At 40.0% G+C, this 72,089-nt stretch overlaps 1 long non-coding RNA gene across 2 annotated transcripts; it reads right to left on the bottom strand.

Annotated features, from left to right (window-relative positions):
• Window positions 1-10,447: 10,447 nt before the first annotated feature.
• LOC106732103 (uncharacterized) lies at window positions 10,448-50,019 on the bottom strand. Of its 2 annotated transcripts, XR_012904137.2 has the most exons (4): window positions 49,630-50,019; window positions 16,775-16,900; window positions 11,673-11,736; window positions 10,448-11,314 (listed from the first exon to the last, which is right to left on the bottom strand). It is a non-coding gene; the product is annotated as an uncharacterized LOC106732103 (long non-coding RNA). The 2 variants fall into 2 exon arrangements; XR_012904136.2 differs by lacking the exon at window positions 11,673-11,736.
• Window positions 50,020-72,089: the final 22,070 nt, after the last annotated feature.

Raw genomic sequence — 72,089 nt, forward strand, 5'->3', positions numbered from 1 at the left:
GAACATATGTCACTTCCTATAAGCTATTTTATGTTGACATTTCAAACAAAACATTGGAGCAGTGGTCAGCACATTGGTGGCCATACCTCAACATACGCAACTTATAGCAATAGGTCTATAATATCTAATATTAACTATATTTTTAATGTGGCTGTGGCTGTGGCTATGCCTGAGTCTGCCCGAAGGTCCCAGTTTTCTATGAGATGTGAAAGAAAACAACCTGTCTCATACTCATCTTCTGTTATATGTGTAACCATGAGCTAGCTTTATAGCTCAAGTTGTAGAGGCTCCTACATTACGTTCCAGGTCTCCTGCAAATTGCATGGGTAAAGTTAGGCACCTACCAAAAAAATTCACAGAAACCAGAGCCCTAGGTAGCTACTCACCTGAGAAAGACAAGAGGAAATGTCGAGAAAAAAATGTTGCCTAATGTTTGCTTCTCAATGGGAGTAAGGTGCTCACCTTGAGCCGAAAGAGAAGCATCTCCCTCCATTCAGTAATCATAGTCATGAACTTACTTCAATAGTTAGTTACCTAAGTCAGGTAATTCTTTTTTCAAGCAGACTTGAGGATGAGGAAGTATTTCCCCTTTTACACACACAAGAGGAACCAGAACATTCTGCAGCAATGTGACAAGACTAGGTACAAATTCCTTTGCCTGATCTGGAGTAGGCATCTGAACCTAAGTCTTTGACCTCCTATAATAGGGTCTTGGCCACTTGGATTTTTTTCCCTCTCAGTCACTTCTGTTAAAGCTATTCAATTTGATTTTATGCTATGATTACTCCTTTGGAAATGAGGTTACACTACAACATGGGCAATATTACAGTTTACAAGGTGCTAATGAACTTTCTCCAAAATACAAAGACAGCTGGGCTGTGTCTACACAGCTGCTTTTCCAGAATAAGCTGGGAGCTGTCTACACTGGCCCTTGAATTTCTGGAAAACCAATGACGCTCTACTGTACAAAATCAGCCGCTATTCCGGAAAAACTATTCTGCTCCTGCTCGGGCATAAGTCCTTATTCCGGAACACTGTTCCAGAAAAGGGCCAGTGTAGACAGCCCAGTAGTCTTTTCCAGAAAAAAGCTCCGATCGCAAAAATGGCGAGCGGGGCTCTTTTCCGGAAAAGCGGGTCTACATTGGCCACAGAAGCTTTTCCGGAAAAGGGGATTTTCCGGAAAAGCAGCCTGCCAATGTAGATGCTCCTTTTCCAGAAAAACTGAAAACAGAATAGTATTCCGTTTTAAGCAGTTCCGGAAATTCATGCCAGTGTAGACACAGCCCTGAAGTAAATTTAGTGCTCCTCCTCCACCCCTGAGCTAAAGGAGTTTTACACAAATATGATGGAGCATCTAAATTGATTCTCTATTTCCAAACGTTTCACTCAAAACATAAGATCAGTGTCAAAGAAATAAATTAATGTTACTCTGTCAAATATTCACTTAACACTTTTCTTCTTGTGAGGGGCAAACAAATGAAAAAAATATATTTGTTTCCTACTTTGCGAAAATAAGCTTATTCTCTCGCTTTAGAAAGGAGACTACTGAGCTTATGGGTTATTCAATGATCATTCAATTTTATGCTTATGGAAAACATTTGGTTGGGTGGATTATTTCCCATTGGAATAATCTGAAATACAAAGTAATTTCATTTATTAGCAAAATTGGCCATAGATGATAAAATATAATTAAGGAAAACATTTTCTTGTCTGTGAGAATATGAATCTCAAACAGGCATACTGAAGTTAGCTGGTTTATTTTACTAATAAATCCCAATGACACTTAAATAATTCCTTTAAGAATGTTATAGAGTACCTTCAACAGCAGCAGTACTCAATATAATTGCTTTAGGTCATTATTTTTCATAATTTGGATCTGAAAATCCAAGAATTAGACAAAAATCGGACACTTTTACACTCCATTGTGTTCAGATACTGTGAAAGATTAACTAATTTCATTGCTTCACAACTCCAATTAGAGAGCTTCACGTGTGGAATAGTGACCTTTCAAATGTGTGGAAAATTATAAAGGGGCAGCACATACAGCAAAGGTATAAGCTTAGAAATTATATTCTTTGAGTGGCTCTGTGTGTGTGTGTGTGTGTGTGTGTGTGTGTGTGTGTACATGTGCGTGCATGCATGAGTGAATGAGGGAGAAAAAGAATTAGTGCTTCACATACATACTCTAAAACAATCATTGTACCTCTCATGAGCCTCCATATACACAAGATCATGCAATTTTTTTTCTTTTTTTTGAGTCTATAAGTTTGCAATATATTCCCTATTAAAACACTGATAGAAGCTATAATCTTTCAAACTAGAAAAAAACCACATTTAATTAATTCCAATTTCTACATCGTAATATTTGCTGCCCCTTTAAAATATAGGCCACCTTTATCTTGTACTGTAGAATTATTATTTATGAAATATTGGTTTGAACAGATTGATAATTTCTTCCTTTAATTGTACTTCCATGCTGTCATTTTTGTTATAACTATCATTTGGACTTGTGCATTTTTGTCCTCAGGATTCTCTTTATTGATTTGATTTCCAAGGCTGTGGTATGATTAAGCTGATGGATTTATCAATCACTCAAAAATATACACACACAAAAGGCATATATGTGTTTGCTAACATTTTCACTTCTTGCTCTCTGGGCGATTTCTTGATTTTTGTTACTAAATATTAGTATTCGTCATTCACATCTACTTATCAAGCACAGACTGATTTTGTTTTTAAAACATTGTCCCAATCCCATGTGCCCTTTGTAGGATAATGATTGGATGGGGATATGGGGGGTAGGGAAAGTATTTCAAAATAACTTGAACTGAATCTTTTCAGATTGTTTAAAATGTATACAAAAATTAGACATCAGAACAGCTACAGTTAAATTTACATCAGGACACATGCCACAATTCAAAATCATAGAAACAGGAGAATTAGAAGTTAAGGAAAAGGTCTCCTGCTCTAGCATTTTTCAACACCATAACATTTTCAACTCCATCTGAAACTATCCATACTGCATTTAAAAAACCAAAAAACATTCCCAATCTCCAATGTGCACCATAAATAAAAATCTTAACAGCAACCCCAGAAGCAACTGTGGCAGTGGACCAGCATAATCGAGGATCATACATTTATATATATTTACTCTGACTAACCACTGCTCACTTGGTCATTAAGGTTTGGACAAGTTTGTTTCATACCCTAAATTTATGGGATGGGAATGTACAAGTGAATAATAAGAGCTCATACCACATTCAAGCCATTTTTCATCAAGTCACTATGAACGTCACTACAGTACTTAGTTTATCTTTCGTCTTTTTTGTGGGTATGCCGGGGATGTTTTCTTTAGATATTTACTAAAGAAAGATAAAAAGATTCTATTCAACTGACATCATCTAGATGACATTGGCACATTATCACACATCGTTAAAAATAATAGCAGAAATCAGCATGAACAGGTAACTATGTTTTTGAAAGAGCTCAGTATGCCCAGTATTGAGATACCTTTTGAAAATCTGAACCATCTTTAGCTCCTTTAAAAAAACCTAGCCACAAATTATGGGCTTGGGGTACTTGACATTCTTGTCCCATTTTTATGCCTATAGCAATTCAATATGAAACCCACAATATTTATCTTAAATTATTGTCATGGGGTTGTATTACATTGTTCAAGGTTATTCATTCTTTCATTTTCAAAATAAAATTATGCTTGATGGAAAACAGAACAGTATTGGTTTTATGTGGTTTTCCATGCTGCCTAAGCTCCATAGCCAGATGCAACCAGCCACAAGATGTATTTTGCCTGTATTAAAGTAGAAATGAAATACAAACGCAATCACACTCAGTGTATGCACATCTCTATTTGTCAGATTTACATGCAGCTTCATTTGCATGACCTAAATGTGAAATCTCACAATAATTATAGGACTTCTTACTGCTTGTTTTAACAAAATTGTTATTGTTTACTTTACATCTCCTGGCACCTGACCTTTTGTTGCATCATTAAGAATCTTAAATGATCATGATGCTACATTACAACCAAGGCCTTGGACCCTTTTAACAAGGATGGCATCCATACCAGTTGCTTGCCCTTGACTGATGTTCACTGATGACTTTCTCTTTCTAACTGGAGGAAATATATACAAGTCTTTGTTGTAGGCCTTCTCTGACATTAGTGAAAAGTGGCTTACAGAATTCACTGCTTTGGATGTTTCATATAAGAATCCATTTCTAAACAGGCTTTGTAGCCTGATCATTTTGTTTAAGAATAGTCTCATCTTTAACCTTTGCAGACTTTTAATGACTGGAAAGTTTATCCCCATCGTATTTCACAAACTGGGGTGTCAGTTTCTGCATAACATGTATCCTCTGTTCTACCTCAAGGACATGTAACATTTCAGGCTTTCCAGTCAGCTCTCTTGGACAGAGACCCACACTTCTCTCTCTCTCTCTCCCCCAAATGCAGAATTAAAGCTACACAGACCTTCTGCACTTCCCCATGAGATCACGAGCAAGCCAATTTGCCTAATGGTCAGCTAGAGGCAGCATGGCTCACTCAGAAGGAAAAAGCATCAAAGAGAAAAAACAAAATGATTTTAAAAAGCTCACTCAACATACAAGGAAATATTTGTCTTCCGTATAGCCTCAGATAGGCCAAAATCTTTCTAATCCATCTGCAAATCTGCCAGCCTAGGATCGAGTGTCCTACCCTTTTGCAGAATCAAAGGAAACCCCCAAACATTTAAATACAGCCTCACCCCGAAAGTCAGATGAGTCTCCCATCCTCCTCAAAACAGGTAAAGCAACACCTTCCACTCTTCCTTGGGAGGTCAAGTCAGCCAGGAATTTTGCTCTAATAATTCCCTAGTAATTCCAGATTCTGCAAGAACTTTTCCCAGCCTTCCATCTGTTTCCTCCCATTCCCAGAGCCAGAAACAGATACACATAACCTTATTGATACACAGGGCTATGAATGTTCTACATTTCATGTGTCTAGCCCACTCAGTGTAGAAGCTTTGTATTTGTTCAAATCATGGAAACCTCACTTTGGTTCCAAGGGATACTGCATTTTGTTGTAATATCAGCCACATGAGGTTACGTGCCTGGGATAACAACATTGATGACACAGGTTGTCCAGAAAGTGGTCTTAGTGATTCAGGTGATTCTCTTTAGGGAAAGCATTTTGTCTATGTGTTTCTACAGCACCGAGTATTATGGGATTCATTCTTCATTATGACTTTTGATGATATTACATGACAAATGAATATTCATCATCAGTGATTATGCATTGAGGAGATGTGCTAGTATTTGTATTAAATACTTTGTCTTTCCCACTACTTGATTTATCTATTTAATCTGTTTTGAGGTTTACAGATGGAGCAAAATAGAAGGACACTGCAGGGGGACAAAAGGTACAGGCAGAAGGAGAGATGAGGAACAGGAGCATGGAAACATGTCAACATCAATTTTGTGGAGCCAGCTTCCCCTTCCTATCTCAGAAAGCTCTCATTCTGGACAGCTCTAATGCTAGGGAATGGGAGAAGTAATAAGGGGCTTTGGCAGGATTTCTGGAGTCCCCACTCACAAAGTTTCCAGTTCAGTTTCAGATGAAGCTGTTACTCAAAGAAGCAGTAACCTAAGCTGCAGAAGAGAGCACAAGTAAACAGCAGAACTGGTGAAAACTAGGTTTTCCCCATGAATGGTTTCAAAAGAAACAAGTTATTTTTGTTATGCTCAAAGTTTTTCATAGAACTGTTTTAAAAGTGAATATTTAGGGAATATCCCCTATTTATTCCCCATATCCCATTTTAGTTTCTTTTTTTGTAGAAACTTCAATTGATCAGGAATAATTTTCATAGAATCATAGAAGTGTCCAACTGGAAGAGACTTTGATGGGTATTCTGGTTCAGTCCTCTGTACTCAGGCAGGAGCAAATATTACAAAATCCATTCCTGACAGGTGTTTATCATTGAAGGTTAAGATGAGATGAGAGATTCCACAGCTTTCCTGTGATATATGTTCTAGAACTGAACTGTCTTTTAAGTTGTAAATCACTTGCTGGAAACAATATTTTGAGAAAAATTTCATTAGGTCTAATGACAATCCTACCCTAACAATTTGTGCTTTCAGATACCAAATCAGTAATTGGTATTATGGTTTTAATGATTCAGAAAGCACCCAGAACACTTGTAGAGCACTTTGAAAATCTCAAAACAAGATAATACATAAATCAAACGATAATGACCAAGTTCTATTGGGATTGTCTTATCAGATCTGGCTTCTGCTAGCACAGCTATAAAGGACAAAGCAGTTAGAGAGTCTGGTTAAAGGTTATGGTAGAATTGGGAAAGGTTTAGAAAAGGACAACAAAATCAAATAGGTGTACGGTACATCTGCCATATGAGAAGAGATTCATAAGACTGGGGTTTTTCAACTTGGAAAAAGAGATGACTAAGAGGAGGGGGTGAGACATCTATAAAAGGACTTAGAGAAAGTAGGAAATACTTAAACGTAAGAACTATGGGTAACCAAATGAAATTGACAGACACCAGGTTTAAAACAACGTAGAGTCTATGGAGTTCTTTCCAGAGAACGTTGTGAAGGCCAAGACTAAATAACTTAAGGGAGGATTAGTCCATCCATGACTATTAGCCACGAGGGACAGGGATAGCCTCTGTTTGCCAGAAAGCGAGAATGGACAATAGGGCATGGATCACTTGCTTACCTGTTCTGTTCATTTCTTCTGAGACAGGGGCTCCCAAACTTTTTGATATTGGGTACCAGTAAATCCATCTATTTGCAAATAAATTGTTTCTAGTCCTCCCAAAGCCCTCAGTGCCAACTTTAGCAAAGCTTTTGATATGGTCTCCCACAATGTTATTGCCAGCAAATTAAGGGAATATGGACTGGATAAATGGATTGTAAAATGGATAGAAAACTGGCTAGACCAGGATTTCCCAAACTTTTTACTTTAGTTGGAACCCATTTTTTTCAGTACCTTTTTTTGCAGCCCAAAAATATAAATGCATATAAAAATAATGAAAAATGAATAAATTTTCACTGTTTATTATTTATGCACAATAATAATAGTACATAAGAATATAAATCTTGATATAAAATACTTAAGTGCTTAACTTATTCTTATTACCTTAATTACAATTTAATCAGTCAAATTTTAACAGTTGTAAAGTTTGTTTGTTTATAATAGAATGAGTTGAATTTAAGTCATTTATTATGTGTGCACTTAAAGGAGAACTAATGGGAAGGGTGATGTTGTTTTGCATCACATAGCAACCTTATGTCAGGAGCAAAAGGAGGAAGTTTTATCCTCAAATCTGGTTCAACATTCAATCTATTTGTATATTTATTTTTTAAGAAAACCAAAGACGAGAAACTAGTTTCACACTTATATGTCATGATGAAAGGCATTAAGAATTTGACTGCTTTCTCAGATAAATGTGAATATTCATTTCTACAGCTCAACCAAAAATCAATCAAGGAGAATTTATCAAAGTTCTCTTTTAAGGCAAAGTCACAAGAAAGTTCAATTAATTAATCCACTTCTGATGCATTCAAGTGTAATATTTCTTTATTTTCGGTGTGAACAGTAAACGGGTTCTTAATCCACATTTTACTGGCATCAACTGGAGGAAAATATTCATTTAAGCTTGATTTTAGCCCCAAGAGATGTTGTGGGGATCTGAGTGTGGGGGAGGAAACAGGGACCTGGGGATCCTGTAGCTGTACGCCAAGGCCCAGGAAATGCATGGGCTGCCCAGGAAGTGACTGAGCAGCTGGATCCGGCACACTGGAGACTTTATTCCCCTGCTGCCTTCCTGTGCAGGAAGAAAGGAAGAGGGGGAGTCCTGGACCATGCCAGTCCCAACCGCTTGGGCAGTGCACACTTTGCTCCTCCTCTCCCCACAGCAGCATGTACCACCCGAGCAGTCAGAGCCAGCGCAGTCCCAGATCTCCTCTCCCGCACACAGGAAGGAAGCTGGCTGTTGGGGCAGGGGGGAGAGCAGCCCGCACACTTTCAGGACCTGGCATGCAGCACTGCCTCCCAACACCACAGGAAGCCCACGCTGACCCTACCTTTTCAGCCGGTTCCCCCCCCCCCCCCGCCCCAGCTCCAATCCCAACTGCTTTATCAGCCAGCACTGGTGTTCTGCATTGGTGCACATGGCCATCTCCCTGGATCCTAGCACCCGCTGGATCTAGCCCCGCTGCCCGGGAGCATGCTCAGCAGAGATGCCATGGTGGCAGGTTTTCTGCCAAGAAGTTTTCTGAGGACCAGTATTTTTTTTTAAGGACCCTACTGGGCATGGACCACACTTTGGGAAACGCTGTTCTGGGACATCTGTCATTCGTCACCTTCGGAACTCAGGTTTAGTCTGACCCAGTATGGCTATTCTTATGCTCCACAGTATTATGTTCTTAAGGGTGTTTTAATTGACATGTTCTCATACAACAGCCATGATAAGTGGGAAGGACAAATTATTATAGTTCTCTAAACTTTGAGAACGTGAATATAACAAGAATTAAACTGAATATTTTCCTGGAGCAACTGTCACTATATAGAGGAAGGGGGAAATTAGAAGTTTCTCTTGATGGTTATGTAGGCATTTATATTACGTTCACTGTTAGTATTTGGGCCATCAGTAGGACTGATAGGACCTAAGCCTGATAGGACAATAAGGATAAAAATATTAGCAATCTTCACCCTTCAATCTGTCCTTGAGGGCCCATATGGAAGTCAGTGCTTTCGTTTGTGCTCATAAATCTGGAGAAGGGACCAATGGGATTCAGAACACCAAAGCTCTCCAGAGACAACAAAGTTTCAAGAGTCAGTATTTTCAAAAAATGCTCATACCCCACAACTGTAGCCAGATTTGAGAGAGAGAGAGAGAGAGAGAGAGAGAGAGAGAGAGAGTTCAGCTCCCATATAAATATTTAGTGTGTGCCTACACTGCTGGTGAAGATGTGATTGTAGCATAACCAGGCACACCCATGTCATTTTTAACTTATATAGAACTGGTAACAACTGTAATGAAGACATTGGATGGCCTTACTACAATCCTGTGCCACAAATACTCATGCCCAGCTGATGGTGGAAATTTTGGAAGTTTGGCAAGATAGTTTTGTGAGATCACCACTCAACATCATCAGGATCTTGCGGCTTTGGTGGTAATAAAACGATAATGCTGTCTATTTAACGTTTAGGTTTTTTGTTCTGGGTAAAGTAGCAATATAATCACGAGTGTCAGATTTTTGGATAAAATTGTTTTCAGAGTAAATCTTCCTCTTTCATTCAGATTAATCAGCACAGGAGACAAAAATAAAAATCGGGGCACAACTTTTTCCTAATATTGGAAGGGGAAAAAAACATCTCTACATTTAAATTGCCTTAATGTGTGTATAAATCACCAAAATATGTGACAAGTTTTTATTCCTTACTGCATATTTTGCCAATAATAATTCTGTGGGCGGAGTTACTTACAGAAAACATTTCCAGCAACCACCAGCAAGAAACTAGGTAATTTGACCAAATTCACAGAAAAATGCCATGAACTAATTGGGTAGTCTCAGTAATGACATACCTTGTGACTTTCAGGACATAAATCACTACAGAATTATGCCCAATTACATATTATAAGAAAGTATTTCTCTTTAGTAGCCAACTCATTACATTACAGAGAGTATCAGAGGGGTAGCCGTGTTAGTCTGAATCTGCAAAAGCAACAAGGAGTCCTGTGGCACCTTATAGACTAACAGATTTATTGGAGCACAAGGTTTCATGGGCAAAGACCCACTTCATCAGATGCATGCATCTGACAAAGTGGGTCTTTGCCCACAAAAGCTTATGCTCCAATACATCTGTTAGCCTATAAGGCGCCATAGGACTCCTCGCCACTTTTTACATTACAGAGTAAATATTATAATGCCACCATACAAATACATCAGTAATATGATATATCAATTTTTATTCTCAACTATACCTCCCCTACAGGCTTACCTCTTGAACACCAATTCCGAGTATATCAATTCTATAAAGTACATACTCTTATTCGCTATACTATCATTTCCTATTTTAAACAGGTGCAAATGGCACTTTCATTGAAATTAAATCATTCACTGTTCACTTGAAGTACTGTGTTTACAAACACTGTGTCTAGCACTAAACCCCTTGTCACTGCAAATTTCAGAGACATAACATTTATGTGCTTTAGTCCATTAAGTTGCAGCCCTTGTTTAGAGGTGGTGTCAATGGAGAGTACAAAATCGTAATGCAAGGAAACACAACCATATTTGTAATTAAATATATCAGTTATAAGCAGACCAAGACGACAAACACTTGTCACTTGATACAATTTTTCTATATATTTAAGCAAAGAAAAAATATAGATAGCACATGCCTGAGATTTATCTTCTATTCTAAACAGATATTTGGCAAAGCCTTTGCTTGCCATTACTTAACTAGCCTGTTTACTGTAGATTTAATTTGTTAACTCTCCAAAATGAGAGTGGTTTATATTCATGAAAATGAAATTAGTATTTTCTTTCTGCTCTTTGAGGAGGAAAGATCCTTTTGTCTTCCAGAGCACATCCCCTCATGTAATCTAGAAAGCATAACATGATCTGAGGTTACTCGTAAATTAATAGTTGTGGAACAATATTCAAATTAATTCCTGTTTTATGAAAAAAATATTTGCATTCCTCTTTAACTTCATAATTATTTTATCATATAAACCAATTACTCTGGACAATTTATGTTATATAAAAGCACCATTTTTCTTCATGTGCTACTTTATCAGGTATTGCTAACGGAAGAAAGAAAGCTTTAATTTTTTTTTAAATGAAGCAACTGAGTTCATTTAAGTTGCATTTATATCGAACATTATAGCATTCATTTTCACACTTAGTTTATTCATTTTATTTGACTAAGTTTCAGATTTGAAGACTCATTGAGCACATTACAGATAATTTTTATTTTATTGCTTCCCTCTCCCTCCTTCTTCAGCTATTTGCTCTTTAATGCATATTTACATGTATGGTCCATGTGGAGAAGACTTACTCCTTACACACATGAAAAAAATCACCCATGTGCTTGTACGGATTAAGAAAAAATGCAAAATCACTTTAGGTAGGATACGCTCAGCAATCAACTCTTCTTAACATGTTGTAAATAAATAAGAAACAAATGGTTAGTAGATCAACTGGCAAGATAGTCAATTTTTTCACGTCAGGAGTTTTGCAGTATGTTCAGTTTTTTCTTTGGTCATAAGTAAGAAATACTGATTCAGAGTATCTAAGAAAAAATCAGATATATAGCATTTGAATAATAGGCATCCCTGAAAATCAGAATTGAAACGTAAGGACAGATCTATACTAGAAAGCTTTAACTGTGGGCCAAATCCTGTTATTTATTTTATAGAAAGTCAATACCTAGGGAAAAGGCATGAAGAAAGTTTCACATGCTCTTTTGCCACAAAGCAAAATACCAGAATGATTTGAAAGCAGTGATAGGAGGTTGCTTCCTTTTCAGTCCCAAAGGTAAGTGTTTTGTTGAGCTGGTAGAATAACACCCATGTGCACTCCCATGTATTGCAATCATACCAAATACAGCAGTGCATACTACTCTGTTAGAGCAGTAGTACAACACTTACCAGAGCAAGTGCCATTGCCAGTCTGAAAAAAATCCTTCTCTATGTTTGCAAGTTAGTACAGGACCTATGATATACAAATGATCAGCAATTGTTCCATGAAAATAGTTGATCAAATGAAAAGCTGTCTTCAACATATTTTCTTTAAGATTTTGAGGTTTTTTTGTAGAGAAAATAAATGAATTCCCAAAATATATAAATTAACATTACTGGAAAGCTGAAGCATCCATTTTGGAGTGCTCAGTTTTCTAAAATCCTTTCCTAATATTTTAAAAAACCTATCTCAGGTGCAAATTTCAATTTTGATGAAGGCCATTTTTCTTCAAATTGTATTGAATGAAAAAATTCCATCAGCTTCAGACAAGACCAGTTTCCTACCCTCATAAAAATGGTAAAATACAGTTCTTGTCACATATGTGAGTTATTTTTGCGTTCCGCCTTTTACATAGGTACAAAATTCTATGCCTCCAATATCCTATCCACCCCCTGCAAAAATGAGATCCCAGAATTAAGCATGGCAATTTTACTATTGCTCACAGCACAAAAACAAGCCCTGAACATCCATACATTTCAATTGACATCAACTGAGTACGCAATGCAAAAGATGATGGCAGGAAAATGGCTATGATATATTCTACTAAAATTTGTCAGCATTGCAAACAAAGTTAAACTGCAGCACTAACATAATTGAATTAAGTATTAATATTTTTGTTCTCTCATGCTTTTCTTAAAATGAGAAAAGTTTGAGCTATAGGAGAAAGCACACTTCAGTTATTATTGGATGAAAACCAAGTTTGTCAGCTTAACTCTTAAAGCTTTGATGAAAACATCATGGGGCGAGGCAGAATGGAATAAGCCAAAAAATAACCTTACCTAAAATTGCAGAAGAAACAAATTTTCCTTTTTAAGGTTATTCAATTATGGGCTAATTACAGTAAATTCCAGATGATGGGGCAGAAAGAATGGCAAGAATGAGGCACAGGAACAGCTAACAAAAAAGAATAATGGAAACCTTAAGAAAAGGTAATCTAGCACTCAAATTACAGAAACGTAATGAATATTTTCCATTCAATAATGAAACTATTGTATATTTTCTATATTAAAGAACTGAAGGTAATGGAATTTTTCTTCATTAAAAAAAGACTCAAATCTCTCCTTGCTAGGGTGACTATTTCCCAAAGGAAAAATGGGACCTCCCCAGCCACTTGCCTAAAGGCACCCTGCACCATTGGGCCTCTGCCACTCACCTTAGCATCCCCCTTCTCCAAGGGCAGATGTTGCTGGTCACTGGAACTGTGCTTGGCCCCCACATGTTAAAATGCTGCCCACTCCAAATCCTGCCAGCCCTGTGAGGCATCTCCCCTCTCAGCTGTGTTTCTCCTCATTATTCCCTACTTTATTGACAAACGTGGATATTTGGCCCATTTACTCTTGCCAACCTCTCAAGCTGGCGAAAGTAAATGGGACAAAAGCCCACTTTTGTGCAAAAGATGTCAGGACAACTGGAACAGAGTTTAAAAATGAACTTGCCTGGCCCAATGGGGATATAGGGTCACCCTAATTTTTGCAGCCATTGAACAGAACTTTTAGTAGACTGAACTAATGAAGTGCCCAAACCTGACTGACTTGCAATAATTGTAATAGTAGTTGGAGGCTTAACTCCTTCAATCACTTTAAAATCCCACCTTCACATAAAAATCAGTACTGCAAATATATGTATTCCATGTAGATGTGTGGCTGCTACAAAAATGTACAATACAAATGAAAAAACCTTAGAGCTTTTATTGTCTTAACAATTAAAGCATGAGAAAAGATGGATCAAGTGTGATAAAATTGTTCAAAATAGATTACTAATAAATCTTGTATAACAGTAAGTGTACTAAAAGTAATCCATATCTTCAGATTCATCTATCTGACTCTCACTATTTTAGAAGGTTCTTTTATTCCAAGTAATGTCAATGGAAAAAATCAGGTTCAGTTTAAGCAAAAAGATCCCTATCAATTTTCACCATGAAGAAAATTAACTTATACAGAATGAACCTCCCTGGTCCTGCATCCAGGAGACTGGAGTGGTCCTGAATAAGGGAATTTGACAGACCAGGGGAGCTCAGGCATCCAGGCTCTCCTCGTGGTGGCTGTTCCAGGAGAATCCAGAGATCTGATCTCTTCTGGCCCACGTCCCTGGCTCTGCTGCCCACATCCTGTTCCCATGGCTCTACTCTCTGCCCCGAGACCCATGCAGGGTGGCAGCTGCTGATGAAGTACCCCGGCCTGCACACGACAGCAGCTGCTCCTGGGACTCCCTGCCCCCAGGTCTCTGGGCCTGCAGGCTGCCACTGACCAGACAGGCTCCACTCCCGGCCACTCTCAACCTCTGTTGGCTGTGGCTCTCTGGTCTAGAAACATCTGTGGTGTTGCCACACCATGGATATTGCTGGACCAGAGAATCCCAGACTACAGAGGTTAAACCTGTATTAATGTTACAGTTCAAACAATTTACAGATCAAATTTTCCAACAGCACTTGTAGAACTGAACTCACAATTTTGAACAAAATGGCATGTATTCATTTTTGAGGCTATGTTGAAGTTTCCATTCAAATATAGAATTAAGATTATAATTTCTCCAACCAGAGAATTTTTTTTAACTGAACAGGTATTTGTTTCTATTAAATAAAATATAAGAAGACATGGGAGAAGAGCCATTAGTCTCAGTTGGAGGTCTAGTCACAACCAAAATGAACAAGAACAGGAGCCCACTCTAAGTTTAGAGCACATCTATTGCAGCATCCATTATTTACTTACATTAACATCTCAAACTCTTTTCAAAACAATCCTTAGGCCTATACTCATTTTGAATATGGAAAATGGCCCATTAAGTCTTGACACATATTAAGTATGCCTGCTAATTCCTTCTCTTCTCTTCCCAATATAGAAGACTGGAAGAGTTTGTCCCATATATGACCGATTCCAATTCTGTACCCAGGAAAATAGTATAATGCAGCTGAGGGCTTGAAATTTGCCACTTCCTTTTTCCCTTTTTGCTAATTGTTGTCCTCTTTGTAATGTTAATACTGGGATTAAGTCAGGAGGATTGTTCTGGGACTGCCCCTTATAAGGAGAGTTTTGGAATGCAAATGGAATAGGAACAACATACTAGTGTTTTTATCTCAACCAAATCTTTGAGGACTTCTTGATTAAACTAATACTGTCCAGCTGGTTGTCATTAAGATCCTCCGCTAGGGCATTCTGATAGTGTTTAAAAACAATTAAGATTAATTTGCATCTACACAGTGTACTAAAATTAAGAAAAATGCTTCCAAATTAAAAGGGCAAGTAAACAGCTTATTGCATTCAAAACATTAGTTTGGAAGAATTTCAAGACAGAGATAAAATTGAGCTCTGATATCCAGATATAGAACCCCACAGCATGGAAAGGGGAGAACAGAAAGTTGTGATGATTTCATATCTAAGGGTACGTCTACACAGCAACATTAGTCGACATCTACACAGAAAGAAGTTATTTTGAAATAATGCTGAAATACTGTCAAGCTGGAGGCCTTCTTACTCCAACGCCTGTAATCCAGAGGAAGAGTGCTCTATTTTGAAATAAGTGCTGTGTAGACGCTGCCAATTTGCAAATAACTCAAAAACAAGCTACGCAAATTGAGCCATGTCCTGATGTGTAGATGCACCCTAAGAGATTATATATAACGTAGAGTGAACATTAGAATTAAATAGAAATGTCACTACAATATAATTTTCTGACAATGATTCTAACCATTGAAAAAATATACTGGTCACAATATAGAATATAGGTTAATATTTTCAAGTAATATTTTAAATTATTTCCCAGTTCATTTTCAGAAACATTTTTAATGCTTTTACTCCCATACTGTTTTGAAAAATTTGGTCTAAGCTTTGATTTAGCTCCATTTCTACAATTCAATAATGGTAATACACCCAAAGAATAAATAAGTCAAACAAAAAAAGAGGGCGTAAGAATATTTCGCCATTACTTCAAATAAGCTTATAGACCAGGTTTATAAACATAGTATTGGTACATTTCTTTACAAAAGGAACCTGTCCATTGACATTCTGTATATTCATTCTGAAGAGATCTCTGAGCCTTTTCCAGACTCTCTATCCTATACCGTCCATGAAACTAGGAAGGTCTCCACAGGTCAGACTGAGAATAATTTCTGTTTGTAACATGAAGGAGTAGGCAGCACACAGATAATACTGTTTAGGTTTTAATTTCACTAATGAAGACTGGAAACGTACCATTAGGGAAGCATAAGCAATAGAGAGAGTGCTTAGCTATATTTGCAATTAGGACTAAAGTGAAGACACGAAAGGGACAAATAGAGACACAGAATTTAAGCCTGGCAAGTTTTAAAAGAATTGAGGAAGTCCTGGCTGAAGTTAAATAAGCTAACAAATTGCAAAGAAAGTACCCAAAAGGGAAACAGAAATTAGAGGTTGTTACCTCTAGAAAGACAACAGATACCACATATCAATCAAATATGCCAACCTTACCCACACCTTTGGTTTTGCTATCAAAATACAAAATTGTATCTTCCACAGCTGTGTAGACACTGAGACAATATTGATTGATTTTATAATATGATTAAAAAAAGAGAATCTTTTCAATCTTACGGCTAATTGGTAGTTTATGTCATAGGACTTGCTGATCTTGGTCTAGTGCTTAACAAACTATAGTTCACACTATTAAAATATTTAAAACTGTTACAAAAAATGGACAATTTGATTGGATTCCATTGATATTACCAAAATGGATTCAGTATAAAACTCCATTCAGCCTCTAACACCATGATGTTTATCTTGGGGCTTGCTTATATGACTTCCTACCCACAACACTATCTGGTCATTCAGGCAAACATCACGATTGTTTGCTTTTGGCAGGGAGGCTTGTGTGTCTGCATGTAGATGAGACGTGTGCAGAGGTAACTTGTATGAAATATGGAGCCTGATTTTTTTTAGCTTTTATGCCAAAGAGAATCCCTCTAAACAAACAATATGTACAGGGAAAGTGTTTTCAATGATGCCACAAATAGACAATTAAATGAAACCCACTTGAGACTTACCCCTTAAAACTGGCTGCATGCTGCGGTTGAGCTCTGTGGTAGGTATGACACCACCACCTCAGTATATGCTGCAACATCATGTGGAATGAGAACTGGCAAACCATCACTTTCGAGCACCTTCAAAAACTAAAATAAAAGTAAGACGTCAATTTTAACACCTCTCATCCTTGATATTAGAATCATTCGGTAGATTTAATAAATTCCAAAGATGGTTTATTTTTCTTAGGTTGATACTCAGGTTGCTCTAAAATTTTTAAGAAACACTTTTTTTGCATCTCATTATCCTGCCAAAAATCTGTTAGTATTCTTTCATCTTTAAAAAGCCCTACAAGCATACACAAAACCTGGCAAATATCTCTCTCTCTCTACTTTAGAATAGAAAATAAAGAAGCACACCATGAAATCTGTTTAAATATTTGATGGTTGTTGCTTGTCTTTGCTGAGTCATTTGATTAACAGTTACCCTTTGATTATTTGATTGCTCCAGTCTTGATGTTCATAGAGGAGGTATCACTTTCACAGGATGAGACAAGAAGCAGCGAAGCAGAGAGAGAAAGCTGAATTGGTTCTCACATGGCTAACTCTGCTCTGCTTCTCATTGCATGTGAAACGTTCCATGGTGAGTGAAAGTTGCAGAATGCACATATCCATATTCCACTTCCAACAAGTATATTGACAGTCTCAGTACCAGAGATACTCTGATCAGCCAACAGGAAAAGAGAGGTAAGCATTAACCCACCTGCTGTTCATCTGCACAGACTGAGTTGAAGAAACACAAATTTTTCTGTAAAATTAAAGTGACACTTAGCAAGTATTTTTTGATCCATACTAAAGAGAGTTGTTTAAAGGTGATGAACTGAGATTTGATATAAATGATTGTTATAATTTCAGTAAAATGTGGATATATTTACATATTTCCTTTTTCAGCTTACAAAGATGTTAGAACTCTGCTAAATTTCTGTAATTTTGAGCCTGCACTGTAATAGTTTCCACATTCAGAATTTCACTTTGAAGCCCTCATTCTGCAAGCTCTGAACACATGAAAAATCCCTTGATATATGTGGAAATCCCATCTTGGTAGTATTTGCATGATCATGCCCCGAGTTTCCCTTCTGCCAGATTCTCAAAAGGAAAATGAAGTTAAATCTACAAACATTTTTTCTTTAAAATGCTCCAAAAGTGCTAAAATCAAGATCACGTCCCCATAGTCCTAGGGGCTGTCATTAACCCAAACCATGTTTGGGTCCTGACCTAAAGAGCTTACAACATAATACAAAATGCAACTAGAGAATAAAGAAAATAGTGGGGATGGAGGATGGGAAAAGGACTGTAAAGAATATGCATAGGATAGAGTAAAAGTTGGGATCACTGACAATAATTTAAGGTAGTGTTTCTCAAACTGTGCTCCACAGAGCCTCAGGGCTCCACGAGACATCTCCAGGGGCTCCGCGAGGTTGACAAACTGGAAACATCGATAGGTGCAACACATACGATCAGTCGACCACTGGGGCTCTGCATAAATTTTTACTCATGTAAAGGGCTCCGGAGTCCAAAAAGTTTGAGAACCGCTGCTTTAAGGCATCTCAGGAAGCAATAATTTGCAATGTATCTAGAATAAGCTCACCCAGAAAATAGGAAATTATCAAATTATTTTTCCTCTGTATAAGCTGTTTTGTACATCTCTCTCTCTAATAGAAACTTGAGCACTGAAGCAGCAACCTCATCTTCCTCCAAAATGGTTTTGCACAGTCTAGTAAGAGAACTAATTTTCCAGGATAGTGAAGTAATAATGTACGTTTCCCTACATTTTTATAATCAAATGTGACAAAGTCCACTGTCTTTACTGGAAACTTTACTTATCATCCTTTGCCAGCTTCCTGGAGAGGAGCCTCTCTCTACAAAAAGACATTGTCTGACACTTGAAAAAAAATCACTCAACCATCACTCCTTTCTGATGATGATTCTCTTTTCTGACTTCACATCCTAAGATCACTGACAGTATAAAGTGAATTTCTTGGGTCCAGAGAACTTCATAGTTCATAGATCACTCATCTAAATTATTAGATGGTGTTTACTATCTTTTTTTGGCAGATGTGAGTGAGAGGAAACAGCTACATAGGGAAGAAACATAAGGAAATCCTCCATTCCTTAAGAAATCACAGCTATGTAGTTTAGAATAATATAACATAGGTATATAAAATGAGTGATACAGAGACAGAAATGCAGACATCCAATAACACAAAAAGGACACAATGGAATAAAAAAACAACACTTGCAGAACTAACTAGCAGTCAAAAACCCTTCTAAGAGAATGAGCTTAGTATGAGTAAAATAGCTAAAACTGCCTAAGAACTTAAGTTGGGTGGCAGCAGATTGCTAATGCCAGTGACATTCTTAAAAAAAAAAAGTTCTCAAACAATCTAATCACTCTTTCCACTCTCTCTCTCTCACACACACACACACAGACACCACATACTCAGACATATTCTAGGCTTCAGAGTGATGTGTACTGAGTGTATTGATGTGTGTATAGCAGACATTGTGCTGGAATAGTTGTTAATTTGTGTGGGAGCTGTGGCAGTTGAGTCAAGTTGTCTATCATCTGTAGTCTCCCCATACAGGTCCTTACATGGGTATATATTAATAAAGGAAAAGTAGTGATTAAGTTAACACTGGTATAACCATAATCTAGGAAACTTGGCATGGCACAGCTACATACCTTATTGCAGCTATCCACAGCACCTGTGTGTAAAGACAAAATGATTGAGAGCTACAAAAGCAGATGGAAACATCACAAAATCTGATGAATCAATCTGGTTATGTTTTCAATAAAAAAAGCTCTTAGCCATGCTAGTAGCTACTTCTTATAGCTTAATATTATTGCAGAAAGACATTCTAGGCTTCAGTATGACACACGATTCCAGAATAGTCATCCGGAGAAAAAGGCTGTGGTTTTATTTTTTTCTTATGAAAACAAAATATTACTAAAGCAAGTTAATTAACATGAATTTTAATACTTGCTGTTACAGTAAGCATGACAAATTGATACTATCAGCCATACAAAACAACTGCACATCTGTGCCTAAAAGGGGCATTGCACACTTCTGAAGCTTTTTTGAAGAGTAAGGGAAGCCAAAGGAAGAGAGACATCCCACAGTTGTGCCCTGCTCACCAGGCTATTGGTTATGCTGGGGTGAGATGCCGTCTTAATGAAAATTAGGCCTCTAGAAAATTTTCATTTTGCATTGGAATGAAACTAATTTAGAAACCTCAGGCTTTTTGTTCCACAGAATTTATTTTTGACCAGACCTACTATTCATATCTGATCTAGTACAGCTGAACTATAATTTATTATAATCAGAGAATACACTATGGAGCCAAGGTATGGAGTAGATTAGAAATGCTACTGTAGTGCCAGAGGTATGGTCAGACAGAGTTAAATTTTAAACTAAAGTATCTTCAAACCCCTTTCTGAAGGCTTAACATTTGTTCTTAGGTGTGTGGGGGGGGGGGGGGGGAGAAGGGGAGAGATAATGCCTAGTACTTTCAGCAGCTACTGACCTCATAAATGCTCTATGAGCATGAATGAAAAGGACCTTTTATAAACAAAAACAATTGTATATTTTAGAGGATGCCCTCCCCCCCCAGATAAAAGAGAAAAATGCTTAACCAATGACTTACATTTATCCTCCTTTCATCTCTTCTTATGCATAGCAACATGTACCATGAGTTGCTCAGCACTTACTATGTTCAGAAAGAGGAAAAATGAGTCTTGACGTAAAGGAGTCCACAATCAAAGGGACAAATATTTAGCTTTACCCCAAAATTATAGTTTTCAGGTATATTAAATGACTAGTTCCAGCTTTTTTTTGGGGGGGGAGGGAGGTAGTTTGCTGACATATAGACAGCTATAATATTTGAGAAGGGCCTTAACTTGCCCATTTTTTCATATGTGCTCATATGCTTTGACACCAATTGTAACAATGAGCCATATCCTCAGTGTAAACTAAAAGCAGCTTCCTTGAAATCAATGGAGCTATGCTTTGTGTTGACAGTGTAGCCTAAAATTCTGTCTTATAGAACATGCTGTTGATTCGGATCCATGTTTTCTTCCTCCCTCCCTTCACTAATCAGAAGATTCTTTATAGCCTTTCCAAAGGGCAGGTACCATAATTTGGATGGGAATCAGATGATTATTGTTACTCATACTGCCTAATGCACGTTCTATGTCAGTTTTAATTGTCTGTACAGTAGAGGAAGAAGGGGGAGATATCCAGTTGCAACCATCAACAGTTTTCAGCAGCATGTTGTTCCTGTCCTGTTCTGGAGCCAATTCTGACACTCCTGCTGCCATTCAGTAGGAATTCTTCTGATGGACACTGGAGTACCCAGTAATAACTTATATTGGTCAAGTCCACATATTAAGCCAGAGACCTTGTGAGACTGGATCCCAAAACAGTTTTGTAACTATGTAATTGCTCTTTTATAGTTAGTCTTGTTATTGTTATATCTGCACACACATGGTAGAGCTATTCTTGCAATTTATCACTAATCTTATGATTAAAGTAACTTTTCATGACCCATTAGCTAATACTTGCAGCTTCTAACAACTCCCCAGTCATTTGTACATAATACAACTTGATTTAAGTTCTGACAAAAAGGAATTTATTTTTAATTTTGGAGAGAGAAGAACTTCTTAATTGCTGAACTGTATATTCCCTATTGAAAAAGTGTCACAGCACATCTATGGTTTATTTCTCTTTTATAGAGGGATTAATGGGAGGAAAAGGTTGTACAGGTTGGACCTCCTGTGTTTGGCACCCTCAGGACCTGACCAGTCCCTGATGAGGGATTTTGGCAGACCAGGTGAGGACATTTCTTATCCCCCATCACTAGCCCCATCCTGCGCTGTCCCAACTGTTAACCTCTCAGCTGTCTTCCACTTCTCGCTGGCCCTGCTGATCTACCTGTAAGCCCTGCTACCTCTGTGCACCAGGCTCCTGCATTTGTGCACAGCCCAGCTGCCTCTGCTTGCCGGGCTCCTACTGCTTTGCCAGGAACCCCCTGCCTTTGCGCACTGGGCTCTCAGTGCCACACTGTGCTGCCTCACTGCTTCTGTGTGCCAGCTTCCCACTGCAGGGCCTGGCTCCTGCTGCCACTCTGAAGCCTCTGCACTGGGCTCCAGCTGCCACATATGGAGCTCCTGCTGCCCTGCCAGGAAGCCCTGCTACCATGACTGCGAGCCCTGTAAGCTAGTACTAGCCCTCCACTGGGACACTATGGTCCTGGAACACCCATAACCCTGCTGGACCATGGATGTTGCCAGACCAGAGAGTCCCAGTTAAGAAAGTGTCAGCCTGTAATAAAAAGATACTTGAGCAAGAATGTAATTTTTTGGGAGTGGGGGAGATGTCCTCCCACAAATAATGAATATTTTGATTTTTTCCATTGTAAATTGGGACAATTTTTCAAAAAATGTGATTTTATTTATAGAAGAGGTTCCTGGCCCTCTTTTTTTACAAAAAACATAGTAGATCAAATGAATGAAGAAAAATACAATTATGTTGGCACTTTGGATAGGGTTTCTTGAAAAGACATAGCTTGATTCTGCATACAAAGCAGAATATTCAACTGTGCAGAGAAATATGACATAGGCCACTGCAGACAAATCTCCATTAATCTTAATTAAACCTTGTGTGTTTTGTTTGCCAAAGATGATAAAAAAGAGTTTCAGACATCTCTTTACTCTAATTTTCACTTACAGCTTTTGTATGCCAAGATATAGGAATAAATTTATTGTAGTCCAGATAATCCTATCCTAACTCATAATTTTTTAACTTCTTTATCTTGTGTATGCCATTCTTCATCTTCATTCTCAAGAGGTTAATCTCTCTCCCTTCGCCCCTGCAACATCTACCTTCTGCCATTACTGCAAAAGCTAGGCCTCCAAACTTTAACGTCTCTCTCCTTGGGGACAATTTTCATAAGTTCTAATTGTCATTCATTTGGGCTCTCATTTTCTCCCTTCTCCAACTAACTTTTTTGAACAGTATTATTCAATCATTCAGTTGCTGAGATCCCATCATATCTCTGACTGCTTACACTAATCTTTGATACAGCCATATCGACTTTGCTGAACCACATCGACTTTACTGTAATGAACATAAGCTCTCACTTGAATCTTTCACTTCGCCTCGGAGCAGATTTCAATCAGTTTTCATCCACTCATCTCAGTCTACCTTTTCAAAGTTTAATTTGAGCTCTAACATTGTCTCAAAACCATTTCTAAGCATATTGCTGAAAGGGAATACGACGCAAATCTGCTGGAATTAGGGAAAGGTAAAATGCTTTAGGAGTGAAAGATTAATTCTGCTTTAGTTGTACATGTCTCTGTAGGAAATACATAAGGATATCCCATCACAGTCTGAGTTAAATTCTTTTCTGATGTTGCAAGGTTTCTCGTTTGTTTTTTTACTCCCACCTGACAAAATGAGAAAAGATTGCTGGAGCATGGAAGTACATTTATTGCTTAAGATAATGAAATTTTAATGGAATGCTGTACTGGCAAAAGATTCAAAGATCATATAGCTGATGATTTCAAAGTTATAGTTCTCTTGCTGACAGCAAATATCATCCATGCACATAACTGACTAGCAAGATAAGAAAAATAAAGTTACTTTGGGTTTTCAGATTTCATCTTCTTTATTGGTTTGCTTTAATTTCTTGCACTGGTAAGTCCCAGTCCTCCAGGGCAGAACAAAGAGGTACAACCAACACACAAACCGATCTCAATGCCACACTGAGACTTTGGCTCTAAAATTAAGGCTTTATCTTGAAATGCATCTACATACAAAAGTTCCCTTATATATGCAGATGTTTGTCTTGGCATGCTCTTTTATAGGCCTGATCTCTGTAACCACTGTATGATTTCAATTCTTATTGAATGCAAAGTAAAACTTAGAGGACATTCCCATAGAATTTAACAGCGGAAAAATAATCAACTTGGGTGCTTTGAAAGTATAAAAAACAAATGGGATTAATTGATAATTCATACTTCCTAGGCATTTTTAATTAATTCTAGGATATATTGTATCTGGTATAGATTTGTTGTGTTAAATTGTTCAGGAGTTTTGATGAGGGGTCAGTTGAAATCCTTTGGAATTAGAGTGGCTATAGGTCCAGTGCCTAAAGAATGTACTCCAGGATGGTGTGTGCAGGAGTTGATTGGTTTACAGGTGTATAAACCAATGGATGCCTTGTTGCAAGATATCTTGTATCACTAGTTAAATCCAAGTATCTACTTACAGTTCAATTCCTTTATTATGGATAGCTTCAATATAGATCATAGATACTAATATAAATCTGAAGCTTCCCACCCTGCTCTTTTTTTCCTTCCCCCCTCTTCTTTCTCCCCTATTTATTTTGGGTCTGCACATCCTAAACTCAAAACTCTGGTCATCTGAAGAAGTGGGCTATGCCTACAAAAGCTCATATCATCATCTAATTGTTTTGTTAGTCTATAAAGTACTACCAGACCATTGGTTGTAATATAAATCATATTTTGGGTTTCTTGGTAGTCAAAACGTTGGAAAAAAGTAGGCTCAATGTGAACTTTTTTTCCCCCATAATTTTGGAAAATTCCAAAGTCAGTAAAAAGTCAAAGTTCTCATTTTGATTTGGGGCATTTTTAACTTCTTAAAATAATAAATAAAAGCATAGGAAATCAAGAGCTTAACTCACAAAGCCAAGAGCAGAGACACCCCTTATGCTTAGTAGCCCAGGGTTTTGAGTGGTTATCCAAGAAATGGAAAATTCTGATTGAAAACTCTGGAACAAGGACTTGAACCTAGATCTTGACCCTTTCAAGTGCACATCTAAATCTAGCTTCAGAGCAATGTTTGAAGAGTGTTCAGGAAGTAAGATAAGGAACAACAAATTGAACCATGATGAGAAAACATAATATTCAATAGTTGTTCATTAAGTGAGCATCATCCATCCAGGGCACAGAATGAGGCAGTGTTATGAAACTGTTTTGGAGTTAGTGCTAAGTGAGAAACCGCTTTCTTGTTCTGGGGGGAAAATTAACACTTAAAATGATTTCACAAGTCAGGAAGACAAAGTAGAAGTTTCAGTATATTTTGTCAATTGAAAATTTGGAAAAATATCTTGTCAACTGAAATAATTCATTCAATAATTTGATAATCATTAGTGAGATAAAAAGGCATTTCAAAAGTATAGGTTAAATCCTAGTGTGGAAAATGAAAAGGAGCATAAACTGTCAAATTAAATGTAAAAATATAATAAGGAAAGCCAAAGAGGAGTTTGAAGACCATCTGGCCAAAAACTCAAAATGTAACAGCAATTTTTTTAAGTACATCAGAAGCAGGAAGCCTGCTAAACAACCAGTGGGCCACTGGATGGTCGAGATGCAAAAGTAGCACTCAAAGATGATAGGGTATAGGCCGTCCTTGCTATAAGTCCAAGATACATTCCAAAAAACTTGGTTTACAGAGAAAACTTGAAAATGGTTTTTTTTCCCTGTGTCTGACTTCCATTTGCACAAATTGGGATGGGTTTTTTTGTGCTCCCGTTCCACGAGGAGTAACGGTAGTTCGGAATAGGAAGCCTAATCCGAACTACCTAGTTCGTGCCGCGTGTAGCCACGGGCACGGAGTCTGAACTAGCGGACATTTAAAAATGGCGGCGCCCGGCAATATGCAAATGAAGCCCAGGAAATTCAAATCCCGGGCTTCATTTGCAACTCCGGTTTCCTACATTAACCACCCTAGTTCAAACTAGGGTAGTAGTGTAGACATACCCCAATACATCAGTTAGTCTATAAGGTGCTATAGGACTCCTTGTCACTTTTTCAGATCCAGACTAACACGGCTACCCCTCTGATACTCAAGACAGGGCTCTTGGGATCATGGATACATCCACTCAATGGATACATCCACTCATGGATACATCCACTAAGTGGCAGTCAAAAAAAGCAAACAGACTGTTAGAAAGCATTTTAAAAGGGCTAGAGAATAAGGCAGAGAATATTTTATTGCCTCTTTATAAATCCATGGTATACTCATATCTTAAATGCTGTGTACATATATGGTCATCTCATTTCTAAAAAGATGTATTGGCATTGGAAGAGGTTCAGAAAAGAGCAACAAAATTATTAGGGTATTGAAATGGGTGCCGTATGAAGAGAGATTAAAAAGAATAGGACTTTTTAAGCTTAAAGAAGAGGAGACTGGGGAGAGGAGGGGAATACGATAGAGGTCTATTAAGTCTGACAGGTATGTAGAAAATGAATAAGGAAAAGCTTTTTACTTGTTCCTACAGTATAACATCTATGGGTTACCTAATTAAATAAATTGGTAGCAGGTTTAAAAACAAACAAAAGACAATTGATCTTTATGTAGCACACAGTCAGCCTGTGGAACTCCTTGCCAGAGGATGTTGTGAGGACTAGGCCTAACAGGATTCAAAAAAAGAACTAGATAAAATCATGGATGTGAGGTCCATCAATGGCTATTAGGAATGATGTCTGTTTGTCAGAGGCTAGAAATGGATGGCAGGAGAGGGATCACTTAATTGCCTGTTCTGTTTACTCTCTCTTGCATTGACCACTTATGTATGACAGGATACTGGACTAGATGAACCTTTGGTCTGGCCCATTATGGCCATTCTTCTGTTATGTGCTTATTTTTCCACCCATTATGAAAACTGTTGATTTTGATGAAAATTAGGGGGGGAGGGGAGAGGAGGACAGAAATGAGAGAGACCATGGAACTTCTACAATCTGGTTAACAAAATTAGTAGCTTGAACAAAATGTGCAATTTTAGATAGATAAAAGAACCAGATGGTAGCACACATTACCATGTTCTAGAACACCTCTTCACCTCATCCCCCCAGTAGTTTAAAATGTTGATACACTAGCATGGGGCAATGGAGGATTAAGATGGCACATAGAGCCTCTGACATGGGAAAAAAGGGACAATGGAGGATACTCGGTGCCTCTATAGCTGAGAAAAAACTGGGAACTTTAGTACATGGAGATAGGACTAGAGGAATGGCAGGAATTCATCCTGAAGAACCAACAAAGAGTACAACCCTGTTATATGCCATTTCATTACTGAAGAGGTAATGACTTTTATCTATCTAAATAATATACTTTATACTGATAATTACTTTTATTTATCTAAAATTGCAGATTTTGTTCAAGCTACTAATTTTGTTAACCAGATTGTAGAAGTTCCATGGTCTCTCTCATTTCTGACCTCCTCTCCCCTCCCCCCCTAATTTTCATCAAAATCAACAGTTTTCATAACGGGTGGAAAAATAAGCACATAACAGAAGAATGGCCATAATGGGCCAGACCAAAGGTTCATCTAGTCCAGTATCCTGTCATACATAAGTGGTCAATGCAAGAGAGAGTAAACAGAACAGGCAATTATTAAGTGATTCATTTGCCCCACTTATTATTCATATGCTAGTGCTACATTCATTTTTAAATAAACCTATAGCAAAATTATTAAATCATCATTAGCTGGCACAATTATATATTAAACTTAGGGGACTGGTTACCTAAAAATAATATTTTTGATAATATACTGTAAGTATCAATACATTATGTATGTATAAATCACTTTCCCATATTAATGGCTGTGCATTCACCTATGAATTCAGTGTAACTGGGAATCCTTCATCCAGAAGCAAAGTTATAGTGTTAATAAGACTAAGCTGTCATAGCTTGGAAAGAATGCTGGAACCCACAGAAATTTGAACAAACTTCAGCATTTTTTCCAGCAGGATCAAGCATAAGGGTATGCAAGATTGACACAAAGTATATTCATAATGCCTAATTTTACTGTTAACTGACTACACATGGGAATTGCAACATGGATTTGACTTGCTGTTGGCCATGACAACAATTCTGCAAAAACAGTGATTGCAATAAGGCAGAATCCATAGAAACCAATTTTGCCGCATATTTCACTAAGTGATTTTTGAACTTCAGGGCACATTAATATAATTAAAGCAACACAGTTGCTGAATAACGAAAAGTTCCAACCACTTGTGGGTTACTTTAAGGTGCCTAGGAAAGCAACACTTTTTTAAAAAATTAAAGTGCCCCACTGTGAAGAAAACCATCACACTGCAGAAGAGAGGACAAGTAAATGTTTTATATGCTTTCCTCAAGGAATGGCACAATTTTTGTAGTATTTCTTTCAGCTAAGGAACTGCCATGTAAAAATCCTCTTTAGTAAGCCCAACATTCTACCCTGCTCCCTCACTCGTCCTGTGTGTAGACCTGCCTTATCAAATAAAATACATGAAATAACTGTCTGAAAAAATGAAAAAAATTAAACAAAGCAAAGAAACAGATGCTACAGTATTACATATTTTATAAGCTATACATTGCACTATACAGTCAGCTGTACTTTTGAAAGTAGTTATTTTAAAGTTATTTCAATGATTTTCTCCATGTCTTAATTTCTGCATCTGATGGTTCTTTTATGTTTACATGATTTGATTTAGCCAGTCCATAAGCTTATTTATTGACAGTGTATTCACAATCTAGTTTGATAAGGATTTTTTTTTTAAACAGGGACTATACATTTCAGAACCCGAACTTCCCTTGAGGAAAATTCAATTTTGTTTGAGCTACCAATTATAATTGTAAAGATGTTTTTATATAAACAATAAAAATCATCCGCATTACTGCATAGTATTGAGCAAAAGTATAGTAATTTTAAACTGAAAAAACCTTTCATATTGTCAATAAAGTACATGGCATATGTTAGTTTTTTCATTGTTTTCAAAATTGTGGGTAGAGGAGATGTGACACTCAGTATTATATATAGAATCATAGAATCATAGAATAATAGGACTGGAAGGGACCTCAAGAGGTCATCGAGTCCAGCCCCCTCCCTCAAGGCAGGACCAAGCTCCGTCTACACCATCCCTGACAGATGTCTATCCAACCTGTTCTTAAATATCTCCAGAGAGGGAGATTCCACCACCTCCCTTGGCAATTTATTCCAATATTTGACCACCCTGACAGTTAGGAATTTTTTCCTAATGTTCAATCTAAACCTCCCCTGCTGCACTTTAAGCCCATTACTCCTTGTCCTGTCCTCAGAAACCAAGAGGAACAAATTTCCTCCTTCCTCCTTGTGACACCCTTTTAGATATTTGAAAACCGCTATCATGTCCCCCCTTAATCTTCTTTTTTCCAAACTAAACTAGCCCAGTTCATGAAGCCTGGCTTCATAGGTCATGTTCTCTAAACCTTTAATCATTCTTGTCGCTCTTCTCTGTACCCTTTCCAATTTCTCCACATCTTTCTTGAAATGTGGCGCCCAGAACTGGACACAGTACTCCAGCTGAGGCCTAACTAGTGCAGAGTAGAGCAGCAGAATGACTTCACGAGTTTTGCTTACAACACACCTGTTGATACAACCTAGAATCATATTTGCTTTTTTTGCAACAGCATCACACTGTTGACTCATATTCAACTTGTGGTCCACTATGACCCCTAGATCCCTTTCCGCCATGCTCCTTCCTAGACAGTCGCTTCCCATCTTGTATGTATGGAACTGATTGTTCCTTTCTAAGTGGAGCACTTTGCATTTCTCTTTATTAAACCTCATCCTGTTTACCTCTGACCATTTCTCTAACTTGCTAAGGTCATTTTGAATTATGTCCCTATCCTCCAAAGAAGTTGCAACCCCACCCAGTTTGGTATCATCTGCAAACTTAATAAGCGTACTCTCTATCCCAATATCTACATCATTGATGAAGATATTGAACAGTACGGGTCCCAAAACAGACCCTTGAGGAACTCCACTTGTTATCCCTTTCCAGCAGGATTTAGAACCGTTAACAACAACTCTCTGACTACGGTTATCCAGCCAATTATGCACCCACATTATCGTGGCCCTATCTAAGTTATATTTGCCTAGTTTATCAATAAGAATATCATGCGAGACCGTATCAAATGCCTTACTAAAGTCTAGGTATATGACATCCACCGCTTCTCCCTTATCCACAAGGCTCGTTATCTTATCAAAGAAAGCTATCAGATTAGTTTGGCATGACTTGTTCTTCACAAACCCATGCTGGCTATTCCCTATCACTTTATTACCTTCCAAGTGTTTGCATAGGATTTCCTTAATTACCTGCTCCATTATCTTCCCTGGGACAGACGTTAAACTGACCGGTCTGTAGTTTCCTGGGTTGTTCTTATTCCCCTTTTTATAGATGGGCACAATATTTGCCCTTTTCCAGTCTTCTGGAATCTCCCCTGTCTGCCATGATTTTTCAAAGATCATAGCTAAAGGCTCAGATACCTCCTCTATCCTGGGATGCATTTCATCAGGACCTGGTGACTTGCTGACATCTAACTTTCCTAAGTGATTTTTAACTTGTTCTTTGTGTATCCTATCTTCTAAACTTACCCTCTCTCTGCTTGTATTCACTACGTTAGGCACACCTCCAGACTTCTCGGTGAAGACCGAAACAAAGAAGTCATTGAGAATCTCCGCCATTTCCAAGTTCCCTGTTACTGCTTCTCCCTCCTCACTAAGCAGTGGGCCTACCCTGTCCTTGGTCTTCCTCTTCCTTTTAATGTATTTATAAAAGGTCTTCTTGTTTCCCTTTATGCCTGTAGCTAGTTTGATCTCATTTTGTGCCTTTGCCTTTCTAATCTTGCCCCTGCATTCCCGTGTTGCTTGCCTATATTCATCCCTTGTTATTTGTCCTAGTTTCCATTTTTTATATGACTCCTTTTTTACTTTGAGATCATGCAAGATCTCCTTGTTAAGCCAAGCTGGTCTTTTGCCATATTTTCTATCTTTCCTACACAGTGGAATTGTTTGCTTTTGGGCACTTAACAACGTCCCTTTGAAATACATCCAACTCTCCTCAGTTGTTTTTCCCTTCAGTCTTGCTTCCCATGGGACCTTACCACAAGTTCTCTGAGGAAATCTTCCTGAAATCCATTACCTCAATTGTGCTGGTCTCCCTTCTACCTTTATATAATCCTATGCAATTGTGAATTCCATGAAAGGAAAATTAAAAATAGTCTAAGTTCTCCCATTCATATACTTTCATCTGTAAAGTAGTAATTTGAATCAGAGGCTTATTTAAATGTGTCTGATGCTTTTTATTGAACTTCTAATCATCTGTTTAGAAAAATACCATTGCAGCTTTATCTTGATACATTTCGTTCATATGTCCTATATCCCAGAATGCATTAAGCAATGAAATAAAGAAGCTATTAATCTATAGGTGAATCTGATAGTACTGCCTATTCTTAATGCTGCCCAACAATTCCTGTTTAAGGCCATGTTTTTAGTTGCATATAACATTGCCAAACTTGAACCATTTGGCCTGAAATCATCAGTGCTTGGGATGTTTGCCTCAGGCTGATTTTTTTTTCCAATCATTTCCATCAATTCAGTCATTTTCAAGAATGAAACTAAGGAAAATGCATTGTTTTACCAAGGTTAAAAAAATCCTTGATGTTTTTTGTTTAAAATACACTACAGGTTGCAGTTCCTTTAACTGGGATTCCCTCATCTGGCAACATCCATGGTCCAGCATGACCACAGATATTCTGGATGAAAGCATCCTAGAGCAGGAGGGCCAGCAACTGGGAGCCTGGCGAGTCTGGTAGTGGTGGACAGGATATCAGCAGCCAGGACATAAGCAGTGCTAGGGCAGCCTGGGAGGTGGCAGAGCACTATCAGGGCCACCTGCTGTCTAGCAGCAAGTCCAAGACTATGGCAGCCCAGGAGGGGAAGCCTGGCTGGAGCCACGTCATCGTGGGCGGCATCAGCCAGGCTGGGGTTGCGCTCTGAACGGGGAGGGGAAGCCAGGCAGAAGTTATGGCAGCCTCGTAAAAGCAACGTTGCCAGGGCCATGTGCCACCCAGCAGTGGGGCAGGGCTGTGGCTGCAGCAGCCCAAGAGGGGAAACCTGGATGGGGCTGGGGAAGCCTACCACAAGCAGTGTGGTCAAGGTCATGTGCCACCCAGTGTGCAGTAAAGCCGGGGCTCGGGCTGGCCAGCAGGCAGCCTCTCTGGGTCAAAGGAGCTGCCAGCGAGGAAGAGTAGCGGGCTGAACAGCTGGTGTCAGGGGACCTCTGCTGGTCCAGCAAATTCCCTCATCTGGGACTGGTCAGGTCCTGAAGATACTGGACCAGCGAGGTCCAATCTGTAGTACTTTTGTGCTTTGGAACAGGAACATGAAGTTTGCATACCTTTTGTTCAGTTTGGTACTGGCTTATTCTTTTCCCATCACCTTTCACTTATGGCCCCCTCCATCTAGTTTCCCCTCTGTGTGATATTGCCCATATGCAAACCAAGATTAATTGAAGTTAAAATTGTATGATACTGTATCAAATCCTGTAGCTCTATTATACATGTTATTTTCACCACCTGTTATTATATTAACAGGTTATGAAAATATATTAATAACAAGATTAAATTATATGAATTTAAACATTTATGACAATGGGGTTCAGGTTCCCAAATCAACATTTGAGCCACTGGTGCACAAACAAGCAAGACAGAGGCCTTGTCACTAACTTTATACACAGTAGCCCCATTGACTCAGCTGAAGTCAATGGGATTATTTGCAGTGTGTGAAGTTAAACACATGAACAAGTCTCTACAGGATATGAGCCCAAGCAACGAAGTGGTACAGTTCAATCAAACTGAAAAACACTAGTTGCTTTGTCTTGAATGATTTATGCTTTACAATCACGCATTGTAGCTGCTGTTGGAAGTGTTTCCATTGATAGAGCTAATGCCATTTCGAACTCCTACCAGTTTGTGCTAGATCCTCTGTGGAGGCTAAACTGGCATAGCTACACTTGCCAAAGACATGGCTGAGATTCATCTGAAAGTTTAGGTCAGCCTGTTTACACCTTTTGGATATGTATTATATTATTTTGCCAGGGACAGAAATCCATTTAATGGTATTTTCTAGGATGATACTTTTTCCTGCCTTAATCCTCCACCCATTATTGGCTCCACATTTGCTTTACTTGTCCATTCATCTAATACCTCCCAACCCTCTTGAATTTAATGTGCATACTATATTCCTACAGAAACTGAGAAATCTTTGGTAGCATCTTGAAACATAAGCAGTACAGTGGTTGCATTTATAAAGGTCATTCTGGGCACAGATATACTGGAGATCATAGCTGTATTCCTCATTATAGGCACAGAGAATATCAGAAAAATTGGTAACTATGTGCTGAAAAAATAATGTGGTTATTACTGGCACTTATTTTGATAGTTAAGCCTGCATTGCTAGTTCAATTTTGCTGTAATTGCCATAAGATACTCTTCTCAATAATACACATTGAGAAGCATAGAGCATACTTACTGATATTTTTAGATCTTACTGATACTTACTGATATTTTTTGATCTACCAGCACATTACACTATCCTCCTTCAGATACCCTGAAAGGGCAATGTGGACTTCAAATCTGGGGAAGACCCAAGAAAGTTGCCAGATCTCAGATCTCTCAGGAAATGAATAGGGTCAAAGGTCTGTTTTCTCAGCCATTTAAAACAGAGTTCATAGAAACTGTAAATGGGAGAGAGAAAGCTATGCAGTGGATGAGAGGAAAGGAGAGCCATTAAAAAAAGAAAGGACAAGATCATTAGATTTTTAATTTACCCTCAATTCTTCTTCATGGTAATATGTCCTTTTTACTACCCAATCTGCCCTGCATAAATGGAAAGAGGAGGTTGCAAAATATTAATTTCAAGGAGCTTATTTGCCCATTTCTCTACATGGAAATTATGAGCAAAACAGAAAAATGTGGGTTATGAGCCAGTATGGAGAGCAACCCAGCTTTAGAAATGATTCACTCTGTGGCTTTAAGTTCACCAGTTATTACTAACTAAACCTCAGTTTCCCCATGTTTTAAATGAGACCAGTATTTACTTTTTTCCCCTTAAATATGGTCTGGCGATTACTTAATGTTTGCACAATGCTTTCAGAAAGGAATGTTCTGCTAAGTATTATATTTTAAACTCTTTTCATATTCCATTGCAATCATTATGCTAATGGTTACCTGATAATCAAAGGGGTAGTACATGAATTGAAGACCTATGAGCACTCAGTATTATCTCAGTCAACTTACATGAAAAAGTGGTTCATGTAAAATAAAAAAAGTCACAGTTTGCATGTGCAATTTGTAAATAAAGAATCAATGTACTTAAAACTGTAACAAGAAAGCAGTTGAAATGGGGTTAGCATGCTCTGATTGCACATAACGTACAGTATATTGCAGATGTTCTGAAAATGTAGGGGCTATTACCAGAGTGAATTAGGACAGTTTACAAAATGTTGTTATGAAAAGGTTCTTGTCCAGGCCCCATGCCTTGGGTCCCCTTCTTGGGTGGCAAGTCAACCAGAGACCCTTTCTGGGTACAGTCCACCCATGCCTTTTATCGTCAGTGCCAATTTCTCAGCACCTTTTGTTTACAGAGCTTTTGTTTCCAGCAAACTCAGCCAGCCTCTCTTTCTGGCTGGGAAGCACACTCCACTACACCCTGGCTCCTCCCCTTTCATGTCTCATCTGGCTGCCTTATATAGCCCTCTGGCTAATGAGGCCCACAGCTGCTTCCAAATTGGCTGGGATAGGTGCATGTGTTATGTGAATGTGGACTGAAACTAGCTAAAAGATTGTAGACAAAGAAAAATAATAAATAGTAAGCTGGGCAAAAGCATCTGGTGGATTTCTTGGAGGATCAGTCAGTGCCAGTTCTAGTCTTATTTAAAATCTATACCAGTATCCTGGAACAGGGAGTTAATAGCATATTAATGACATTTGCAATTGATACTAATCTGGGTCAAGTTGAAAAAAAGACTTGTACAAATAAATCTAGATAGTTCAGAAACACAAGCAGTTCATAAAACGAGATTTAACATTGAAGACAACCTAATACAACTAGTAAATTCCTCTCATTTACAAAGAATAAGGGGTCTTGCAACAGAGGGTATTTTTCCTGACATTTGGCCCCATCTAGATGGGGCCAAATATCAGCAAGATCTCTTCCGCAAAAAGAATTAGAGATATGCGAATGTGAGTGCGATTTGCATATCTTCTTCCAAAAAAATGGCAGAGTAGCTGTAGCCTAAAACTTGTGATACAAGACAAGGTTGTTGGTGAAAAGGGGTACAGCAAGCAAGGAACCTTTAAAATAAGTCTGCAAAAAAACTTTATAAAATTCAATACACATCTATTTCAAGATTAGTGTAATGATTCATAATACCAGATTGGACTGTGCCACCCATGCAGAAAATTATGCAGTTTAATTTTGGCTTCCATTTTGAAGACATTTTAAGGTCCATTTTATTTTCAGAATAGCAGCTAGTTGACAATCTATTTTATATTTTACATTATGTTTTTGACCAATATTTGATTTTGATAGATGTGTTCTATGGCAGACTCTTTGCTTGCATTGTTATTGCCAGACCAAGTAATCAATTAAAACATTTTATTTCATCTTTGATTAACTGCAACAAAAACTGTTTTGCAAATTAATTTAAAATGTCATGGAAAGACATTTAGAAAACATTATCTGCACTATTAATATACAGGCTGCCTAGGTAAGCACTGTCAAGGTAATAAAGTATAATGTGTTGATTAATATTTCAACAATGTTATTGGGATTTTCTTTGCAGAAAATGTGCTATTATTTTTAGAAACACTCTTATACATTACAAATAACCTCTTACATTATGAATTTATGAGAGGATACGTTTGGCTTAAAGTACTATGAAGACCCTAGATTTAATTTTCTGTTTTCTCTTCCATGATTTGCAAACCCATATGTTTGATACATGCAGGTTCTTCAGATTGCCCTTTCATTCATCATTATAAAATTATCACATCAAATCCTGTTTCTTATGTTACTTATAGCATGACAGGTAATTTGCCAATATAAGAGAATAATCAAAATGCAGACACCTAGCATTGATCCATGGCAGTAGATGAATAACTCTGCACATTATGATGAAACTGACTGTATTTAGAAACTGACCTTCAAGTTTCTCACCCATTCTTCCATATCACTATTTTCCCCCAAATCCTCCAGAAAATCAGAATTTACAAATGCTTATAAATAAATAAAATAAAATTTAAATTATTTCCACAGAATAAAACTGTGGAATATATATAAATTGTGGGCTCTTGAGAACTCTTTCCAACCAAGTAGAACCTGTTAGGTAAATTTAAAGTTATATCCTAATTCTGAGAGCAACAGTTCACAATACAGCACTTGTCAAAGCCTCTCATGAATAGAATCACTGCAGCATTTATTCTGAAATCAGGATTAGATTTGAGTACGTGAGTGGTAGCAACTATTAAGCCTGATAAAGAATTTTGCTCTTTACACTCAAAAACCCCATGAGTACCTGCCCCGACTCCCATGAGTACCCTACCCAAGGCCCCATTTGCCCCCATCCTCTGCTCAGAGCCCCCCCAGAACCCTGCTCCTGACCCCCTCGCCAGACACCTACCCCCAACTTGCTCTTGAATCCTATTTTCCACGTAAATTCTGCACCCCATACCTATCTCACTGACTGGCAGCCCTGTCCCGCACTCTGGATCCCTCACTTTTGGCCCCACCTCAGAGTCTAGAGAGGGTCCACAAATTCCACTAACCCTTGAACACTGGAAGAATTAATCTAGCTGGATGCCTAGAGCCTCAGTCCTACCTACCCTTCCCCATGGGGCTGGAGTGCCAGGGGAAGGAGGTGTCTCAGTTGGGGCCACATCAGTAGGGTTTTTTTTGCATCTCACTTGTGTGTTCCTTAACTTATTTTTCTGTGGGTCAGTGACCCCTGACCCAAAACACGTTCCCCGCTCCTCCCATGAATACAATGTTGAAACATTTGTGCTGGACATATTTTACTTAAAAATGAAGCCTGGCACACAGTTCTTAGCAATGACACCTTGAGACCTAGTCGTCTTTAGCGACACTTGAAGAACCACAGCGCTTTGACAGAGAAACCAAAAGAGTTTTTTGCTGCTAAACTTCAGAATTTGAAGAGCATGAAGCTGGACACTACTGGAGATTTTCATGAAGCGTCAGCCAAAGTGGTAGAAGCATCTTATGGACTGTCATTGCTCATCGCTAAAGCCAAGAAAGCGCACATAATCAGAGAAACTCTTGTGAAGCCTTGCTTGTTGAAAGCAGCTGATACTGTACTTAGTGTCGAAAGCAAAAAAAATTCACTCTGACAATTCTGTGAACCATTGCATCGATGAGTTGGCGAAAGATCTTAAAGTTGTGGAGGCAGTGTTGGCGTCTCCTTTTTTCGCAATTCAGTGCAACAATACCACTGATGTAGCACAATGCTGTCAGTTGCTTGTCTACGTTCTATTAATTAACAATGGAACTGTGAAAGAAGAAATGCTTTTTTCAAAGGAATGATGACCACATCGCAAAGGCTTCTGATATTATGAAAACATTTTTTGCCTTTTTTGAAGAAAATAGACTTTCATGGGGAAAACTCGTTGGTATATGCAGAGACAGTGCTCCATCAATTCTTGGCTCTTGTTCTAGATCTGTGGCATTGGAGAAAGAAAAAAAATCTAGCTGTAACCACAACTCACTACATCATATACAGACAAGCGTTGGCTGCTGAAACCCTTCCAGATGACCTATGTGACTCATTGAATTTGGCCATCAAAGTTGTCAATTTTGTGAAGAACAGTGTTTTAAATATGAGACTTTTTGATGCTCTTTGCTTGGATTTGGGAGCGATTATAAAACTCTTTTGTTTCATACAGAAGTACGATGGCTTTCCAAAGGTAACATGCTTTCGAGATTGTTGGAACTGAAAGACAAAGTGGAAATCTTCCTCAAGCAACAGGAGGAAGAGTTATATCATGCATTTATGGACCAAACATTTCAACTTTCACTGGCATACCTCGTGGACATTTTTGAATCTTTGAACAACCTCAATTTGAAGCTGCAAGGAAACAACACTGCAAACATTATAGCACACCATGATGCCATCAAAGCATTTACAGAAAATAATCCAGCTGTCGAAACATAGAACACAAGCTGAGACGCCCAACTTTTTGTCTTTTCCAACATTTTCGTCACTCACTGAAAATGAGGGTTTCCAGGAAGTTTGTCAAAAGGATGTGAAGAACAAAATTGTGTTTCATCTGGACTGCCTTGCTGACGAATTCATCCACTATTTTCCAGACAACTTTTCTGGCAACCCCATTCATAAATTAGTACGCAATCCATTCAACGTTGATGTCAATTAATTGCCAGAAGTATTGCAAGAACAAGCACTTGAAATAAAATATGATTCAAGTGTGAAAGAATTTCTAAAACATAAGCTTGGAGATATTTTGGATAAACTATTTCCCAATGTAGTCAAAAGTTGGAGAAGAAGTACTACATATTATTCTTCCATTTTCATCAACGTACCTCTGAAAAAAGGTTTTCAAGTTTAGTTATATTAAAAAGAAAAAGAAATCAATTGGATGTTGAAAACTAATTACGTTACACACTTTCATCTTTCAAACCTAGGATTTCCAAATGCAAAGAAAATGCAGTAGCATCCTTCACATTAAATTCAATTTGTTTCTGCTATTTCTTATGTTCGATTACATTTTTATTAAATTTTTGTGCCAAGAAAAACTATTTGTGCATATTTTTAATTTTAAATAATTTTTAAACCCAGTTTGTGTGTTTATTTTTTATTTTAAATTAAAAATTGAATTTTTTGTCAAAAGGGGGGTTGGATGATTGTAAAGAAGAGGTGGGTGGCATAAGGATCTCGCAAAAAATCAAAAGGGGGTGTGATGCCAAAAAGTTAGGGAACCACTGATTTAGGGGTTCACTACACTTCACAAATTAAAATAGATTCTTAAGTCTATTTTCTGCCAAAGTAATTTAATATCAGAGTTTGACATGCTTTGCACCTTGAAAGAGAAAAAACAACACTGATGGCATATAATATATTTATTTACTAGTCAAATTCTAGTGTTAGTCATTCTGCATTGTTCCATTCCTCTCTGGAAAACACCAAAAGTGATGCACTGGAGCCAAGGGCTGAATGATTCAACATCTTTCAGAGTTCAGTTTATGAGATTACTTATTCTGCACTTCAGGAACAAAGCAGGGTTTTTTTTGACTCTCTAATGTCTTAAATATAACTGAAAATAACAAAAATTGAAAACTACTATTTAAATTATCCCTGAAAGCACTGGAATATAGTTCTCTGTTTTTTGGTTTCCCTAGAAATTGCATTCACAAAGTATTCATATTTTTTTAGCATGATCACACCAGTTCATAATAAATTAATTCACACTGCAGGCACAAAACACAGGATGCTAAATTATCAATATAAATAGGGTTGCAGAATTTTGTCTACACTACGGAATTTACAATATTGCAAGCAACCTGAGAGTCTCAATATAGAACATTGCCTAGGACAAAATTGGTGCATAAGGTTGCACCAATTGTTTAAATATTCAGTAAGGGTAACTATTTGCAGTACTAGCTGTGTTATTCAGCACTTAAATATTCAGAAAATGTAGTTAACCGGCATCTGTCTTAGATGGCAATACAATTCCTCCTTCAGTTAACTGAAAAAATTCCAGTAGCCATCCAACATAATTTTTCAACATTTTTGGTGCTTGAATACCATAAGTCAAATTGTAAACTTGCAGCAGTAAACTTGCAGCAGTAAAGTTTGTTCATGTCATGAATCTGCATATAATTCTATTATTAGATATTAGCTAACCCATCCTACAACTATGGCTAGCATACAGTGAAAAATTCATGAACCATTGATGTAAAGCTTGAGTAACCAGCACATTTGATTAACTGGCAACCACCATTCCCCACGAAGGTTGGAAAGCAAAGCTTGTACTGTAATCTGCACATGCACCTGACTGCATGGAAAAGTGTGTGTACAAATTCAGAGGAAAAATTGAGGCTGGCTGTGGCAATAGGGGCTAGATTAAGATGAAGGGGGTGCTATAGGAAATCAATCAGCATGTGAACAATAGCTGTTCTGGTCCCAGGCTGCATGCAGTGCTGCTGATTTGAAGTACCTCATCCCCCGCTCCCACTTCCTTTTTCTGACAGAGGCAGGAAGCAGGGGGAGCAATTGCTTATCAGATAGTCGACTAATCCTTCACATCCCTAGTCAGGATGGTTTAGCACTGGAATAAGTTGCCTATGGAGACTATGGAATATCCATCAACGGAGGGATTATCTAGATGGTGCTTGGTCCACCGATGAGGGCAGGGGACTGGACTTGTTGACCACTCAAGGTCCCTTCCAGTTCTATTAATCTATGATTCTATAAAGGGAAGATGGAATATAGATATTTGTGACGGGGAAGACAGCTCAGCTGTGCTGCCCCGCACTAAGACAGACACCGGGTAGGGGGCACAGCAGACAGGGGGGGCACCAGGTGGCAGCAAAGAACCCCGGAGCCACACCGACCGCATCTGAGGCTGCCGCAGCCATGGACCGGCGGCCCGTGCCGATGTGTCCTGATGACATCACTGGTGATGTCGTCTGGGGATTCCCAAAGGGCGGGGCGGTGTGCGCGGGGGCAGGGCCGGCTGGAGATGCCCAGCTGCGGCCCTTTCAAAAGGGCCGGGAGCAGGAGTACACGGGGGAGAGCGGCTGGGAGCGAGAGTGTCCTTCCACCCCCCCGAAAAGGGTGATCAGCGGAGAGCAAGAGTGGCTTTCCCCACCCCCCTCCTGAGGAGGAGACCGGTGGTAAGCTTATCCCCACGCTGGGGAACAGGACTCTGACCAGGAAGAAGTGGCCCAGGGCAGAGCCGTGGACCCCGTGAGTGGAGGGTTTAGGGTTCTCAGCCCACTCCACTGGCTAGGGACAAGTGTCCATACCTTAGGGCCCTAGTTCGAGGCTCGGAGAGAGGGAGGGCCTGAGCCTCCTTCCTGGCACCTAGCAAGTAAGCAGGTCTAAACACATCATTATATCTATAGAAATTGGAAAGTCTCTTTGGGGAGGACTGTAGACAAGGGACGACTCCCCACCTGAACTCGGGGTGGGTTTGGGTGAATGGGCAACAATATCTATAAAAAGAAAATGGATTAAAGGGGAAAAAAGGATCAGGAAAGATACTGGAAAGGAAGTGGAAGAGAGTTTTAATAAATTAAAGTAGATTGAAAATGGCGCCATTCATGGTCAGCTGTACAAATAATAATTAAATAAGCTTCAAAATGGGATATGAAAAGCAATATCTTTTAGGCTATAGATCCAAAAGGTTTAAGTTAAGGTGTTACTTCTCCACCCTTAAGATATTATCATGTTCAGACAGAAGTATATTGCCATTTTGCCCTTCCCAAACCTAGTCAGTAAGTAAAGTCAGTTTCTGTTCAGGAAACAAATGGAGAAAATATAAATGACCGGTATTTTCTAAATAAGATGTAATGTCGTTTGTGATATAATGTCAAGAGTGTCTGGTATTTTTGTTGAAATCATCTGGCAACCCTAATAACCTTTCCTCCTAGTAAGAGATTTGCTACTTTTTGCATGTCAGCATATGTTTTTTCCCCCCTTAGTCTCTCCCAAATACTATTTGGAATAGCAATAATAAAATGCCTAGATGTAGTTTTTCATATTAGTTGTCAAATAATTAAAGACACCAATTTTTGAGATATATAGCAAGAAATAATGTTCCTATTACTGATTTAAGAACGAACTCCAGGATGGGAATTTCTACTGTGCTTATAACTCAAATCCAAACATTGTGTCAGAATATCAATTTCTCTTTTTCAAAGGAAAAAAATCTGTGAAGTGAGAATTTCCCCGTCCTCATTTCAGCAGTTTTATTTTTTCTAATTATATTGAGAGACTTCATAATGAATTCATTTTTTTTAAGCATGCATTTTTCAGTGTGACAAGGTAGGCAACATCACATTATGACACCTTAACTTGTGATCTGTTGCATGCTATGAAGAGAATAAATATGCCAATTGTTCCCTGAATAGAAGTGAAAGGGCAGGAAAGCTTGCCTCGTTTTCAGATCTCAGTGTTGCTCTGCTTAGTCTTTATTATACTTAGAAGAAAATTTGGCATCTTTCTAAAGTATGTTTAAGCTTGGTACTGCTTCATTTTAAAACCTAGTGGTTTAAATCACATACTTAATCACACGAATAGTGTTGTTGAACCCAAAGCTTCAGGGGATAGCTGAGTTAGGGTATGTCTACACTACCACCCTAGTTCGAACTAGGGTGGTAGTGTAGACATACCCTTAGTCTGTTATAGAAAAAAACAAATGGTTTGGTAGTACTTTATAGACTAACAAGACATGTAGATGATATCATGGGCTTTCGAGGGCACAGCCCACTTCTTAAGATATTCTTAAAAAGAAAGCAGCATGAACAAGTGTTTTATGTTTAGATTTTAAGGCCCCAATCCTTCAACTAGATCCAAATAAAAGGACAGCTTCCATCAATAGACCTAGTGACTGATTGAAAGATCAAGGCCTGAAAGAGTATTTCTAGAGACCTAAACCTTTATCAAATACAGAATTAAGATGTTAACAAGACATTAATAGTGGGGTTTAAGTGTTCACCTAGCCATCCCATTTTCCAACCAATTTTAAATGGTATATTCTCCTTCAATCTATGTTGGCCTTTTAAGAGAGATACAGCAAATCCAAGATGAATCATGGTGGTCTTGTAAAGTAGGCAGCTTTTTTGGGGTGAAAGTGGGGAAGAGTGGTCTTTATTCCACACTCTGCAATGGTCTCTTTATTTTCATTTAAACTAAAGAGACGAGTCCTCATTAAACTCGCCTTAACTATTTTGAAACAAAATTAAACTGGTTACGCTAAAACTTCACTCCTAAGCTTCGTCTCCTTGGAATTGTTTCTCCTTTTTCTTGACGTTCTTACTGTTTTCTTGCATACCTTATCCCATCCTTTTCATCTTATTCTTTCCATCATTTTATTTTATTAATATTTTTACCAAATGTAATGTATATAAAAGGAGGAATAATACTCTGCTCATTGTATTTACTGAAGTTTTATATTCACTGAAAAATAAGACTTCAAAGAAAAATAAATTTAAAGCCTTGACAAGCTTTTAAGCCTTGCTTCATAATTATATTAACCATTTGTCTCACTATTCTATCCCCCGCCACACAAACTTTTTTAAAAAGGAAGGTAATTGTTGCCTCAGGCAGCCTTATATTATTTTCAGTCTTTGTTTATATTTTCTTCTGATTTTGTTGCCTGACTAATTCTCCTTCCTATGTTTCTCTCTGGTTTGTCAGCAGAGGCATTGACCAATGTACTAACTTCAGCTTTGGTTGTGCCTTTCCACAAAGCCAGGATTTTCTTTGCTTTTACTGAGAGCAACAGGCCCCTTCGTGCTCAACTGTATACACCAGAAGAGGAAGCACTCACATCACTCCCTTCTGAACCTAAGAAGAAAGGAAATTTCAGTAGGGAGATTACTACCCATCTTGATAAATGCAGTGCTGAAGAAGTGATTGTAACGATGTTCTACATGGCAAATCACTCCAGACTTAATGCACACAGGAGTGACAGGTTGTACCAAATGGTTATTATAACATTATATTTTCTAGCTAATCCTCACACATGCACATCCTGGGGCTCCTTTCAAAAGCTACCATGAGGGTACAGGGTATTATGACCACACTTATCTCTGTTGTTTTGTTGACTGAACACCTTGTCACTCCATATGGGGATGAAGTGAAACAGAGAAAGGAAGATTCCATCCAGACTGGTATGATACACTTCTAATGCACATACAGGTTTTTATAAACTATTTTGCCAAGCACAATGATACTAATTTTAACATACTTTGCATTGGCCAGCACAAAAAGAATAGATTTAGTTATGAATGAAGAACAGTTTCTTATACACATTTCTGTAGAGCACACACTTGAACTGTGTGTTCACATGGACAATTTTCATTTATAGAAAAAAAATATGTTTAAAGCCAGAGGGGAACAAGGAGGAAAGGTTCTGAAACATAAAAGTGCCAAGTTTGGTTCAATATACACGAGTATTGCATTACGCATAATTCACAAATATTCTAAGGGGAGAATGGAGGCATGACCTTGAACGGCAATTCTCATTAAGCACAGTGTCAATTCAGAGCTGGAGATCATCATCAATGCAACCTGAAAATGTTTCAGATGCATTTCTGAAAGATTTTTTTTTCATTTAGTTCACCGGTGGTTTAAATATATCATAATACATTTAAACTTTTCCAAATAAAAATTCAGAACTTTTCATTCTACAAAATGTTGATATTTATACAATTTGTTCTGATTACAGGTAAGTGACAAAACATTGGAATTTCCCATGGAATAGAAATTGAATGTATTCAACTGTATTGTGCCTAACCTATTATCTGATAAGTATTCCTACAAATTTGATGAATACATACAACGATCATCTGTAAAATTCAGAAATGTTAAATAACTTTACAAGGCATTATACTGGTAACCCACATTCTATGTTCTGATAGCTCACCTCAGAAAAATCCTACAGAAATCAATAAGCTTTCCCTTAACTCTTTGAACGAGTCACAGAATTTAAGAGAGAACTGTATTTGTGCTCTATGATAGTTAAAATACTTACTCTGTCACTTCTGCAATTATGTTGTCATTTATATTGTACAAATTCTTCCAATAACAGCCCTTAAAACACATCTCATTGCAGAGGTAAATCATAGGCTATCCAAATGTATGTACTAAGTGAAAACCACCTCCATATTCTCCTCTCAGAATGTTCTGAAAGCATTAAAAGGTGAGTCAAAGTCCTTGATCTAATGTCTCTAAGCAGTCATGAAAGTCATAAATAACCTCTTCAAATGACAGCAGATTGTTTACACTTGTACCTGCAGTCAATGTTCACTTAATCCAATGTAACATAATCAGACCACTACTCATCCTTACCTAAAACCTTAATCAACAAACTTCTGTAGGTGCCATGTTTTCAGAATATATACATGGTTGCCAAGACTCTCAATCATATTTACATTTTTATTTCAGCAAAATATGTAGACAGGAGCATAGGTGTATTAATCCTGAGTATTTGCTCTAGAGAAAAAAAAATGGTCTCCCTAAGATTCTCAAGCTACTTTTTGGTACAAGAAAAGCAGGTCCCTTAGCAGTTAGTGGGCCATGAATTCTGTCAATTCACTGGACTTATTCAAGGAAATAGAATACAGTTGATTTTTCCAGCTGACTGGAAAAAATGAAATTGATGGATGCTTCAAGCACAGTTTTGGGATCAATCATTCTAGACCACTTTAAAGGACTGTATCTCTCTCACACATGCACACACACGCAAAACTTGATCTGACTCAGAGGATCATAGTCTTTGCAAATCCTGCAAACTCTCCATGGGCCCATAAAGGCCCCTGGAATTCCATGACTGCAACAATGACTACAGAATAGCCCAAGAGTGGCTCCATGCCCTCTTTGACACCGTGTTTCAAGGAAGATGTCATACCAGCACACAGCCTAGCTATTTAAGAAGGGCTTTGAAGGTAGGATTCCCCCTCCCTCCTGTCAAAAGTGTCCACTCATTAAAAATACAGTTGTGGGGGACAAAATATTCCATTTTTTTCAAAGACAGATGTGCTCTTACACCTGTGTGTCTTGTCTTGCAACTAACCTTATTGGACCCATTATAGCAAAATATTAGTATGCCACATTTTAAAACATTAATTTAAATGCAATTTTCTAACATGCAGAAGTGCACCACATTTTCTCTATCAAATGGAGGTAATAGATTTGCCCTCACACACACATCTTAAAATCCTTTGGGAAAGTTGATCAGATTTCTTTCAGCCACCACATAGAATAGCATAATTATTGATTATATATCTATACACACACAATATACACAAATACCATGCTAACTGATCTACAATACATTACACAGCAGAAATATATATCAATGTGTTGGACAATTTTTTTCCCCCAGAAAACCTGTTCAAGTTTAGAGGTGAAGATTCCTGCTCATTGCAAGTTTTCTCTTTTCTAATGAAAAAAAAAATGGAAATAATTCTATTGAGTACCTGTAGCCAGACAGGAGCCCCTTCCCATTCCCCCCCCCCCTCCCCCCGCCGTAACATCCATCTTTGCTTGCCTGGAAGCTTACAGGGCACACAGAGCAGTAAAATCAGCATAGTCTTTGATGCCTTGACAGAAGGCCCAGATATGCTGGCTTCTGTCAAAGCCCAGATATGCTGGTTGCTGTGACCCTGGATGGCTGTAAACAGAGATACACCAATTGTTGACCTCAAGGCTGCGAGAACTGCCTTGGCTGGCACCTATATTGATACGAACACACTCGTCCACGGGGGGAGGAATCTCTTGCCCCATAAAGAATGTCCAGTACTCACAATTTAGTTATCTCTCTTACAAGCGTAAATTAAGTTGAAACTCCCTTGTAAAAACTGGCGTCACAAAGACGGACCAACACAATTTGGCACCATAGATAAGAAAGAGGATATGGGCCCCTATGGGTATAAAGATGGGTCCAGCAGCACACTTACTCTGAGCATTAATCTACCATCTATCTTCTGGTCGGGTTAGGTGATTGGCCTCCCGAGGTTCCACAGGGACGCCCACCTTGTATTCCTCTTTCCTGGGAATTGAGGGACCAACCCTGGCCTGATACACTGGAGTCGAGAGGCATAGAATGGGGTAAAAATTGTACCTGGATGTGTCCTTTTTCTTAAGTGTACACATCGATTTAGAGCTCTTTAAAGATTAAGCTGTCACTTGGTACCATTATTTCTATTATCTATCTTTATTTTCTTTGTAACCATTTTTAAAATCTATATTTGCTAGCAGTTAAGAAATACAGCAATAGCCATTGTAACCATATGATTTATAAGCTTCTTTAATAAACCTGTAACTGTTTAAGCTTTAACCTGACTCCTTCAGTTGCTATAACAGAACCAAGTACAATTTAAAAAAACTCCAGCCAGTTATAAGGGACAGATGCAGGCAGAGCTAGGCATTTGGATCGTATCGTTTCCAGAGGACAGATCCGTGGGGCATCTCTCAGCCTTCCAGGCTGCCTGCTGTGAAGGGATCATGAATCCTAGCATTCAAAATCTGAGGTGTAATAAGCTCTCCCTGTAAACTATGGGGCGTCTGTCAGACTGTTGGCTGCCCACCATGAAGGGACCTGGTCCTAGTGGTCAGAGACACGGATGTTAAACTTCTCGGGGCACCCGTCAGACTCCCTAGGCTGCCCGCTGTGACAGGACCTTGTGTCCCAACAGTTGAAGACTCAGGTGTAACACACACACACACACACACACACACACACACACACACACACACACACTGCCCTGACCATCGGCTGACAGTACCGTAATTAGTGCTGCATGACACTCACATTCAGCAGAATAACTTTAGTTTAACCATATTAATGAAGATTTGTATGTAAAGCCCCATTGGGTTTATTTCCCAGTCAAAGTACCACGACAGATAAAGACAAAAACCCATTAGAAAAACCAAGGCTCCAAAATTTTAATAGAATTCATAAAATGAAAGAGTACAATAGCTGATATATTATTGCCTTATACAAAAAAGAATTATTAGACTTATGCAAGGAAGACTGTCATTATTTCTTTGGCCCATTCATTGGGCAAAATAGAAATGCTGGAAATGTTATAAAAGTTGAGAGAGATCACAATTTCATAGTTCTATTTTCCTGGTGGATAAGTTGATAGTATTCATAAAGAAAAGTTACTAATAGTTTATTTGCCAAAAGGTGAAGTTGAGGATCAACCAAAATTATTGAAAAATTTGCCAAACCCAGGAGAAGAGTGTCCAATCATCTCAGGGTTACAGTACTCACCTAGGATCAAGACAGACTGAAGTACCCATTCTACCTAATGCAAATTAGGGACTTGAACTTGGATCTGTCACTGTACAGGTGAGTGAGTACCTTGAACAATGGCTCATGGATTTTTCAGTGATGTGTTTATTTCTTCATTGAAGCTGTTCCACTTCATATAAGCCAATTAATTTTTCATTAAATCAGGGACTGAATCTCTCAATCCCCAATGACTGCCCTAACTACCAGGATATAGTCTCTCTCTCCTCTCCCCCTCCCCAACCCAATAAATATTAAGTATTAATTCAATGTGGAACAGCTGTAATGAGACACAACACCATCCCAAATACCCTGTATGTCAGAGGTTGGGACATTTGATTGCAATTCGAAAGGCCCCAATTCAACTCCATGCTCCAATCAGGCATAGAGGGGATATGAACCCACTTTCCGATATCACAGGAGATTTCTCCAACAGAATAACAGGGCACTATCCCTGCTGCCCCCTCTCCTTCACTAATGTGAATGTCATTTCCAGATTTCCTTTGTGGGCATTTTATTAAAAACAAACTAAACCAAAAAAAAATCTCAAACAAAATGTTTTCTTCAAACAAAATGCATTGTTTCCAGTTTGTATTCCACTTTGGGAGAAGTGGTCCAGGTGCAGCCTAAGGTCCAGTGTGTTTCAGCAGCAGCCCTGGGAACTACAAGTTGCAGACTACAAACTGCGGCATGTTGGGAGAACTTCCTCGTTCCTGCCACGATGTGCCCTCTGCCCCCAACAGGGTCTCAGCAAGGACTGTGCTAGAAGCAGCACACAGGCTACATGCTGAGAAAGGGGGCTGCTGAACTGTTTTCCTGTTCTATGTTTTTTACAGGTAAGACCAGAAAGGTCTATAGAGCACCCTGAGAGGAGTTTAAGTGACACAAAGGGAGAACCTAGACTTGGAATAAAGCCTGTTCCTTGGTGATTTGTCTGAATGGGTCTGGTCTGAGGTGCACTCACACATACACAACACAGAGCACACCAAGCAGCCTCCAGCCTAGCCTCCCACAGTGGCATAAGAAGTCACAAGGCTTCCCCTATGTTGAAAAACTTCACACTGGGCTAGCCAACAGGAGGAGTTACACATATGTGGTTGATTATTAAATAAAGCAAGATTTTTTTTATTTTTTGCAAACTGAGCAATTAATTATCTGCACAACTCTATACAATGTTACTCTCTGAAGCGTGTCTCAATTTATTGTGTAGCACAATACCCAGGAAGGAGTCACTGAATTGCAACAAAAATGCATATCAAGGCTATTCAAATACCAGCTGAGAACCTCTATGAGTGTCTTGTTAATATTTTTCACTTGCTATGAGGGAATTTACAGAACCCCAATAGCGCTAATGGTAATTAAGCAACTAACTCCACTTACATTGAAGTGCATGTTAATGGACCACTTCTATTTTAGTCTCTATTAGTGAACTTGGCAAAATCATATATTTAACCATCACCTACTTTTTATAAGACATGTGGGTTATTGAATAAAGTGAATGTTTGTTAGCCATACTTGTGGATTAGAGCTAGAACAATGTCATGCCTAAATGGGGATTCACATTCAAATTCTAGGAGTGTTGAGGAGAGTATCAATCCCTCAGGCAGGAAACAAGTCATGCTGATGACAATCCCAGCTCTTGCTGACTGAAGAAGTCACTGTCATGCTTTAAGAGCCACTGCAAATGCCTCTGCTTGCAGTGACTTTATGATTCAGGGCACTTGAGGGACAAGTAAAAAAAAAAAATTGAACAAGAGAGACAACTTCTCTTCCCACCAAAAAAGATGAACTTTAAAAAAAAACTGAACATTTTACAAATATATGCATGGGAATCTTAGTTAGGTAGATAACCTATATCACTATAGCCACCACATGCATTGCTATAGGAACTCTATATTGAAAGAGCTGATAGGTATATGAAGGGGTGCTCACCACTATGCTGGGGCCTCCTCCTATGTCCTCTTTGTTTCTCTCAGGGTCTGCAGCCCATCCCTCAGTCCATAAGCTGCTTGCCTCTTCAGGACTCAGCCTTCCAGCCAAGTCACTATACATATTTTCTCTTTCTGGAGTTATCTTTAGTAATCCTGGGGAACCCTCCCATTCCGTCAACAACTAGCAGGGGAATCTCCTTCTTGCCTTCTACTCTAGGTCACAGACTCTCTAATCAGCGGTCAAGGCCTGTTCCCTTTTAAACCTTACTGCCTTTCCCTGCCCTCTGTTACCCTTCTTCCTCTGAGCTTGCCAGCCTCCACACAAGGAAAAGCTGCAAGCTAGCTATCCCTGCAGCCTACAAATGCTATGCTCGTCTCTTAGGAATTTCAGGTTTCCTAAGCAGCCCCTTTCTGCTGCCAATTTCTAATCAGTTCATATCTGCCCAGCTGGGCTCCCTCCTGTAATCAGGGAATTGCTTAGCTACCTAAGTCCTCTCAGCTGTGGCCTGTGGGAGTTCATTGGCTTCCTTCTCAATCTGCCTTAACCCTTACAGGGCAAGCGCTGGGTGAACATCCCTTCACAAGCTGTCATTTTTTTTCCTTTGCATCCTCCAATTTTATTCACCAAAGGCTATTACAAAATGCTTTAAATACTAAGCAAAGTCACAAAAATATATTTTATAGGTTTTTCTTCAACCAAACTTTACCAAGCAAGTAATTTCATTTACCATGCCTCTGGGTTCAGCTCCTATTATTGATGTGTTTTCTTTCACCATAAAATCAGTCTGCTGCATGCTTTTGAAAGGTTTGAGCTTAGAACACTCAAAATAATTCAAAGAATATAATAAAAACCACACACATATTCCCAATGATTTCTATATTGCTATGAATCCATACTTTTTTTACTTGTATAAATGCACAACTAAGCATCATGTGTGATGTATTAACAGCATGAGACCTATATGATGCTTGCATGTTCTGAAATGACAGGTTCAGATTGCTCAGGGTCAAGTCATTTTTTTAAAAGCAAAAAAAAAGTTCCTATAATATTCTGCATGTGCATTCTCAAGATGACACTTTAAACCTGCATGTGCATCCTCAAGATGACCATTTTAAACCTATAATATTCTGCATATGCATCCTCAAGATAACACTTCATTTATAATGAAGTTCTCTGTGAGAACATATAGGCTATGTCTACACTTGGGGCTTCTTGCGCAAGAACATCTTGCGCAAGGGTTCTTGCGCAAGAAGTCTTGCACAAGAAAACGTCCACACTGCTATGTATGAGCTGTGCTTTTGCGCAAGAGCACCCATGGCAGTGTGGATGCTCTCTTGCGCAAGAAAGCTCTGGTGGCCATTTTAGCCATAGGGCTTTCTTGCGCAAGAAATCCCTGCCGAGCGTCCACACTGCCCGCTTGCGCAAGAGCTCCTGTACAAGAGGGCTTACACCTGTTAAAAAAGAGTATAGCTCTTGTACAAGAAGCCCCCTCTCACCACGCCATACTGTAAATTTCCTTGCGGGCAGTGTGGATGCTCTGCAGATTCTTGCGCAAGAATGGCCATACATGTACAAGAACCCACAAGTGTAGTCATAGCCATAGGGTTTTGCTCTAGTGGCCTTAGCGGTATGTTGGTTGCTGATATCTTTGGGACTGGTAGCAGCAATCTGCATGTATAAACTGTATATTTTTTCCTCTTTGGGGAAAAAAAAACCATCGAGGCAATCTGTAAGGATCTTCCCTGTCATGAGTGAAGTATTCTCCCCTCTACAAAAATGGCCATGGAAGCTGTTTCTAATCCCAGTGTTTCTCAGGAGATCAAAGACAATTACACAGACCTTTTAATTCAGCTGGCTCACACCTGCAGCATGGAGCAGTACCACCCAAAACTCTCTGCACTACAGGGAGAGCTGGGGAGGTTTTAAATGCTGCCCCCACCCTAGCAAAATCTCTCAGCTTTTATTGGGCAGAAATTGGCCAATAGGACTTGAGAGATTTGTTGGGTGTGGGAGCAATGTAGCACAAATTTTCAACTCCTATTGTTCAGTTTCCACCTCCCTCCGCGCACACACACCCACACCCACGCACACCAAAGCATGAAGAGCCACATGGAACAGCCAGCCAGCGGCTGCTGGCAAGCAGGGAAGCCTGCTTGAGAGTGCTGATGTGTGTGAGCTGCTTATGTAAGCACCTCCTGGCTAGAGCCTGCCTCACATCCCATCCACTCCTGCACTTCCTCCCAGATCCTGCAGCCTCTTATTCACGCCTCCCCCAGGTCAGAATACTTTCCTGAACTCATACCCCTTCCTGGACCATACACCCCAAAACCCTGCTCCCTCCTTCACCCAACTCCCTCTCATGCCCCACACCATCTCAGTCTGCTATCCCATGTTCCTTTCTGCACCTAACCTCCATCCCATACTAAGGATATTAAGACAGTGGCTGCTCCACCATATTGGTTGGAGCAGCCCCTGTCTGCAGCGGGCTTGGAGGCCCTGCAGACAGGGGCTCCTCCGACTGGATGGGAGCAGCTGCATTCCTCTCTAGCCCAGCAACAAGTGGGTGGGCTGCCCCTCCGCTCTCTCCCCCTTTAACTGGTTAACCGGTTAAATAATATGTTTGACTGGATATCCAATTAAACTGGATTTTACATCCCTACCTCAGACCCTGTACCCCCTCCATAGAAACATGAGGCCCTAAACCACTTAACATCTTGGAATGGTCCCCCATCAAAAAATTATTCCCCCTTCCCACTCCGGATCCTAATGCCTCCCTCGGCAGCACATCATCAGAGCTCTGCTGTCAGGGGTTCTCTGTGGATGCAGCTGCCCTAAGACAAGCAGCAGAAGAGTTGTGTTGAAAAGAAAATGGCACATGGATGTATTACCTTTATCACCTAAGACTCAGATCTGGAGCACTGTGCGATACTAATCCCCCTGTTTCCATTCCAGGCACTTCTCTTCCTTATCCAGTTTATCTCCCTCCTATTACTGTAACAGATCATGTATCTGCAGAGCCTGAAGAGGAAAAGAAACAGAGCCACCAAGGCAATAAACTGCAACTTTCTTTGAGGAAGGTGCTGATTATGGATACGGAGGTCTCTTCTATGTGATCTTTATGCAGATTATCTGTTCATAAACAAATATAGGAGAGAGGATCTGGACAATAGCTTTGGAGATGTTTTGAGATCATTTTTAAGGAAAAGCAAAATAAACCCCAATATCCTAGAAACAGACTTCACTACTTCAGCGAGTTTTGTGTGCCTTTAGTCTTGAGTGTATTTTGCTTGCCTGTCACTATTATATATTTTGTGATACTTGAACAGGGACCTTCAAGGGCACAAAATCAGACCAACAGGCTGAAGATAAAATAGACTCCTATAAGTACACCTTAGTGGTAATTCTGGAATGATAAGACCTGTTTACTGATCATCTTGACCTTCTATGTCACGTTTGGTATACATAAAGGGGACCACCAAGCAGGGTATTGTAGTAAAAAAACACACTCATAGTTTGCAGAAACCTGTTTCTGCACATATTTCTCTTTGGCCACGATAGAGTTAAAATAGATTTTCTCTGAAGACATTGGATAGCTTGAGATAGCAGGGATTTTGTATGTATGGTAGACATAATTTACTGAAGTCTTTTCCTAACATCTGGAATCAAAATGTCACATCAGAGAGATAGCTTCTTTGTACTTACAGCTAAATGAAAAGAGAAAATCAGCAACAAGCTATTAAGCTGAAGGCAAACAAAAGATGTTTGCTGTCCTTTCATAAAGTTCTAAATTATATCTTTTTAAAGTAATTGAACAAGGCAGGCTATGTACTATAGTTTAAAGGGGACCTAGCATGACCCATTTTTTGTTCTACTGAGATTGAAAATTGTGATCTTTATTTTAGTGTATTAACCCGAGTTTTTGTAAGTACGTATTAAAAAGAAATTTGAATGCATGTCCTCATTGCTCATGGATCAAAAGACAACCAAAAAATAGATCAATAAATAGGTTACTGGCTATGATCACAACATGTAGGCAGACACTTGGGAAGTGTTCATAGATCGATTAAAAATATATATTGATAGTGCTTCTTTTAAAACTATGTATCTAAGAACATGGAAGTATCTGCAGGCAAGTTTTTAATAGCAGGCCCTTTGTTAATTCATAATTAAGTTTATTTTTAAAGTCCTTGACTGAAGAGTTCCAGACTCGGTGAAAACTGTAAAAGTAATACATGAACACTGAAAACATCATTCTTAACATTCAAACACCTACAACATTACTTACTATTGGATGAGTGAAACAGACAAACATACAACAACCAAACAAAAACATTTGAAAAACAAAATGCATAGGGTTCCAACTGTAGAAAATGGTGATGTATGTTGTTATAGGTTTGTTGGATTTTTATTTAAAATAACCTCATTAACTTCCAAGTGATGAGTACAGCTATGTCTACACTACAAGCTTCTTGCACAAGAAGCTTCTTGCGGAAGAGATCTTCTGCAAAAACTTCTTGCACAAGGGAGCGTCCACACACAAAAGCTCATCGAAAAAGCGATGCGCTTTTGTGAAAGAGAGCATCCATGTTCACTGGCCACTCTTTCGCATATAAAACATCCCAGAACCAGTTCTAGCCAGGCTTTATATCACCAGCTGCTCTCAAGTGCTGTTGCTGGAGCCCTGCAGAGACACGTGCTTAAAGGGACCACCTTGGACAGCCTTTTCTCTGTTTCTGTTGCCTGCTTGTGGACCTCTTTTGAAGGACAGAAAAGCTTCAGCAGTGCCTGCTGTGGATGCCCTGTTCTTTTTTTGGGATGCCACAGCTTTTTTCGTGTGCACGTCATGGAGCTGGAGCTGCCCCTGGGTAGGCAATAGCCCCACACAGTGATGCTGCAGTTCCTGCAACATTTGCTTCCAGCCGCCTACATCTTCATGCTGAACATTGACTTTAAACTCCTTCTTGGGACCCTCTGTGTGGCTGCAGCTGCTCCAGTCTGGCAGCTGCACCCCAGCGTGCAGAGGCGTTTTTGGATGCTGGAGACCGGCTTGTACTGGTGGGACTGGCTGGTCCTGGAACAGTGGGATGACCAGCCCGTGGCTGCAGAACTTTTGAATGCACAAGGCCACCTTCCTGGAGCTCTCTGCCTGGCACATACCTGCCCTCCAAAGACATGACACCCACCTGCGGCCTGCCAAACCCCTGCACACGCAGGTTGCAATAGCTCTGTGGAATCTCACCCCCCAGACAGCTACCGGTCAGTGGCAACCAGTTTGGGGTGGAGAAGTCCACTGTTGGGGCCCTGCTTACGCAGGTAAGGAGCTCACAGGCTGCAGTCCCTGCCCCCAGGCAGGAGAGGAGAGTATTGGATAAGTGGGACCCTCGGGAGAGAGGGGCTGGGGACTGAAGGAGATGGAGTGAGAGTGTGGGGAAAGCCCTGTCTCCAGGGGCTTGTGCCTTCCTGCCCTTCACACAGCAATGCTGCTGGAGGGTAGGGGAATGGCCTCATAAGGGGTAACTCCTGGGGTATTTGAGAGGAGCAGAGGAGGGGAGGGAGATGGGCACTTCCCAAAGACTCACACACACCTTCTCTCAATCTGGCTGCATCTAGATTGGCATGATTTTCTGGAAATGCTTTTAACGGAAAAGTTTTCCGTTAAAAGCATTTTAGGAACAGAGCGTCTAGATTGGCATGGATGCTTTTCCGCAAAAGCACTTTTTGCGGAAAATCGTGGCCAATCTAGACGCACTTTTCCGCAAAAAAGCCCCGATCGCCATTTTTGTGATCGGGGCTTTTTTGCGGAAAACAAATCTGAGCTGTCTACACTGGCCCTTTTGCACAAAAGGGACTTTTTCCTGAACGGGAGCAGAATAGTATTTCTGCAAGAAGCACTGATTTCTTACAGTAGGAAGCCAGTGCTTTTGCGGAAATTCAAGTGGCCAGTGTAGACAGCTGGCAAGTTTTTCCGGAAAAGTGGCTGATTTTCCGGAAAAACTGGGCAGTCTAGACACAACCTCTCTGCTTTGTGTGTTTTTTTGTCTCCTTCTGCAGGTGGTCAGGACCATCAGCTCCCTGCTGCTGCAGAGAGTCATCTGTCTGGAGGACCTGAACGCAACCCTGGCCGGATTTGCTGCCTTGAGGCTCCCTAACTGCAGGGGAGCCATCAATGAGACACACATCCCCATCTGGGCATTGAACCATCAAGCGGCCCAGTTCATAAACAGAAAGAGCTACTTTTATGTAGTCCTGCAGGCCCTGGTGGACCACCAGGGCCAATTTACAGACATTTATGTGGCGTGGTTGGACAGTGCATGAAGGCTGAGTGTTTAGATACTCAAGCCTATGCGCCAAACTGGAGGCGGGCACCTTTTGCCCCCACTGGGACTTTGCAGTGGGCAACCAGAACATGGCACGTGTGCATAGTGGGGGATGCAGCATACCCCCTCATGTACTGGCTGATGAAACCCTACACCGGATACCTCGATCCCAGCAGGGAGCAGTACAATGCCTGACTCAACCAAGCAAGGATGCAGGTCGAGTGTGCCTTTGACCTCCTCAAGGCACGGTTCCGCTGCCTCCTCACCTGCCTGGATGTTGGGGAGCAGAGTATCCCCAAGGTGGTGTCAGGGTGCTGTGTGCGCCACAATATGGTGGAGTGCTAGGGAGAGACCTTCCTCCCGGGGTGGGGGGCAGATGCCAGCTGTGAGGGCCTTGTGTTTGAGCAGCCCCAAACAGCTGCCACCCTCCAGGCCCATCCGGGAGGCCCTAAGGGAGAGGTTCTCTCAGGCAGCGCAGTAACTCTCTCCAGGGCCTCCCCAACAAGGGCCTCTGCCTTGCAGCTCTCTCCGTTCCCCCTCTAACCCCTTCTGCTTGCCTCTTCCCTGACCTCCCAATAAACACACCTGTTTCATTTGAAAACAAAACGAGTCTCTCTATTATACATGAAGAAAAAGTGGGCAGGGGAGGGGGGAATTCTGAACTGAGAGGGAGGATCAGGACTGGGAGGAGTAGTGGAATGGTTTGCTGTGCCACCTTGGGTGCAGGGACCTCTTGGGGTAGTGTAGGTCTGGGGGGGCACAAAGCAGTGGGCTGGAGGGGGGGCTAAAACAGTGTCAGAGTTGGCAGGGGGGCAGGAGGAGGGGCCATGGGCATCACTTGGGGTGGGTCTAGACTACATGGCTCCATCGACAGAGCCTTGTAAAGTAGTTTACCCGACATAGTCAATGAAGCGGGGGTTTAAATAATCCCCATTTCATTAAAATAAAATGGCCGCCATACTGTGCCGACAATCAGCTGATCCGGCACAGCTCGGCAGTCTAGACACGGAGTGGTCAAAAAGGGAAGCCTTCGTTGACCGCTCCGTTAAACCTCGTTTCACAAGGCATAACAGATCAGTCGACAAAGATTTCCCTTGTCGACCGCTCCGGGTCTAGACTGCCGCGCTGTGCTGGATCAGCCGATTGTCTGCACAGCGTGGTGGCCATTTTTATTTTAATTAAGTGGGGATTATTTAAATCCCCACTTCATTGACTATGTTGGGTAAACCACTTTACATGGCTCCGTTGACAGAGCAATGTAGTCTAGACACACCCTTGGGGAGGAGGCATGGGCATTGTTATTGGAGGGAGCAGAGATCTGGAATGGGAAGGGATCAGAGGCATATCAGGGTGGGCAGGTGGATGGGCAATGTCCATAGGAGCGGGGGCAGGAGGGTGGAAGCCAGGACCAGCAGCATTAGGTGGGTGTTCCACCATGCTGGACATGATTCCACACATGGGGTACGTCTAAACTACATGCCTCCGTCGACGGAGGCATGTAGATTAGCCAGATCGGCAGAGGGAAATGAAGCCGCGATTAAAATAATCGCGGCTTCATTTAAATTTAAATGGCTGCCCCGCTCTGCCGATCAGCTGTTTGTCGGCAGATCGGGGCAGTCTGGACGCGCCGCGCCGACAAAGAAGCCTTTCTTGATCGGCACAGGTAAACCTGGTTTCACGAGGCATACCTGTGCCGATCAAGAAAGGCTTCTTTGTCGGCGCATCGCGTCCAGACTGCCCCGATCTGCCGACAAACAGCTGATCGGCAGAGCGGGGCAGCCATTTAAATTTAAATGAAGCTGCAATTATTTTAATCGCGGCTTCATTTCCCTCTGCCGATCTGGCTAATCTACATGCCTCCGTCGACGGAGGCATGTAGTCTAGACACACCCATGGTGTCACACTGCACCATCATTTGCTCCCAGGCACGCTCATGCCATTCAAGGAGCGTGGATGTTGCTGAGGATGCTGATGTGTTGACGCATCAGGTCTTCCTGCACCCGGGCTCATCTGTAGGTCCCCCGGACTCTGACAGGTGTCTGCAGTGGTGTGGCTCGGCCCTCTGTCCTGGCTGGCCTGGCTGTGGAGAAGACACAAGAAGGAAAAGGCCATTTGTCATCCCTGCACACACATTCCCTGAGGCCATGCCCTCCACTGTGAGTGGTGACCACCACAGTCTGCAGCCCACAGGAGAGGAATGTCCCAAGTGCAAGGCCATGTGTGGCCTGCACAGCATGTCCTGTCTCACAGGGGCAACAATGGACTGTGCTGCCCACTTTTCCCTCCCACACACATATACACACCATGGACAGGCAGTCACAAGAAGTGTCCGGTCACAGTGGAAGCCCCTCGTGGACTGCAGAGAAGTCGGGAGCAGCCTGGCTCTCCCTGGGGTCTGCACACACAGTTGCAGCTTGCTGTGCTGTCTGTGGGAGTGGCTGCTGCCTTGCACACACAGACATGCCTATGTGCTCTGTGTAGCACTCCTGGGTGTGTCTGGGTTCATGCTTGTGTCCTTGTGGTTAGCCTGCTTCCAACCAGGAGTGCCCCCCTCCTTCTCCTGGGGGGCAGTACATGTGTGCCCTCCCCCTGAGCCTGGCAGCAGGATCCTGGGCATGTTCAGGGGCTGCCTGCTGTTTCTGCGTGCCGCACCCTCCCTCTGCGCCGCACATGGTTGCACATGCATGGACTGAAGCACCATGTGCAGACCAACCAGCCCAAGCAACATTTGCCTCCACTCACTGTGTGCCCACCTCCCCCACCCTGTGTGTGTTTGTGTGACAACTCACCGGAAGATCCCTTCCAGGCAACTGAGGAGGCCGGGGAGACATCTTGGCTGGCAGTGATCAGCTCGAGGGACAGGGTTACAGTCCTGTCTCCTGCTCCTCTTCCTCCAGCTGGGGCTAGCCCTGGCCCTCCAACTCATCCTTGGGGGTGACCTCCGGGCAGACAACAACCAGTGTTTCCAGCTTTGAGTCCACCAAGATAGGTGGGGAAGATGTTTCCCCACCTCTCAAGATGTGGTGGAGCTCTGCGTAGTAGTGGCAGGTGCAGGGTCCTGATTTAAAGGATCGGTTATAAACCACAGTTTATAGAGGTTCCCACAATTTTCCATTTGAGTTTTTTTCAGAACTCTTGGGTGAATGCCATCTTGTACCAATGACTTGTTACTCTTAAGTTTATCAATTTGTTCCAAAACAACCTCTAATGACAATTCCTCAGATTTATCACCTAAGAATAAAGGCTTAGGTTTGGGAATCTCCCCCAAAATCCTTAGCTGTGAAGACTGAAGAAAAGAATGCATTTAGCTTCTCCGCAATGACTTTATCATCTTGAGTGCTCCTTTAGCATCTCGTCCAAATGCCCCACCTGTTGTTAAGTTGGCTTCCTGCTTCTGATGTACGTAAGTAACATTTTGCTGTTACTTTTTGAGTGTTTGGCTAGTTGTTCTTCAAACTCCTTTTTGGCTTTTTTATTATATTTGGAAACATAAATTGACAAAGTTTATGCTCTTTTCTATTTTCCTCAGTAGGATTTACTTCCACATTTTACAACGTCTTTTTATCTGTCAGTGCTTCTTTTACTTGGTTCTTAAGCCACAGTGGCACTTTTTTTGGTTCTCTTACCGTGTTTTTTACTTAGGGGAAAACATTTCAGTTTGGCCTCTATATGGTGTCTGAAAAGTTTCTATGCAACTTGCAGAGATTTTACTTTTGTCACTGTACCTTTTAATTTCTGTCTAACTATCTTCCCCATTTTGTGTAGTTTTCTTGCTGAAATTAAATGTGACAGTGTTAGGCTGCTAAGGTGTTTTTTCCCAGAACAGGGATGTTAAATTTTATTACATTATGGTCACTATTTCTAAGTGGTCGAGTTATATTTATCTCTTGAACCATATCCTGTGCTCCACTTAGGACTAAATAAAAAATAACCTTGCCATTTGTGGGTTTCAGAACCATCTCCAAGAAGTAGTCATTTAAAGTATCAAGACATTTTATCTCTGCATTCCATATTGAAGTGGTGTGTACCCAGTCAATATGGGGTATTTGAAATCCCCCACTAGTTTTTTATTTTGATAGTCTCTCTAATCTCCCTTAGCATATCATAATCACTATCACTGTCCTGATCAGGTAGTCAATGATATATTCCTACTGCTATATTCTTATTACTGGAAAATGGAATTACTCTCCATAGAGATTCTATGGAACATTTAGGCTCATTTAAGATTTTTACTTCATTTTATTCTACATTTTCTTTCACATATAGTGCCACTCCCCCACCAGTACGACTTGTTTTGTCCTTCCAATATATTTTGTACTCTGGTATGATTGTATCCCATTGATTGTCCTCATTCGACCAAGTTTCTGTGATGCCTATTACATCAATAGCCTCCTTTAAAACTAGGCACTCTAGTTCACCCATTTAGACTTTTAGCATTTCATAGAATCATAGAATACTAGGACTGGAAGGGACCTCGAGAGGTCATCGAGTCAAGTCCCCTGCCCTCATGGCAGGACCAAATACTGTCTAGACCATCTCTGACAGACATTTATCTAACCTACTCTTAAATATCTCCAGAGATGGAGATTCCAAAACCTCCCTGGGCAATTTATTCCAGTGTTTGATTACCCTGACAGTTAGGAGCTTTTTCCTAATGTCCAACCTAAACCTCCCTTGCTGCAGTGTAAGCCCATTGCTTCTTGTTCTATCCCCAGAGGCCAAGATGAACAAGTTTTCTCCCTCCTCCTTATGATACCCTTTTAGATACCTGAAAACTGCTATCATGTCCCCCCTCAATCTTCTCTTTTCTAAACTAAACAAACCCAATTCCTTCAACCTTCCCTTATAGGTCATGTTCTCTAGACCTTTAATCATTCTTGTTGCTCTTCTCTGGACCCGCTCCAATTTCTCCACATCTTTCTTGAAATGTGGTGCCCAGAACTGGACACAATACTCCAATTGAGGCCTAACCAGCACAGAGTCGAGAGGAAGGATGACTTCTTGTGTCTTGCTCACAACACACCTGTTAATGCATCTCAGAATCATGTTTGCTTTTTTTGCAACAGCATCACACTGCTGACTCATATTCAGCTTGTGGTCAACTATAACCCCTAGATCCCTTTCGGCTATACTCCTTCCTAAACAGTTGCTTTCCATTCTGTATGTGTGAAACTGATTCCTAAGTGGAGCACTTTGCATTTCTCTTTATTAAACTTCATTCTGTTTACCTCAGACCATTTCTCCAATTTGTCCAGAACATTTTGAATTATGACCCTATCCTCCAGAGTATCATCTGCAAACTTAATAAGCATACTTTCTATGCGAATATCTAAATCATTGATGAAGATATTGAACAGAGCCGGTCCCAAAACATACCCATGAGGAACCCCACTTGTTATACCTTTCCAGCAGGATTGTGAACTATTAATAACTACTCTCTGAGAGTGGTTATCCAGCCAGTTATGCACCCACCTTATAGTAGCTCCATCTAAGTTATATTTGCCTAGTTTATTGATTAGAATATCATGCGAGACTGTATTAAATGCCTTACTAAAGTCTAGGTATACCACATCCACCGCTTCTCCCTTATTCACAAGACTCGTTATCCTATCAAAGAAAGCTATCAGATTGGTTTGACATGATTTGTTCTTTACAAATCCATGCTGGCTGTTCCCTATCAGCTTGCCACCTTCCAAGTGTTTACAGATGATTTCCTTAATTACTTGCTCCATTATCTTCCCTGGCACAGAAGTTAAACTAACTGGCCTGTAGTTTCCTGGGTTGTTCTTATTTCCATTTTTATAGATGGGCACTAGATTTGCTCTTTTCCAATCTTCTGGAATCTCTCCTGTCTCCCATGATTTTCCAAAGATGATAGCTAGAAGCTCAGATACCTCCTTTATCAGCTCCTTGAGTATTCTAGGATGCATTTCATCAAGCCCTGGTGACTTGCAGGCATCTAACTTTTCTATGTGATTTTAACTTGTTCTTTTTTTATTTTATCTTCTAAACCTACCTCCTTTTCACTAGCATTCACTATGTTAGGCATTCCTTCAGACTTCTTGGTGAAGACCAAAACAAAGAAGTAATTAAGCATCTCTGCTATTTTATATTTGTGTATAAGCACTTTAATAATTTGTCACTATTTATCTGTCTGCCATTTTTTAGACTCTTTTTCTTTTGATTGTGTCTCATACTTCCATCCTCTCCTTCTGACTGGAACAAAGAGCATCTCTATTAATAGAACCTGTCTAGTAGATGTCTCTGTCCATTCCATGTCGGCTTTCCCCCAGCCCTTAGTTTAAAAACTGTTCTGTGACAGGGCACCACAACCCTGCACTCAGGGGGACAAGGAGGCCAGCGGGAAAGCAGAAGGGGCCACCACACAGGAATCGTGGGTTGTCAGAGCCCAAGCCTGGTCAAACCCCGACACGGGGAACGCCGGTTGGGAGAGCCGGCCGACATAGAGAGATGACATCACGGCCGGGTGACTTGATCTTGAGGCGCTGGCTAAAGATGTCAGGGCCGAACATGAAGGTGCGACAACGCTGGATAATGACGTCACCCACCAAGATGGCGGGGACTTTAAAAATGGAGACATCCCGGAGACATAGGGGGAGGGACAGAGGATGGTTGGGGGAGAGTGACGCCGCCAAGTGAGGTAACTCAAACTCTGACATAGCCGAGGAGAGGGAAACGAAGGCTACAGGGTAGGAAGTGGCCCAGGGCTGGGCCGCGTAACCCAAGTGTTTTCTCCACAGCAAGGCCAGCCGGGACAGAGGGCCGAGCCACACCACTGCAGCCACCTGTCAGAGTCCAGGGGACCTACAGATGAGCCCGGGTGCAGGAAGACCTGATGCGTCAACACATCAGCATCTCCCTGCCGTAGGGCCCTGGGTCTCTGGGGAGTTCTGCGGGCCCGAGTCCACCTACCCCACATCCAGTGCTTAAGGCATGATCAGCCGGTACAAGAGGAACTAGAACGGATTGTGGGATGAGACACCCTGTAGAGACTAAATGGAATCTGGGTGGGGTGTGGTCGCACAATAAAGGCATATATCAAGAGATGATTGTGGAGAGATTTGATACCGTACATGCTCTATAACCTTTTTAATGTTAAATGCCAACAGTCTGGCTCCTTTTTAGTTTAGGTGGAGCCCATCCTCCCTGTATAGGCTCCCCCTATCCCAAAAGTTTCCCCAGTTCCCAATAAAACTTACCCCCTCCTCTCTTTACCATCATCTCATCCATGCATTGAGACTCTGAAGCTCTTCCTGCCTTCCTGGCCCTGCGTGTGGAGCTGGAAGCATTTCAGTGAACGCTACCTGGATTTTAATCTCTTTCCTAGCAGCCTAAATTTGGCCTGCAGAACTTCTCTCTTATCCTTCCCTATCTGATTGGTACCTATATGTACCACGATGACCAGCTCTTCCCTGGTACTACACATAAGACTATCTAGATGTCTCAAGAGATTCGCAACCTTGGTGCCAGGCAGGCAAGTCACCATATGGTTCTCCCAGTCATTACAAACCCAGCTATCTATGTTTCTAATGTTTGAAGCCCCCATTACTAACACCTGCCTTTTTCAAATGACTGGAGTTCTCTCCCCCAGAGATGTATCCTCAGAGTGAGAGGATACCATAACATCTTCTGGAAGGAGGGTCCCAACTATGGGATCATTTCCCTCTGCTCCAGTTGAATGTTCTCCTTCCCTGAGTTCTCCTTCTCCATCCTCCTTAAGAGCACAGGGGCTGTCTCACCGGAGGTGGGACAGTTCTACATTGTCCCAGAAAGCCTCATCTACGTACCTCTCAGCCTTTCTTAGCTCCTCTAGTTCAGCCACCCTGGCCTCCAAAGGCCATACACAGTCTCTGAGGGCCAGGAGCCCCTTAAACTGAATGCAGACATGCCACCTGCCCACAGGCCAGGTAATCATACATGCTAAATCGAGTGCAATAATCAGGATAGCCCCCACTCTGCTGCTGGGCTTCTGCCTGCATTCTCTCCTACAGCTACTTAGGTTATTGATAGGGTTTTTATTTAAATCATGAAGTTTTATTTTTAGTATAGTTTAAATAAAATTAAAGAATGGCAAGTATACCTCACCCCCTTCCAACTCCCCTTTAGAACTCCCTCTCGAAACTCCCTATTAGCTGCCCCAGACACTTACTCATGGGCTTTATAAAGCCCTAGCCTTCCTGATACACTGCCCCCTGACTAAGGCTGAACCGATGAACAGAGGGTTCATTTCAAATCCTCGTTTAGAAGCTCACAGCTAAGCTCCAATTTCCATTTTCTAAATTCAGATCAAATTTCCTGGAATGTTTCCCGCCTAGAAACTCAACATTTTCCTTCCCAAATATTGCCGCAGCACATGGTCCTTCAAACAAAGAGCTCAGCACTTCAATCTACCAACAAACAGACAGATACAAGCTCAACACATACTTTCTTTCAGGCAACTAACAAGTAACCCCCAAATACAAACACACACTACAAACCACCGCTTACCTCAAGGGTCCTGTATTTACTCCTCCTTTATCTGGAGAACTCCCTCTCGAAACTCCCTGTTAGCTGCCCCTGCTCGCAAATAGAAATCTTCATATTTTAAAATGTAGTTAACTCATTTTCCCTCAGATTACTTTGGCTTTCCTCGTTAGATGTGGAGTAGGGTATGTGATCAACATGCATAGCAATTCCAGGCAACACATAATCCCTTAGAAACATGTGCCAACAAGGATAATACAGTGCCCAATCTATCACTTTTATCAAGGGCTTGTACTGTTTTCAACCCTTTTGAAGCTCATTCATCACTATTCAAATAAAAAAAATGCCTTTGTTGCAATATCTATTATAGCTTAACAGGTAATGTCTCATATATTAACAGTAGCTGGCACAATGTATGGTATCAAAAGCATCTGAAACAATCATCCAACTACAACCCAGAATATTTAAACCCGCCATCTATCAGAATTACTACAATCTAGACTATCCTGCATTTGGTGTTTGTGTTGGTCATGAATATGGGTGCCCATGATGATTTTCAACATTCCCAATCTCTTAACCTGTAGTTTGGATAATGTAGGGATCAAAAGATGTAGAATGAGACAGGAGTATTATTTAACTTGTATAAAATACATTCATTATATTTTAGTCATATGGTATGAATAAAAAAAATTAAAATACACACATATTTGGCATGCTCTTGAATATTTTTAGCAGTCCACTGAAGTGTTTTGACTCAGTCTGGTTCTAAGACAACTAAGCTCCAATTTCAATTTTCTAAATTCAGCTCAAATTTCCTGGAATGTTTCCCGCCTAGCAACTCAACATTTTCCTTCCCAAAGGGGTCAAGAATTTGCTTAGTTAGTTCTCACTCTTGAAAGCATAAAGTTCCTCCTCTTGAGAGGATTTAGGACAACAGATTTAATTTTGCAAATTTAATGATTTCTTTCTAGGCCAATGATGTGTTTTTATGCACAAAGTAATATTAAATGTAAACATGTGCTATTAGTTAATGAAATATTTGCATGAGTTGGTAATGTGATTCATTACGTATCTGCTCTAAATTACCCTAACTGGGTGTCCTGTACCTACACTCAATAATTTGGTTTATTCCCAGATTTTAATTTGAAGCCTTTTTCTAGATCTGTTTACGACATGAAGAAGGCTTATATGCCAAAGCTATGATTAACTTTATAGATGCAGGGGAATTATGGAAATGCATCATGCAAAAGTGTGTACTTGCCAAAATTATTCTGTGACCTTGCTCTTAAGCTGAGTTTTAAATAATTCATTGATGTATTGAATGAATAAATTTGTGCTGCTTGTTACTCTAAACAGTCATGCATTCACTTTTCCTTGCCATTTTTAATAAAGCCTCACTTTCTAATATTCATGAAATATTGCATTTCAATTAAATTACATAGGTATTGAGAAAATAGTTTGCCCTAAGCTGTTTAGTGTTGACACCAGCTGTCATTTGTCTTTTCTTTTTGTATAATAACCACAGAGGTTTTATGTACAGCTAATATAAAGCACTGTCAACACTTCAATGAAAAACTTTTTTTGATCATGTATTACACAAGGCTGCAGAAAGCAAGAGGAATAATGAATCCAAACTTATTTTTATTTGGAAAGGCTACTAATTTAAGTAATAAACTGCAAAAGAAATACAAATGAAACTTTTCCACTCCCAGTTTAATTGTGAAAAGGGGAATTGAAATATGTGTTCAGTAAGAGAGTCATAATGCAACGTGGGCATATTCTATGTTTTTATACAGAATTCTGTAATTTGCCTTGCATACAATATCATTTGAAATGTAAACATGATACTGAGATGAACATATTGTGAAAGGGTAGTAATTCAGGATATACCAATGCAAACTCAATCTAACGTTCGAAACAATACAGCCCTATGTGCATTGCACTTTACGCTCAGATAGGAAGAAACAGTACTTGGTACTAGTTATACTACAACAGGATAAGGCTAGATTCCTGGGTTCTGATCTAGCTCTGATTCATTGTATGACACTGGACAAACTGTACCTTATTTACTCATGTTTAAAAGGGGAATAATGCCTCCTACTTACTTTATAGGTGTATTTCACATTTGAACTTTTCATATTAAAGGCATGACAAGATTTAGAGTATAACTTTTACATAGTACATCAATACTTTATATCTAAATCTATATAAGTATTCATATGGTCCTTCAACCCATTTCCATGACATTACTATCCGAGTTCCTTTCCTAAAACCTAATCATGACCGAGGCTTCTGAGAGAACATAGCTAACACTGGGAAGTATGTATTAAGGTCTCTTCTCTGTGCCTGCTCCACAGAGGATGTAAATCTGTTACAGCTAGCAGCTACAGATTTTGGTTCTTTACGTCAAGGTACAGGTTGTACATCCCTTAACCAGGGCTCTGTGGTCCGGCAACATCCATGGTCTGGCAGGACTATGGATGTTCCTGGACCACTGTCATGATCATGAGGGTTAGCCAGCATCCTGGGGATGTAAGGGTTAACTATATCCCTTACCTAAACCAGGTGGCAGGCAGACAATAGAAATGTAGGTAGGAATTTCAAACTAAGACAAAGAATTTTGGGATTTTTCTCTCCTTTGTCCTGGGCAGTTCCCTCCAGCTACTGAAGGAGACAGACATGTCTCTCTCTCCAAGAAACAATTCTTCACTCATCAGTAAGTGTATGTTTATGCAGCAAAGTTATTTCAAAATAACAGCCCTTAGTTCGAAATAATTTTCCTAGCATCTTACACAGCCAAACTGCTATTTCAAAATAAATTCAAAATAGCAGAGCACTTATTTTGAATTTGGTAAACCTCATTCTATGAGGAATAGCACCAAATTCGAAATAGCTATTTCAAAATAAGTGCTGTGTAGATACTTATTTCGAAATAGGGGGCCTCCAGCCTTCTCAGGGTGCCCTGGTGGCCACTCTGGCCTCAACCAAGAACACTTCTCTCTCCCCTCCTCCCCAGAGCTCTTAAAGGGGTTGACTCTGACCACAGTGCCTGTGCCAGCTCCAAGCCTGCCAGACCAGAGCCGGCAGTCACTGCCCCTGACCCAGTGGCCCCAAAACATGAGCCAGCAAGCCAGTGCCAGCCAGCCCTCCACTGATCCCCAGGAGCAGTCTGCCAGCACCCAGGAGCCTGCCAGGGCCCGGAGAAGGCAGGTGCCTTTCTGGTCCAGCATGGAGATCATGGACCTTATTCAGGTTTAGGGGGGCTGCCCCCAATGTCCATGATCTATGCACTAGACAGAGGAACGCAGCCATCTATGGCAGGATAGCTGGCAGCCTGGCCACCAAAGGCCACATGCGAACCCAGGAGCAGGTTGATCCGGTGAGACCCTCAACCCTGAGCTCTGAGCTTCCCCTCCCCCTTCTTCCCCTTGCTTCCCCCTTCCAACTTCCTCCTCCCAGGTTTCCCCCTCCCCTCTCCCACCTCCTTTCCCCAGTCTCACCAGAGGAAACCTCTACACCAAGCCTGCTCACAGAAATCAAATGGCCAAGGAAGGTGAACCTGACAACCTTTGCACATTAGCTTTTCCACACAAAGGAACCTCAATGATCCCTACCCTAACCCAGTATCACATTTTTGCACAAAGTTACTATTTTCTACAGCACCCAAAATGGTGAAAAGTGCCTCAGTATAATTAAGGTGACATAATCCCTTCTCAGAAGTGCTTAAACAACACAAGGAAACTAAAGGTATGTCTACACTAGCTCGTTAGTTCGAGATAGATAGGATAATTAGGGCAACCGGAGTTGCAAATTAAGCCTGGGATTTAAATATCCCGGGCTTCATTTGCATGTTCCCAGGCACCGCCATTTTTAAATCCCCCATAGTCCAAACTCCGTACCCGTGGCTATACACGGTACGGAGTAGGTAGTTCGAATTAGAGATCCTAATTCAAACTACCGTTACTCCTCATGGAATTAAATATCCCGGGCTTCATTTGCAACTCCGGTTGCTCTAATTACCCTATCTAGCTCGAACTAACGAGTTGGTATAGACATACCCTAAGAAACCTACAGCAAGGAAATATGGGGTGTTGCAGGAAAGGGGGGGAAAGACAGGAATTATAGCAACAGCATTCTGTGATTACACAGTAAAGGTCAGGCCACAGAATAGCGATGTGGAATATCTGTACATATGTTAAGATAAAATAAGTGTCTAATTCATTTCTTATAGCCATGTCAGCAAAATTGGTCTTTCAGGAGGAATTTAAATAGGTACAGGGTTATATTCTGGAACATCAGCCGAGGAAGGATGATACTTTAGTAAGCAAAGCCTTTCTTTTCTAATTAAAATACCCCCTGTCCTTTAATTATGGAAAAGCCTGGAAGTCACCATGGCACGTAATCTCAAGTTAGTACTCACTGCAACAGAAAAAGTCTTCTTCTGATGTGATAGTTTCCCTACTTGTTGGTGTGAGGGATGAAGAATTGATTGTATTGAGATGCTTACGTTATTTTCTCACTGATTCCAATTCAACTCCCATAGAAATAAATGAGAGCCTTTTTGACATCAATGGGGGTTGAATTGATTCCAGAGATAGACATAAAAGCCACAGAACAAGAGAAAAATTGTGCAAGAGCTGAGAAAGCATCCTCATCCCTTTTTTTGTTGTTGGTTTGTTAACCCTAGAGACAAATAACTGTCTGAAATTTTAGGTATTTCCATTTAAAAAAAACCCCTCAAAAGTGGATGTCAAAAGTCTGGTCAATAGTTGTGGGATCATACTACAATGTGAGACAATAGCAATGCAGATGTTCTTGCTCAGAGTAGAGCCTGGTTTCTGAAACCTGGTGAGAGGATTGGTCCATTGTCCTTTGTTTTACACAGCAGGACAAATATAGCCCCAATGGCCTTCAAGACTCTTTGTTTTATTTTAAAATCAGCCTTTTTTTTTCCAATTGTAGAGGACAGTGCTGAACCGATTTAACACAAACTTTAAAAAAGGAAACAAACAAACAAAAAACCAGATACATAAACCTAAGGACATAATTAGACTCAAAGTGAAGGTCAATCAAATGTATTTGACTAATATTTTTCCTTCCTCTGAGAACATGAAATGGAAGGAATTTAGAATCTCCCTTGATCAGAGGCAGTTACACTAGATTTTTCAGCCTACACTCTTCATTTGCTGTCTTTGGCTATTTTAAATCAGATTGCTAATTTTAAATTCAGGCTGATTTTTGGACTAAAAGTAAATTCCCAGTACTGTATATTTAATAACTAATTGTGCATTGTTCATCTCTATATAACAGACTATAGCCTTAAATAGCCATAAACATCTTTCTAGTTAATAGTTCTTTGGGGACTTTTTCTATACTGCCAAATAAATATTCTTAAATATTTTTAAAAGAAAATTTATATTATATACTCCAAAGAGTATACTGTTTTAGCTAATAGAGTATATATACACATCTCAACAGAAAAATCACATAACGTAAAACGGAGGCTGAGAATTTAGATTTATATAGCACACAAGTTTTGAAATACTTACATAAACAGCAACTTCAATCTTCCATCACCTCTTATATCTACCTATAATATCACTTACAAGCTACAGACCTTGCCTCTGCATTTTCATGAAGAATTATACTATCCTTCAGATTATTACCCTAAGATTTAGAGCAGGTCAACACACTATTTCAGCCAAATAGTAAGGAAATATTACTAAATGGGAAGAACAGGGAACAAGAGAGATAAGGCTCCCATATTCCATTCCTTACTTAGCTTTTGACTCAATATGAAACTTTGGGCAAGCCATTGAATCACTTTGCTCCACAGTATAGACACCTACAAATAATGATAATTTGTGATAATTGCCTATACATTTCATTTTTGGATGAAAGACATGATGGGAATGGAAATTATTTCTACTATGCAAGAAAAGGAATTAAGCAGGCATGTTTATTTACTTTATTTAATAAGATTGTTCGCTATAAAAATATTTACAAGAACTTTGTTTGACAATTTTGAGTCAATTTTTTCGTGTGTGTTTTTCTTTTTTCCCTATTCACTTTGTAATTTAAAAGTATGTAGTCTAAACTATGTGAATACTGTGTCTAAGGTTTTATTCTTTCTGTTCTACTTCTACCTGTTTCTGGGTGCACTTTACAAAATAAACTGTATCTGTTTGGGGAAAAAAAATCAAAAGATGGGATGCACTCTTTATAAATGAAACCTCTCCCATAGGTAGGATTATATTAATTAGGTATCTGAGCTAGAAGCTTTTATACAGCTCTGCACAGGTTGGACTCCCTGGTCCGGTGTAATGCAGAAAGCTCCTATTTGAGAGATTGTGCTACTTCCTGAGTGCTGAGTTGGCCCAGACACACTGGGCATGTTCTGCAGTTCTCTTGCAGCCATTGCCCTTCTCTCTGCCAGCACTAGCTGTAAGTTTTTGCTTAGTCCATGTTAAAAGTGTTTAAAAAGGGAGAAATGTGGCTCAACAGAGGAGATATCTTAAAATTGACCTGGCAAAGTGGTGCAGCAGAAGCAGGCAGGGTTAGGATCAGTTCTGGACAAACTCAGCTCTGGTGAGAAGGGAGAGGCACCTAGAAAACTCATCAACCTGGAGTGCAAAGCCCCAGCACAGACAGAGCAGGAGGGCTAAAAACATCCTCCCCAGTGGGAATGAGGCACATGTCAAAGAGTGGTCCTGGCAAAGGAGCTTTTTTATGTACATAAATATGTTTTTTTATCATTTATTCACCTCAGAGGCACTGAGCATGCTCAGTAGTGTTGCAGATGCCTCTGCACTTTGCCCTGCCCTATCTATATGTTTTTGCATTTTAAAGGAGGTTCAAAATGTAAAAAGGAAGCTAAAGACAGGACATGAAATTTCATAACATTCCTCACATTTCTCTTGTCTTATTCCTGGGACTCACTGACTTGTGCTCCTGTCTCTGCAACCCATTTTTATTATTTTGCTGCTTGCAAATGTAATGTCTTGTACTGTAATTACTCTGTGCAATGCACAGTGTTGAAGGAAAAGATAATCAAAGTACTGGTACTTTGAAACAAATGTAAGTAAGTAAAAGTCAAAGTAACCTTCTATAAAACTACTTGAGTAAAAGTATAAAAGTATCACATCTTAATTGTACTTAGGTATTCAAAAGTAAAAATTAGTTGTCCTTTGGGAAACTATGCTTAACCACCCAAGTTTTTGCAGGTAACCATTATTTCTCTCTCTCTCTCACACACACACGCACACCCAAACACAACATATAAACACTTATAATATAACTCTATTATATACACACACATATACTATACATTTTTCAATTATGGAATTTAACTGTAGTCACAGCTGTCATTTATAAAGATGAAGAGTGACCAAATTAAATACAAGAGTCAGATTACAGAAATATATTTATTTTGTCCACATTCAGAGTGCGCATTTTTAGCATTTTTCCATTGTAATGATTAATTTCCAAAATGTTTGTTCAACCGTAGGAGCATTTTTTAAAAATTATCATAGTCAATCCTTGCTCTTCTATGAAAAAATATGAGTCCATCACCATGGAAGACTCTCTCACAGGCAGCTGATGCAGGTAGAGGTCTGTTGGCCCTGATGCACAGCTCCCTAATTCTAGGAAAAGACTGCA

Source organism: Pelodiscus sinensis, chromosome 4 (assembly GCF_052426305.1).
Source record: "Pelodiscus sinensis isolate ZL-2025 chromosome 4, ASM5242630v1, whole genome shotgun sequence".
Taxonomy (NCBI): domain Eukaryota; kingdom Metazoa; phylum Chordata; order Testudines; family Trionychidae; genus Pelodiscus; species Pelodiscus sinensis.